Raw genomic sequence first — 53,649 nt, forward strand, 5'->3', positions numbered from 1 at the left:
GGAACATATGTGCAGGAGGACCTGAGGAATATTCTTGGGATCTGACATCACTGAGGGTCAGGGCGTCTTCTTTCCATGGTTTTGGATGTCTTGAAATCAGGCTCATTCTGATAAGTTTAGGTGGCCGCATGTGGGTGGCTGGTCCTGCATCCAGCTTGCGACAGGGTGATGAGGCCAGTGGCACCAGGAAGAGCTGAAGAACACACTTCATGTTCCTCCCCAGGGCAGGCAGAGAGCACGTCTGTGATGGGGCTGGAGTCTGTCCAATTTGCTTGGCATCGCAGACCCAACAAAGTCTGCTTGCCAAGCTAAAGTCTGCATGCCAAGGAAGTGCTCTAGGCCATCCTGACTCAGATGGCGTGCTGTGGCTCTTCTGAGGACTTCATTTTGCCTAGTGGAAAGCAAGCTCTCTCCCACATACTTTTCATGTGTTCTCCTCAGAACAAGGCCACTTTGTAATAAGGACCCTTGGGACACTGCAGGCTGCCCAGAGCATCTCCGTTGGGATGTTTAGGAGCACCTTAATTCAAGATTCTCTTGAAAAACACAAGTATAAACCTCAATTCCTTCCTGCCGTCTCCCCTTTCATGTTGCTCCCTCCTCCCCCCACCATGCCTTTTAGGCGTCAGTCTTCAAACTACTTCAAATTAAAGCAGTCATGGGAGACGGACTGATTGATGACATCGTTCTAAGCCTACAGGCTTCTACTTGGTCTCCCAAGAACAGAGGGTAAACAGCAGCCAGAGCCAAGGAAGCTCCTGAAAGCCGAAGATGACTTTGTCGGTCTTATGAAGAGGGAGATGGTGCCAGGAAGACCGAAGGAAGCAAGGTGGCACCATGAGTGTTCACTGCACTCCTGCTGCACACAGCTGGTTTGCGGTTTTGTAGGAAACATGGCCTGAGGGACACTCTAACCTGTGCCAAGAGGGCACAGATCAGGTGTGAGACCCAAGGAAACAGCTCTTTGAAGGCCTTCCTCTCCTCCCCCCTGCAAAGAAACTCAAGTCTGATTTCTTTCAGACCTTGTGTTGACCTTCCTCAGGTGTGGAAAACCTTCTTCTCTGTTTCTTACGGGCTTTTCCACCCTCTGAAATCAACGTCATTGGAGCACTTTTGTGTGCTACTTTATTACATGGGCTTTGTTCTTTCAAAAGTACTTGTTGCATATAGTCTATTATGCTTGTGCTTTGTGGTAGTACATAATAATACCTGACATATGCAGGAGGACAGATAGATACCATGAAGTAATGCAGAGTGGATTCCACTTCCTTCCTTTCCCTCCAAAATACTCACAAGGCAGAAGCTGTCTTTGGCACCTTCATTTCTGGCTGAGATGACCAGCACTGTGAAGTTATTGATCAAATCTGTCTTTCTCCAGAGATCTGAGGTGTTGCTGTCTGGAGGTTCGAATTTATTACAGAGGCCACTGTGAAGTTCAGAGCTAGCTCCAGATGTGGATGTTCTTAGGACCAGGGTACATTTATATTTTAGAGGGTGGGGCAGAAAAAAATCAGGACGGAATTCGGTTGCCAGGTTAAATTTCCTCCAAGGAACAAAAGAATCATCTTGAGCTGTAATGTTGGGTAAGTATAACATTAACACGTCACAGAGGGACGAAAATGATAATTTTCTATGATATTGTTGTACAGTCTGGTTTTGGTGAGACCTGCATTGTAAGTCAGGGATGTCACATGACAGAAGTTACCTGAAAGCTGGGTATCCTAAACCAATTGTCTAGGTCTTCCCCATACCCAAGGGGTAAAAGTAGATGAAAATTTCACCTCATCTCCATCAGACACATCTTTTAAAAGGGAATGACCTTCCCTGTATCTCTGCTGACTATGGAAAAAGCAAGAATTAGACATTAAATTTCTAGCTGTCAACAGCTAGATTACACAGATCCCATCCTAAGTGTCCATTCCACTGATCCGCAGCAAGAGTGTGGTAAAGATTAACAGTGGGAATTAATGAGCAGCAGGAAAAAGGAATTGTCAGCCTTTCCTCAGAGAGGTCTCGGTATCAACTTCCCTACACAAAGTGGGACCTTTTCTGAGGAAAACGGCTCAAAATAAGTCCTGTATTCTGCTTGCCTGGTGCTGTAACAGGGAGAGGAAGGACCTGATTGTCTTACAGCCTTCAGTATTTTTTCATTCCCTTCACTAAGCCTGGAGTTTCAAATACCCATCGTCAAAAAATGATATCAAGCAGAATTTGACTGGAAATCAGCAGGATTTCATTTTTCCTGGACCAGTGGTGAAAACAAGGTTGGCTGTCTCCTCATCCAAAGCAAAATGAAGTCTTAAATTTTATTTAAAAGGTACCATATTTTTTATTCTGTTTGTTTTTGTTTGGTTTTGCCTGTTTATGATCCCTCTGCCGATTTCTGGAGGAAGCACTGTAGTCCTGTGCAGGTGAAAGGCATCTAAGACAAAACCAAATTTGTTCAAGTCGCAATAGGGTAAGTCAAAAACCGTAATTTAGAAGCACCAGCAGGGTGGACATTGGAAACATGCAGGCTCACTCACTGGAAAGCTCCCAAGATCTACAAGAGCTGAAATGAAAACATGACACAACGGATCAGTCAATAATTACTACTGAATAAGTCAGCAGGCTTCAGAGTTAATGACTGCAGCCATCCATGAACTCTCACAGGGTGCGGAAAAACAGCTTTGCCCAGAACGTCTTTGGGATAATGTCCATTCATATGGTGGGAGGTTCACATGCTCTATTGCCTTCTTCTTGGCAAAAGCCTTGTCATCCGAAGATACGTTAAGAGAAGAAGAAGAACTGTTTGTGTCAGTGTTTAAATCAGAATATCAAGAGGGAAAAAGGGAGGGGAAATTTGGAATCCAAATTCTCATGGTGTTGTTGACCAGGAAGTTTTACACAGGTATCCCTGCATCAAGGTGTTCTTCACGAACGGTTGGTCATCACCAACCAGCCTTAGCACAGGTTAAAAAACATGCAGTGGAATCTACAATTTTGGATGTGTGTTTTCCCGCTGCTCACCTGGCTGTTCTCCTGGCACTGCTCTGAGCAAAGTCAGCCCTGCAAGGACATGGGGAGATCCTCCGGGAGAAGAAGCCTACTGTCACTTCATACGGTGGAAAAGGCTCTGTTTTAACTCTTGCACTGGTCTTGTATATGTGCTGCTACAGATGAGTTTTCCAATTTCATGTGTTCTTCTTGTTCACCCTTCCCTGAATTTCTCTCCTTGCTTTTCATTTTACATGGGGAAACAGCATTCCTGCTCGTTGTTTGGTTCTAGAATGTTTTCTCAACTAAAAGAGAGAATAAAGACTTTTAATGTTTATTTTATGATTTTCTGTTGCCTTTTCTCCTCCCCTTTTTACAGGTAAACAGAGAGAAAAACATCTGAGATCAGGAGAAAAAGGCAGGAAAAAATGCAATGGAAAAACAAAGCATGATATTTTCATGGGGAATACTCTCAAAATATTAATTAAAAATCTATTTTAGAAATTCTTCTGATGGGGAAAGAAACAATTACTTTGGAGGGTTAATTGTTTATTATTCACAAACCTATTTGCAAAAAGAATTCAAAACTGATTTTAAAACATCCACACAGCTTTTTGTTCCTTTTGAGGTTGAAGCAATTGAATGTCTTTGAAAGTGTTTGCAGATACTTGCTTTCCTGATTAGTTTAATTTCTGTTTCCTCTCTGTTTCTCCTAGTTTGATGGAACATTCATTCCCAGACTTCCACAAACCAAGTGTTCCTCAAAAGGAAAGTTATCTGGAAGAAAAACAAAACCCAAACCAATAAGAATATACTTGGTATCTTGGGTCAAATTTTGGTGCAAGAGCAAGACATGAGTCAAAGCTTTTCATTGAGCTCCAAAGTGGGTGATGGTGGATGGAGTTGCTTGTCAGTGGTGGTGTTACCTATTTAGACAGAGACAACTCCCAGGAACTCTAGCAACAGTGTAGGGATCTTTGAGTCTATCCACGAGGCTAGAAAGCATAAAAGATTCTTATTAGATTTGGATTATTGTCCCATCACGCCCTGTCAATCTCTTCAATTAGTGTGGTCTACTCAAAAAGCAAATGTGTGGCTGGTTGTTTTCACAGCGAGTTTTCTGCTAGGCTGTGCTTTGCTGATGCCAAGGGAATGAACTGAAATGAAGCCCCTTCTGAAATCCAGGCGCTGGCTGAAGCTCATAAAACTGGCTCTATGAGCAAACACGAAAGTACTGTACCTCCAAGATCCCTGCGGATTTGTCCTTATCAGCCCTTCATACCACCATAGACATTGTCTGCTCCTCAGACAACCTTCTCGTGTGATCAGACGTGGGTTTCAGTCTGGTTCTGCAAGCAAGCATGCTTGGAGCCAACAGGTCTGTGCCACCCTGCCACTGACAAGCCCATGGACCCGCTGGACAGCTTTGACCATGGGGACAGGAGGCATGGCCATAGACCTGTCCTGGTGCAGAGGATGGCTTCCACCTCTTCAAGTGGTGCCTGGAGAGAGGAGGGGGACACTGGTGGGATATATGTGAGCTGTGGGACACTGAGGGAACATATGTGAGCTGTGGCAAACCTGATGGGACATGTGTGAGCCATGAGGACAGTGAGAAGGACATGGAGGAGGACACTGAGGGGATGTGCATGAACTATGGGAACATTGAGGGAACACGTGTGAGCCATGGGGACACTGAGGGGACATGTGTGAGCCGTGGGAACCCTGAGAGTGACATTGAGAGGGATGTGTGTGAGCTGTGGGGACATGGGGAAAACTGAGGGAGCACATGTGATCTGTGGGCACACTGAAGGGAACTCTGTGAGCTGTGGGGACACTGAGGGGACATGCACGAGCTGTGATGACACTAAGGAGACGTGTGAGCCATGAAGACACTGAAGGACACTAAGAAGACGTGTTAGACACTAAGGAGGCGTGTGTGAACCATGGGGACACCTAAGAGATATATGTGAGCTGTGTAGACACTGAAGGGTGCTAAGAGGACATGTGTGGACCATCCCACTGAGGGAACATGTATGAACAATGGGGACACTGAAGGTGTCATTGAGAGGGATGGGTGTGAGCCACGGGGACATGGGGAAATTAAGGGAACAGGTGTGATCCGTGGGGACACTCAGGGACACTAAGTAGATGTGTCTGAGCCATGGGGACACTGAGGGACACTAAGGAGATGCACGAACCATGGGGACACTGAAGGACACTGAAGGGAAGTGTGTGAACCATGGGGACACTGAGGAGGCATGTGTGAACAATGAGGACACTGAAGGTGTCATTGAGAGGGATGGATGTGAGCCATGGGGACATGGGGAAATTAAGGGAACAGGTGTGACCCGTGGGGACACTCAGGGACACTAAGTAGACGTGTCTGAGCTATGGGGACACTGAGGGACACTAAGGAGATGCGTGAACCATGGGGACACTGAGGGACACTAAGGAGACCTGTGAACCATGGGGACACTGAAGGTGTCATTGAGAGGGATGTGTGTGAGCCATGGGGAACAGGTGTGAACTGTTGGGACACTCAGGGACACTAAGTAGACGTGTCTGAGCCATGAGGACACTGAGGAAACATGTGAACCACGGGGACACTGAGGGAACGTGTGTGATTTGTGAGGACACTGAGGAGACGTGTGAACCAGAGGAACACTGAGGGGATATTTTTGAGCTCTAGGACACTGAGGGGCCGTGTGTGAACCACGAGGCCACGCAGGGCCCGTGCGCGGTCCGTGGGCAGCCCGAGGGCCGCGCAAAGGGCGCGAGCAGCGCCGCGGGGGCGCGGAGGGGACGTGCCAGCCCCTCTGGCGGCCATGGCGCCGAGCGCACCGGCACCACGGGCCGCCGGGGCTGCGGGCGGTGGCACCACCCCGTGGGCGGGGCCCGGCCGGGGCGGTGCCGCCCCCCGGGCACGCGGCGGGGCGGGCTCTCTCGGCGCGGCAGGTCAGTCAGCCGCGCGGCGGCGGGACAGGCGGTTCGGCGCCGGCAGCGGGAGAGCGGGGACGCGCTGCGGGCTGCCGCGCCGCGCCGGGCAGCATGGAGGCGGCGGGCGAGGAGAAGGCGGGCAACGGCCGCAACGGCCACGCGGAGGGCCCAGCGGCGGCGGAGCGAGGCGGCCGGGGGCGGCTGCGGGGCTGCTGGGGCTTCCTGCGGCGCAACGCGCTGGTGGTGCTGACGGTGTCGGGGGTGGTGGCCGGCGTGGCGCTGGGGGCCGCCGTGCGCGGGGCGGCGCTGAGCCCGGCGCAGGTGGCCTACCTGGCCTTCCCGGGGGAGCTGCTGCTGCGGATGCTGCGGATGGTGATCCTGCCGCTGGTGGTCTGCAGCCTGGTGTCGGGGGCCGCCAGCCTGGACGCCCGCTCGCTCGGCCGCCTGGGCGGCATCGCCATCGCCTATTTCCTCGGCACCACGCTGCTGGCCTCCGGTCTCGCCGTCGCTCTCGGCTTCATCATCCGCCCCGGCGCCGGCGCCTCCGCACTCAACGCCCCCGGGCTGGGGCTGCCGGGTGTCGTGCCCACCAGCAAGGAGACGGTGGACTCCTTCCTCGACCTCGTCAGGTGAGGCCGCCCCGCTCCCCCCGCCTCCCCCCTCCCTCCCGCCCTCCCCGCCGGAGGATGATGACAGACCCGGCGGTGTTGCACACTGCAGCGGGCGGCCGGGGAACAGCCCCTTCCTTCACGTCTTCTCATCCCCCCTTCTCCGTCTTCTCAGCCCCCCTTCTCCGTCTTCTCAGCCCCCCTTCTCCGTCTTCTCATCCCCCCTTCTCCGTCTTCTCATCCCCCCTTCTCCGTCTTCTCATCCCCCCTTCTCCGTCTTCTCATCCCCCCTTCTCCGTCTTCTCATCCCCCCTTCTCCGTCTTCTCATCCCCCCTTCTCCGTCTTCTCATCCCCCCTTCCCCGTCTTCTCATCCCCCCTTCCCCGTCTTCTCATCCCCCCTTCCCCGTCTTCTCATCCCCCCTTCCCCGTCTTCTCATCCCCCCTTCCCCGTCTTCTCATCCCCCCTTCCCCGTCTTCTCATCCCCCCTTCTCCGTCTTCTCATCCCCCCTTCTCCGTCTTCTCATCCCCCCTTCCCCGTCTTCTCATCCCCCCTTCCCCGTCTTCTCATCCCCCCTTCCCCGTCTTCTCATCCCCCCTTCCCCGTCTTCTCATCCCCCCTTCCCCGTCTTCTCATCCCCCCTTCCCCGTCTTCTCATCCCCCCTTCCCCGTCTTCTCATCCCCCCTTCCCCGTCTTCTCATCCCCCCTTCCCCGTCTTCTCATCCCCCCTTCCCCGTCTTCTCATGGCCGTTCTCCTCTCATCCTGGCTTCTCCACAGGCACTGCTTTCTGCCCAGGTACCTGCAGCACGGTCTGGCCTAGGGCTGCGTGTGCTCTGCCTGTCCCACCTTGATCTTTAATTCTGGCTGGGTGGCTGTGAGGATGAATAGAGGCTTGCTCAGAGGTCTGGGTGGTTTGGTCTGTTTTTGGTCCCGCCCGGAGGGAGAGCAGCTCCCAGGTGCTGGCTGCAGGGCAGGCATGGCCTTGCCTGGTGCGTTCTGCTGCCCCACTGCCTGTCGTGTCCCATGTCCTGCAGGCAGGGAAGGGCAGCTCTCCCCATCCCTCACACGCACCTTTTTCTTAAGGCAGGGAAATGCAACCCCGTATTTCCATTGAAGACATACCCTAAACATAGTCTGGCATGAGGACACCCTATATGTTTGTGAGCTTCCCATCCCACCCCTGCACCTTGCAAAAATGATACTTATGTTCCCCAAAACTACCTGGAACCAAGGCTTTCACTTCTAATCAGATCATAGTCTTTCTGTTTTATCCTTATTCCTACTTGCAAAGTTGCAGGCTTCACCTTTTATTTTTTTCTTACAGCTCATGTCTTGTTGACATCTGTCCAGCTCTTTAAATAAGAGAGGAACGCTTACACAAATGAGGCAAACATCCAGCCAGCTTTTTGAGTATCAGACTTCCAACTGTGGTTTCTTGTGCTTTGATGAATCTTGGTGCAGAACCCCAGATGTGGACAGCTGATGCGCTTTGTTATCCTGGCTCTGGCTGTACTACTTTTTAACACCTAAGTAGTGTTTGGCAGTCATGGAGAAGTGTATTACAGACGCCTGAGAAAAGCTGTGGAATAAAGGAATATTGGGAAGTGACGGCTGGATTTCTTGTGGTGAGTGTAGCTGAGGGAGTGGTGGCAAGTGTTCGTGCATCAATAGGGAGTGTGGAGGTTTGCTGAAACATTGGAAGATGAACGGCTTTGGAGGTGGTAGATCTTGTTACCAAGATGCAAGTGGAAGATTAAGGGAGACGACCACACCAGCGAAGTGGCTGGAGAGTTGTGCTTAGCAGATATCTTGGAAATTGCAAAACTAAGTGGGAGATTTTTATTTAGATTGTTTGCTTTGCTTTTACGAGTTCAGTTTTTCAGCTGAGAGACTTTTTCACTGTGTTTGAGTAAACCTATGTGGCAACAAAGATAAAAAGAGTTTTAGAACGCCTGTGTTTACATATCCATGTTCATGTCCTTTTGTGCCCCAGAGAGAAGCATGTTCCCTTTGGACGGAAAGTGTACTCCAGTTTGTCCCATTGGCAGCCACGTACTTTATGTCCTCAGCCTACCTCTCTTAAGGACTCACAAGTAAGGTCCTCCCTTAAGGACCAGCAATTCCTGACAGAGCACATTAAGAAGTGATAACAGGACATAGAGAGTAGGTGTCCTGGCTGTGAAGGTGACATGGAATGGAAGTATAGGCAGGTGAAGGAAAATACAAAAAAGAGTCAGCACAAGTGGGAGCATTGGAAAGATGACTGTAGCAGTGGCTGCTCCATGTGCATTCTGGCATGGCTACTGTAGCTGGTGTTTCATTCCTGTGTTGCCACACAGTACTGAGTAGGATGTAGCTGAGGAACGGGGCAGGGGTGCTCCAGTGAGCTTCAGGCTGTAGGTAACATCTGTGAAGCTGAAAGCAGAAAGCTGCTTCTCGCTCTGGTCTGTAAAGGCAGGTGGAGGGTTCGTCTTCAAAGAAGTTATAATGGTGGTGAGACTGAATCCTTAACTCCAAAGTTTTGTGATTTTCTTCTCCCTTTCCTTTTTTTTTTTTTTTTTTAAACCTGCTTTTGAAAGTGTGGGTGTTCTGATTTGAGCATCAATCTTCTCTCTTGCTCTGGCGGAAGATACCACAGTAACCTCATCTTCAGTTAATGTCTGTAGGCCTGGAGAGCTTAAACCTTCAGCCTTCAGTGTTGGTGGGTGGGTCTTGCAGCATCTTGCTCTTTGTTTTTCCTTTTCTCTCTTTTGGTGCTGAAGCTTTCCATGAGATACAGGAAAAAAAAAATGTTTTCAATTGTGTCACAGGACAGGCCATATCCTTCAAGGCTTCACTGCTCAGCTTAGTTTCAGATAAAAGGTAAAAGTGAGGTGCAAACAGGTAAACTGAGTCCCCCTACAGCACTGAAAACAGATTGTAAAAACATGGCCCAAGGAAGAAACAGCAAAATCAGAGCTGTGAGTCAGTATTTGCCATGGCTTCTTCAGGGATGACACAGGCTGTCCTTTCCCAGGATGCAGATCCCTTCTGCTTTTGGGAAGTGTATTAGTTAGTGACCAAAGATGTTACTTTCTATTGTCACAGCGATGTCTGGAGGCCAGCTTAATTCTTGGCTGAGGTCTTCAGTTTCCAAGTCTAAAGCTTCTGCACAAACATGTACCTATGTGTGCAGACACTCCCTCTGGAAAAGAGATTTATCTTGGGCTTTGGTAGCAAATAGATGATGACTCAGTGGTCAGCCAAAAGGCTGCCTCTGTTTTGGTGTGTCCCTTCCAGGTCTAGTTTGTCTGTCTTCCTCCAGCTTGAGTTGCTGGAGCACTTGAACCCAAGTGGGGACCTTGGATTTTCCATGTCAATGAGAAAGACAGGCTTCTCCAGAGCACAAAGTTCAGGCTTTTGCATTAAGCTGGCCTCTGGAGCACACCTGCTCCATGTGGTCCTAGCTGAAGCTGGACCTCGTGAACGTCTCCAGAGCATCTGGCATGGAGAACAGCTCAGTTGTACCAAACAGGTGAGCACTGAGCATCAGCAGAAGATGAGGAGAATGACAGGAAATTTTAGCATTTCTGGTGTCATCCCTTACTCATTTGTTTGGTGGAGAATGCAAAGCAATGGAGAATAAAGAGCTCTATACATCTTGGTTATGAAGTGGGTAGTCAGTCGGGGGATGGGGTGCTCTGGGGCTCAGCACCCACCTGCGCAGATGACAGCGGAAACCAAGCTTGGCTCTGATCGTGTTGGGCTTCTGACCAGGGAGAAACAGGTGAGGAGGAGAGAGATGGTGACCAGGAGGTGACTCCATCCACCCGCTAACACAGCCCAATCACAGCTTGTTGAAAAGCGGTTGAGACAGCAGGGTCAAGCATTTTGCAAGAATCCATTGATTTGTTGACTCTTCTGATGGGCAATTGTCAAGACTTCATGTTTTGATAAGGTCAGAGTTTTGTTTTGGCTCTGATTTATATTTGCTGATTCAACAAAATCAAACAGTTTCACAGGAACCTGTTGATCCTGTCAGAATTTCCAACAGTGGGTGATCCTGGCACTTCATTCCAGTGAGGTCAATGTTTTGCTGTAATTTTATACAAAAGGCTTAAGTAGAAAATCTCACTAATCAAGAAGGAACATTTCAACAAAATGTTTTACAATATTTTTTTGTGGGGAAAAAAAGGTCTGGAACAGGCTTTCTTTGCACAATTTTGGGATGAAAACATGTTTTGAAACTGTGGAATTGGCTTTGGGAAGGGAATTCTGGTTTTAATCCAGCTCCAGCTGTAACAGTCCAGGGAGGGAAGGAGGTAGTAGCATCATCTGTTTTTTATAGAAAGGGTACGCAGAGGTCCAGGTGTCTGCCCTGGGTGGTGAGGTCAAGTTTCCTCAGGCTGCCGAGCAAGTCTGCAAAAACAGTTTAAATTTCATTGCTCCTCACTGCCCTTTCTGTCTCTCCGCCAGAGGTTGCCAGCTGTGCTGCCAACGGGGCTACCCAGGGTGCAGTCTGCAAGCCCGTGCGTTGGCTTCGAGCAGCGTCGGAGCCAGAGGGAAGGTGGGGGTGAGCTCGAGATCAGGGACAAGCACCGGTCACGTTCTGCTGACTCGGCTGCAGAGCAGAGGGCCAGGGTGGACCTTGGGGTGCAGTGACCCTCGCTCGAGCACCAGTCGCTCCAGTAGCTTTTGTTTCTTAAAGCCTTGGACTTCGTGGTGAGTCAGCCAAAAGCATCAGCTGTGAAGCCTGTCTCTGAAATCGTGATGTGGAAAGAGAGAGAAAAACCTGAGCGTTAGGAGAAGAGAGGGAGATGCCACCTTTGTAGTGATAAATAGAATAAAAAGTGGCCAGAATAGTTGCAGTTATACCGATGGTGGATCGCCAAGATAGGCTAACCACTGGGTTTTGTAGCTGGACAACTAGCTTTTAACTTGGGGGTACCCTCAGCACAAGGAAAATTAGTAAGTGTTACTGTCCACCTCCACTTGGTTCATTTTCTGAGCCTGCATCCTCTCTTGAACTGTAGGGATTGCTGACTGATCTCTGTAGTCAGTGGTTTTGTTCATGTGCCTGCACTGTCTTGGTTGGTGTTATTTTAGGAAGCCTCTGAACATTTCTGCTCCTTTCTTTTGCTCTTTTATTCGTTGCCTTTTACTACTGACTCCCCTATGTTTTGTTTTGTTTTTTCCAAGCAACAAAGGTGCAGATGGGACCATTAAAGCAAAAAAGTATGAAATATCTGCTATAAGTAAACACATTTTCAAGTTTCTCTGTGTTAAAGCAAATGCACGCACTCATAAATCGGTGTATGTCCAGGGCATGTATTGTGCATCCACCTACCTATCAAAAAGATGAGAAAAATTGTTATGTGGTATTGAATGAAACCAGAAAGAACAGAAAGAAAAATAAAGGTATTGGAGCAATCTGAACCGGGCTCTGGCAGATTGCCACAGATGGCAATAAGGTTGCTGTCAGTGGACTCCTACCATTGAAAACACTTCATTGAGAGAAAACAAAACAAAACAAAACCCAAACAGGAGATAACGCAATACAGAATATTTTTTCTAGGCTTTTTCACAGAAATATGTTTCCCGGCAGCAAGGTTTTTGGCATTGGAAGTGGAACTTTTTTGTGAGAAGCAATGCAAGAGGAATGCGTAGTATTTTAGGGGTTTGTTCTGCTTGCCTAGATTTCCCTTCATGCTTTTGCTGCCAGAGCAAAGTTGTTTGCAGAGCTCTAGCGAAAGAATAATTTAGGGACAGTTATTAATAAAAATCCATTACACATGCAATGAAGGAGTTCCTGTGCCATCCTTATTCCACTGGTGGAAAGATATAGGGTAAAGAAGAGAGGAATTTGACTGTAATATCAAAATTGAGAAGGATGGGAGCTGCAACATGGTTTTGCTCCCTTTACAGCTCCAGGTTTCGTTAGTCACCTGGGTTTCCCAGCACTGAATGCTGCAGATAAACTAAGATTTCTGCTACAGCAAAAAATACGGTGAGACCTTCCTGCTGAATTTGGTTAGAGGAGTAATGTTCCCTTCCCGTCTGGTGGGAGCAGCTCTTCCCTCGGGAGAAGGAAACAGCTGCATTTTTCTGGCTGTGCATGAGAAGATAATGTGATGAGCACAGTGTTCAGTCAGAAAGTACTTGGACCCTGAAACTGCCGCCCTTGGTGCTGCCGCTTTCTGGTTCCTATTTTAAGAGAACCCGAGATGAGCGCTCTCTCACATTGTGTGTTACGCAGGTTCGTGGAGGTTTCTTGGCTCAGCCCAGCTGCCGCTCCAGCCCCAGGACACAACTGTCACCCTTGACAGCTGTCTGATGGATTTCTGACATTATTTTTTTGGGGGTGGTGGTGCTTTGTACACAACTTGCAACAGGTAAAGAGACACTTGCCTGTCCTGTGCTTGTCTTTGTAGCACCTACTTCACCTTTATGCCACAAAGACAGTTGTGTCCATGCATGGATAATCCATCCCTCTCCGTGGAGCAAGGTCCCGGCAGCAGTAGAGCACCTGGGGTGCATGCAGATCAGCTGTCCCCCTGCCATGATGTCATGCATCGCTGGCTTGTCTCATTCTTGCCACATAAGAGCAGGTTTCATCTCTCTGCATCACGGGGCCAAAGCTGCCTGATCCCAGATCCCTGTGCTGGGCTCCTTATCGCCCAGACTCAGTGTTTGCTCAGCGCTGTGCTCATGTGATAACCCATATCTGCTTTGAAAAGGCAACCCCATTCTCTAGCACAGGGCATAGCAGCCGCAGGGATGGGGCCATTAGAAAAAACAGCAGTAGTCAGAAATCCACTGGTATAACTGATGATTCTTTTATACTCCACATTTGCATCTAGTACGGGCTTTCAAAGCAAAAAAAACCCTGAAGATTTTTTTTTGTGCAGAAAAACCAGCTGGCAGACACCCACATTTAATTTGCATGCCCAATTACCCAACTCATGAGCTTTCCTGCTCACCGGTTCACCTGGATGGGAGAGATGTTTGCGCTTCCCCGTGCGACTCGTCCGTTTGGGCTTGGGGATGGGGCGAACATGGGCTCGCAGGGACAGAACTGGGCCTGGATTTCTGTGGTGGGTGAACTTTGTCTCGCCTCACATGATGAGCAAAGCCTGCGGGCACCAGCATACGATGAGCCCAGGCAGATCACCAGCCAGCTTGTGGCTCTCCCTGGAGCATGAGGCATCCTGACCCGTTCATTTTTTTTAGGCGCTGTTATGGTGTTCTTGCGCAAATCCATCCTCAGGTAAAAACCTGCGGTCTGACGCACCCATAATTACAGTTTAATTTAATTCACACACTGACTGATCTTAGGTGAGCAATGAGTGTAGTCTGTGCAGAACTCATGCCTCTAAGACAAGCCATTTATTTTTTGGTTGCTTTTTGTGACCTGACACATTTTGTTCTTAAACTCTGGGGTTTGAAACAAAGAGGATCAAAACATTATTTTGTGTGTTGTTGGGACTTTGCCGGCAGGTGTGCTTTGAAGTTGAACAAAACACAAAGCTCCTTCTGAGCTGCTGAATTGAGATACGGATTTTTTTACTTGGTGGATTGTCAAAAATGCTCTTTACTGTACTCAGAGTCGAGTCCTGTAACTGCTGCTCCAGAGGTAGAGAAGAGTGACTGTTACCTGCTCATATTTGAACAGCTTTAGTGCTATTCACACTTGCAGTAAGAACCTGCCCTTTGCCTTGCTGTGGCAGGGCTGCTGGCATCACTCAACCATGTGCTTTAAGTATAGGCTTGGGGTTAAGTTAGTGTTTAATTACTGAGGCCCATGCCTGACATACTGTGTAAATTATGGAGGGTTTGGTTTCTCGGCCACATTTAAACATTGGAGAACCATATTGTTTAGGCTTTAGGATTATTTCCTTTGGCTTTGTTTCATCAGGATGGAAAGCTGATTTAAAAAAACCCAGAGTAATTTGATTTCTGATTGGTTTTAAGTCTTTTTTCATCTTTTTGCTTCTTCAAAATCCAGTCTTTTTTTTTTTTTTTTTTTTTTTTAGAGTAATCATCCTGCTATGAAAAGTTGAAAAGAAATATCCTTATTTTTGCAACAGCATGTTTACTTGTTTTTGGTTAAAACTGTGCGCTGAGCTCGGCCCATTTAGATATGTGATGTTTTATTCCTGATAAAAGTAAGTTTGTTTTTACTTTAAAGGAGGTTTTTATGCACCAGAGAGTTCCAGCTGTGCAAGAACTGGTGCACGCAGTCTGTCCCATTGACCTTATTTGACCAATTCCTAAGCATCTTTGCAAAGCTAGAGCTTGCTCTCCTACTTTCAGACAGCTGTATTGTCAAATTTTAAGTTGCTATTTCTTTCATGCTCAGTGAAACACAGACTCTAGGAGCCAAATTATTATTACAGAAACTTGACTTTTGCGTCTGCCTCCTAATGTAATGCAGCAGCGAGGCTGAGGTAGTTCACAGCAGCTACTGGTCTGGGAAGGTCCGTGTAGTTCTCGTTGCTGTCAAGGCTGCGGGAAAGCCCTGGCTGTGCGGCCGGGTAACAGAGCTATGCAGTGGAAAAGACCAAAGTCCTTATCTGTGCTATATCTTAAGCTCCTTCTTGCTTTCAAAGATTTGACTCTGCTTCTCCAGTTCTTGCTGTGGTTTGGATTTGCGCCTTCCACGTCATCCATGGAATTATCACAGCCGAAGGCCCGGTTTAAAGTGTTTGCCAGGGTAACTACAGCAAAATCTGGGGGGAGGTTAATGAGGCACGGCCTGGGCCTTCCTCAGGGCAGCGCAAGGAGCAGAGGGTGCGGAGCAGCTCCCCAAATGTGTTTTGCCACAGTTAACTGACTCTGGGTCAGGTTTCCTCACCGGAAGAGTTCTTGTGCCTCCTGGATGCGTTTGGCTGGCAGTATATTCAGTTCATGCCCATAACCTTCCTACCCTTGCCAGCAAGGGTCCTGCTGTCACCCCAGAGATCAGTTGTTGTTCCTAGTTTGCTTTCTGATACAGCAAAAAAAGCTGCCATTTGGCTAGGGGAACACATGCTCTTTACCACCATAAGGGGAGAAAGGAAGTATAGCATTAAAAAGAAATATAAAATACAATAAGCAACTTTTTCCCTACATGGTCCAGTTAGCCATTTTTCCTGTTCTTGTTGCTTCACAGATACACAAATACACTGGATGCCCAGTAGAAGTGTGTGTCGTGTTGCGTGTCACACTCCCTGCACAAACCTAGTGCTCAATTTGCATTTTTGTATGGAGGCACTACCAAATTCGGATGTTGCAGCTTTCCACATGAGTTGCCCCTACTTTCATCTGTGCCGTTTAACCCCTTTGGCCCTTGCAGACAGCTCTGGCCCGTGACATTGTTCTGCTTTACCTCAGTGTTCAGGGAAGCTGACCCTTTGTTGAAGGGTTATGCCATTCTCTTAAGTGGATTTTGCTGATTGGATTGTCCTTCCTGTTGGGGCTGTGAGCAAAGTGTAATCATGTGAGTAGTGTTAAAAATCTGCCTGACCCTGGAGGCCATCAGCTGTTGCTGCAGCTGGTATGGCTAAGCCAGTTTCTGTAACCACTGAGTGTGTATAACCAGCATCGTGTCCCATTGCCCAAATGGTAACATGTGGCAGACAAGCAGGGACCTTCTTATGTGAGCAAGAGAAGATGGCGTTCACACCCCTGGGGGTGTAGCAAGACATCTGCTTCCAGCTGCCAGACTGTCTTCTGTAGCACGTACCTCACTCATGCCAATATGCTTGCCTTGCAAAAGGAATTCAGTTCCTGAGGCTAAAACACATTGGTGCGTTTGTTTTAGAAGTTCTACAAGAAATATTTAATTTTCTTGTTTTTATTTTACAGAAACCTGTTTCCTGCAAATCTTGTTGCTGCAGCTTTCCGAACGGTAAGATATGTGTGGACTTTGGACATGAGCTACAGTACACAGACAGACAAAGTGACTGCTCTTTAGAAAGGGCTAGAAAGATGATGCAGAAAATACCAAAAGTTAATTTACTTACAGTAGATGGGATTTTTAAAAGCACCTGATGTACACACAACTTCCATAGCACATGGTTTGATTTTGAAAAATACTCCTCAAAAAAAAAAAAGAAGGGCAAATTAGTAGCCTGTACCTCCACCAAAAATGTTCTTTAAACTTCTACACCTGTGGTGTGTGTAAGCATTACCTGTTGCCTGATGCTTTTATTCAATATTTTCCATGGTACTCCTTGCTGGATTAATTGCTCAGCCTGGCTTCTGACAGAGGACTAAGTGCGGTAGGATGATAAGTTGCACCAGAACATAGTGTGGTTTAAACTGATGGACAGGAGCTGTGGGGCTCCAAGAAGATTTTGATTTAGATCTTAGTAATAAGTTCCATTTTGAGTATATACACAACATAGTACAAGTCTATAAATAAACATAAAAGTGGTATTCTGTGGTGTCTTGAGTGTCAGGGTTCTGTATGTTCAGGAATCAAATAAAAATGTCCTCCTTCCTCTGTGCTGCTGTTGTCACAGGTAATTGGCAAGTACATAAGATTTTATTTCCCCTATTTTATATCTAAAGAAAACAAGCCCAAAGCAGTGCCCTGCTTTTGCTAATTTATCAAAGTAAACTGTTGCCCTAGATTTTAGATATTTTACTGACAATTTTAATGCCTGCCTCACCATTTCTAACAGTGAAACAGCACAAGTGCCACTTGCCTTCTGCAGGAGCCAGTGCAACAGCATGGTGTGTGAGCAACAGCAAGGTGGAGGAGAGGGGAATTACAGAATCACAGAATGTTAGGGATTGGAAGGGACCTCAGAAGATCATCCAGTCCAATCCCCCTGCTGGAGCAGGAACACCCAGATGAATTCTTTGGTCATTACCCAAACCTGGGAGCTCAGGGGATCATGGAGCGCTTCTCTGTTTCCATGTGGGACAGGAGCTGCATATGCTGTCACTCCCTTTTCTTGCACGGGACAGGCTTGTTAGCCTCCATAGAATGGTCTCTAGAAAAGTCTTCCTAACAGCAGTATCCTCCTTGTGAAATTATATGCTCATATTGATGGTGTGACTGGCAAACATTGTGGTTTTGTTTTTTTTTCTTACCTGCAGTATGTGACAGAATATAAGGTGCTGCTCAGAAACACTACCTCTGGAAATGTCACAACAGAAAAGGTATGGTCACTTCTTAGGTTTTTATACAAACCCTTGTCAATGTAATATTTGACTACTTCACAGTCTTTAATCCTTTCCAGCAGTCATTGGAAATAAACAAGTACTTTGCCTGGAACAGAGACACACATGAGCCAGATGAGTTACCCACAGCCACACAAGAAAGCTAGGATGGATAGGAGCGTTGGGCTCAACTGATCTGACCCTTGAGACCTTATTTTTAGGCCATGCTTTCTTAGACCTGGCCTCACTTGATGTAAATTTTGATAAGTTGCTCTGCCTAATGCTTCCAAATAACTTTCTGCAGACTTGGGTTTAAATAGCAATCAGGCTGGCTGAATATGTCCCTTAAACCTTACTCTTCATTAACAGTTTGGAGTGAATGAGCTTTTTTCCACTGCCCAAGGTTCTTTGGAAAAAAAAAAAAAGCTTAGTTGAGAATCTTTCCTTGTTGCCATGCTGCTGAAATTTTGTTTGAAGCAGTAACAAGTGGTCTGAAAGAGTAAAAATTATAGACACAGCATTACAAACAGGCTGCTAATGCAATGGTGTCAAAAAGGAAACTAATTTGCAGCTGTAGCTGAGGTAGAGTGTGTTATCTTCCATGTGTAGTTCATAGGACTTCCAGAGGTGTTCTGTGTCCCACTGAGTGGCATCTCTCATGCAGCACTGGCCTATCAAACGTATTTATTATTGGCCAGAACCAACATGTTGCAGGTCCAGCAGTAGTTAATGTTGTCTTACAGGCAACATGCTATGAAACAGACCCGGTATCCCAGCCCGCAATGTGTCACCTCACTCCAAATTAAGTATCTTGTGTGCTTTCATGAGGGTTTGGGGAGACAGATCTGAGACTGAAAATGACTTCCAGGGTTATTTTCTATTTCTCAGGCTCATTCTGACTATCTGAAATCAGTATCGGATGTTGGGCTACTGTGTTTTTAAAATAATTTGCATGTCCCTAGAGCAAGACACTTGTAATGTTTGTATTTGTCGTGGAAGGGCTCAGCTGTTGCTTTCCCACCAGTTTGTAAAACCATCAAGGAAAAAGCAGTTTTTGCTCATCCCAGAGGGACTCTGACACGTATTCCTGAGCGCTGGAAGCCCCGGCCTCATTACCTTCTCCTCATCACGCACGGTGTGTGAACAGGCACTGCAGAACAGTCTGTTTCTGAACTTTGCTTTTGGCTGATGGGCTGAACTTTCACCAGCCCCGGAGGCAGGGTGACAGGTGACTTGGGTGGCACAAGACTGAGCAGAGGGAAAAGTCAGGGGAAAGCCTGCTGTCCCGGGGTGAGCGGTTTCACTGGGGAAGAAAGAACATAACCCCATCTGCCCGTGCTCTGCCCGTGCCTGTGAAATTGCATTGGCCCCAATGTGACGTGGATGCGACTCTTTCTCTTCTCTTGCTGTTATATCCTCAGGCAGTACATGCCCATGCAGCCTCATGCTGCTAAAAACCAAGTGTATTATGAAAGGCTGTAACAATGGGCACTTGGACACATGTATTGGCTTATAGAATGTAGGCTTATTCTTCATTTAAATCTGAGGTAAATTAAAGGTGAGTAAGACTGTTTTTATTCATCTTCATTATTAAGTTTGATAGAGGCTCCTTGGCAACCAAGCATGGATCAGGGCCAACCATGTCCATGGGACAGAGGCTTGGCTGTCAAGTAATTTTGAATGCTTGTTCAAGGCCATCACTCTTCCTCAAGAGATAAGAATATTTCTTTTTGCAATTTAAAACATGAGATTCTTTTTCAGGTATCTTCTTTCCGTTTCCCACTTATCAGACTGTTTGATGCAATTTCAGTAAAAATATTCTGAATTTGTCACCGGTGCCTGTTTTTGCCAGCAGCTATGATGTAAAGGTTGTTTCCACTATTACTTTTCCAAAACTTTTCTTCAGCTGTTGAAACAAAACTAGAGCTGAGTTTCTTTAATTCCAGAAGACGCCCTACTGTCTCTAGGGAAGAGTGGACCAAATAAAAAGAAAGCATCATCCGCGTTGTGTTAGCTTAGCTTCAGGACTGGTCTGACCATATTGTTTATGGATAGATGAGGATTAAGTTTGGAAAGGAAGAGTATGATTTTTGAGTAATATGTAGTATAAATACCATTGTGATAGAAGTTGGGTTCCAGGGGAAAAAAAAAAAGATATTCCTATCTAATGTTTTCTGTCATCAGCAGAATACTTGATTGAAGAGGAGAAATATTTTCCTTCTACTTCCCATATGAATAGCGTAGAGCAAAATTTTCCATTGATTATTTCTTTTCCCCCCCACTGGTTAATAGGCCCTGTATTTTCTGACTGATGATATAAATAGTGGGGCACTTAGATGTCCGCTCAGCCACATCCTTTTTGTTGTTTCACGTGCTTCCCTTGTGTTTACCTAGCTTTTATGGCTATGTCCTCTCTGTCTCTTCGGCAGCAAGGCTTCCTGGGGCACAAGCTATCTCACATCCCCATCTGCAGGACAGGGAGGCTGTGGGGAACTCAGAGTTCCTCTTTTGACAGCAGTAAAAATACACAAACTGGTGATGGCTTTTTTTCCCTCACATCACATGGCTGCATTTTCTTTTCAGCCACCTACTACTGGGACAGCTCAATGTCAGCAGTTGTTTCCCTGATAAGCATTTTGTTTCAAGAGCTAAAAAACAGTAAGATCTTCAGAGAGATTCGAGGACCAGAAGAGTTCCATGAATCTTCCTACACATAATTTCAAGCAAACAATAACGTGTCCCATAGTTTATCCAGGAACAAAGCTCTCATTAAAGCTGTTTTTGTTTGGTGTCTACAATGCTGCTTGGTTTGGCAGCTCCTTTGGGGTGATGCACTCTTCTGTTAGAGCACAAAAAGGCTGTTCAGCATCTGCCAGTTTTAGAGGCTGGGATTGAGAGGATCTTCCGCTAAGGATTTACTGCTGGACTCTTTCCATATTGTGCTGCAAGGAGGTGAAATTCCCTGAATGCTGCAGATTGTCCTCTTGCTTTGCAGGGAGCAATTTCTTGCAGTAAGTTACTGCTCTCTGCAAATGGTGAAACCTTCTGCCTGCATCTGTGGTGATGGGAGGCAATGATGAATGTTGTGTGCTGCAAGGAAATTGGCTCAAGAGGGAGAAAGGGAGAGCAAGACCTGAAAGGGGTCACTGGATGACAGTGAATAGAAGGAAACAGTTGAGCAGCTATTGGTGGCTGTGCAGAGTCCTCCCTTCTGGCATCAAGAATTCAGGGGTCCCCAGATCACAAGGGCTAGGCTTGAAGAACTAATAAGTGTGAGCGCTTGGATATCAGCAGCAGCAGCAGTGATCACAGTGCCAGGAGCAAGGTGGAGAGAGACATCTCCAAGGGTGAAAGAAGACTAAACTCCATATGATGTCATTCTGGAGGGCTATAGGGGAGTTTGAGGAGAACTGGCCGATTTCAGCACAGTAGGCTACTGAGGAGGTTAAGACGAAATGTGGCTATAACTAACAGGAGACGCTATCTCTTGCCCTCCTCTAGTTTCCCAAGAATAAACTTTGGCAAGCCTTTTGTACCCATGGCTCTGAAAAGGGTGGAACAGCTGATGCTTGTGGGAATCGAATGACTTAGAAGAGTCTTGAGCTTCTCTAGTCAGAGAAATCACCTTCTAAATTAAACACTAGGAGCTGCAGCCCTGGTTCTCCTGTATGCCTCCTGAGCCCTGTCCTGCCCTGGGACCTGTGTGCCATACACAGCAGTGGGACGCTGAGCAATCCCCTTGCAGATTCACTGCACTTCTGCCTTGTTCCTGGGACAAGGTCTTTGAGAAGCCCAGATGGTAGCAGTTGCTGGGCTTAAGGCTCACATTGCTGCATTTAATGAGTTGAGAAGCAAATTTCTGGTAGAAGGAGTTTAGAGGGCAGAGATGCTTTGCAAAACATCAGTATAAAGTGAATAACATCTACGTCAGGATGCTGCGCACTTTCAGTGGCTTGAAATGCTCATGCTTAGTTTCTGTTTCATATCTATTTTATTCTGTTTGATATCTATTTTATTCTGAATAAGAACCTAAATAGCATTAAATGGTTTTAGTTTTGCTGGTTTTTTTTTTTTTGTGGAAAAGTTGGGGCCTATTATAGTAAAATTCCATTCCAAGCTGAACGTTTTGTATTAATCTTGTATGAGATGAACCTGATAAAAGATATATTCTAAAACAATGAGTAGAGAAAACAAAACAACAAGGTGAAAAATTGTGTCAAAGTGAAAAAATGTTGTATTCACTCCATGTAAAGAAAGTTATCTTTTCTGGTGTAAAAATGTTTACATTTTGCCCAAGTTGACATTTCCCAGAGAAAGCTTTGATTTTGATGAAATGGCATGCCAGTATTATTTTACTACATATTTACTTTCTTCCTGCTAATACATTTGAGACTTGCACATTGATTTGTACATCGTTGCTGATAAATTATCACCGAAGCTTTGTCACTTTCTATTCAGCCTTATGGGAAACCTTATCTCCCACCCTGGAGTTACGTTTTACCAACAGAAGTGAAAAATAGAAAAATGTGTGCATGCCATGTACACAGATAGTTTGTTTATTTATTTTTTTTTGTCTAACTTCTCTAACCACATAAGACTTTAGGGCTCCCATGTACACTAAACAGAATGTAGATAAAACTATTAGAACTATAAAACTGTGTGTGGAAAAAATGAGCACATTTCTTGAGACATCTCTGGAGAAACCCTCTGCCCCATTCTTAATATCCTGGCCATGTTTTCAGTTCTTTCAACTGGAAATCAAATAAATAGTGACAACTTAGCCCTGCACAAGTACCATTAAAAAAATCATAGATCCTATATGTAACTACTTTGTAGCTAGCAAATAAAAAAAGCCAGAACCTTCATTGTTTGTAAACACTTCTGTTAACAGCAGTTTAGCCTGCATGCTTTTGTGTGTAATTTATGTTTTACCCCCTTCCCTGCCGTATTTTTTTTCCACACCTGCCACTAAGGGACAGTCCAGTTCAGCTGTTTACTTCCAGCCAAAATACCATCTCAAGCAGGCTGGTTTTATCAGATTTAGCAGGTCATTATCACAGCTTCTTCAGTCAATATTCATTTCAAGCTTTTAGCTCAGAATATATTTTTCTTTCCTAGTTTTGAGCTAGTGTCTACTTAAACTAGCCAGAAGGCCAAAACCTGCACACAAACCTAATCTGTTTTAGAAGCCCTTCCAAATAAAACAACAATTTGACCTGTTGAGCTTGTACTGCCAAGTTGGAAGGGGGCTAGGGGAAGTTTGTCAAAACAATTATATTTTTATGTAGCCACAAGAACACTCATTCAGTTTATAGGATACTGCATTGCCAAATAGGCTCCAGCTCTCTTTCAGAAACAAACTGTGAAGGGCCAGCAGAGCAGACCTGTGAGCAGACTAGTTTTTGTCAGTGGGTAGATCCTGTTTTTATCCTATTACTATTACCATGCAGCCAAATGATTTCTGAGCAGGGCAACAGATATTTCTTCTGTTCTCTCCCTGTATCTCACAAAGCTGATGTGGACAGATAAAACAAGCAGGTTCCGTGGTTTGCTACCTTCCTCTGCCCCTCTTCCTGCTTCACAACATTAGTTGTTTTCTTGTGGCTTTCACCTTAGTATAAATATTGCACTAAAGTGATGGAGCTGGCAGTTTTTGCCCAGCAGATTCCCATCATCAGAGGTGTCAGGAAATAATAAGAACATGTTTGGGGCCATACTGCTGCAAGCTTCTTGCAGGTATGATTTCTGTAGTCAGTAAAATATCATAGTACTGACAGTGAATGATGCTTGGTGGAATAAGCAGACCTAGGCAGTCAATATCACAAGTTTCTGCTATTTATGCCTATGGTCTTTTCCACACGCGCCTTCCCTCATGGGGAAACAGGGTGGAAAGTTTCTGTCTTTTAATCTCGTGTGTGTGATTGGTGCCCATGCTGTTTCGCATCTGCAGTGGAGCTTGTCCTGAGTAAACTGGGGAGGTTTCCCGTTCGAGTCACTGAAAGCACACGTATTGTGTTGAAGGGTATGAAGGAGGTAGTGGCAGGTCCTTATCCAGTGAATCCATGCCAGCTCGTAAATAGGTTTGTATCTGGACTGCATTCAGATCTTATTTGGTTTCCTTCAACAAAATAAGTTCCCAGAACAGGTTCTGCTTGTTGATTTCAGATCAGTCGGGCAGCAACAAAATGAGGTGACCCTTTTGTTGGGTTTTGTGCCAGTCTTGTGTCTAACAAGCCTTTTTTTTTTGCCTCTACAGATCCCTGTCGGTACTGAGATTGAAGGGATGAATATTCTAGGACTGGTGCTGTTCGCTCTGGTTTTAGGAGTGGCACTGAAAAAGCTTGGTGAGGAAGGGGAAGATCTGATTCGCTTCTTTAATTCGTTCAATGAGGCGACTATGGTCTTGGTTTCCTGGATTATGTGGTAAGTGTGTGACTCAAGATACATCTGTGGTACAATATTATGTTCAGTTCAGCGATCTCACCATTTATCTATCTCCAGCTTTTTCCTACCAGATCCCTCATCACAGCAAAAATGGATGTCATGGTGTCACATGGTGGGGTCTTTAGTTATTGCTTGTGCCCTGTAATCAGACAGTCATGCATAGCTTAAGGTATCAGTCTGGAATACTTCAGAGGGTTGCTTAAAAATCCTCTCCACGACTCCTTTTTGACTAATTAGCAGAAAGAAGTATTTCTGTTTCAAAGTAGTATAAGCCTATGGCTGGCTGCCATCATGTGCCTGAAGGCACCGGCGTTGAGTGAAAAAAGGAGATGTGAGCAAGTGAGGAATATCGTCATGTGAAGGCCAGAGATGTTTGTGCTCGGAGTGCACTTGCAAATGCAATGCATAACTAAAATAATACTTGTAGCATCATGCCGTGATTTTTCTGTTGGTCAAAAGGTTATTTGTACTGAACTGAAAGATATCTCAGGACATCAGAAGATAAGATAACCCACTCACTGGTATTGATTTGGGAGAAATGCTGTTGAGTGCATTGAATGCAGAACCCCACCTGTTTACTCGCATCAAAGGATGACAGAGAACCGATGTTCCTCTGTATAGAAGGGGGGACAGTCTCCAGGACTGTGCCCTTCATCCTGCTGAAACAGTAGTGCTGGCTCTTGAGTGTTTTGTCATTGTTACCAGCACAGCCTGAGTTATACAGCAGATCTTTAACTCTTTGTTCCTCTTCTAAGGTCTCTTCCATTTTTTTTTGGATGAAGCAGGAGCTAATGTTACTAGCAGAGTGATCAACTGTTTGTTTCTTGTTTGTGCTTGCTTCTCCAGAGACGTTTCTCTTTTCCATTTCACATCCCTGAGAGTAGGTATTTCCTAAAGGTGATTGTTTATTTTGTCTTCTGCCTATTAATGAGCAAATCTATTATTTCACTTACTTCCCTGGAGTTCAGACATACTTAGGAGGTGAATATTGCTCTGACCAATTTCACAAAGCTTTTGGCACCTAGAATAGTCTGTATGTTAGGAACCGGAGCGCACTGAACTTTCTCATTAGGCAAGAAACCACTGTTAGAGGAGGCAGCAGGCACCTCTAGAGAGTGGTTCAGGCCACCTCAGCTGAGGTAGGACCAGCCTTCTGACCATGTTTTCTGTCAAGTAGGATGCATCTGGGCCTCAGAGCAGTAGCATGGCTGTTCTTGTGCAGCTGGATGGGTCTAGGCTGCTCCTCTGAAACCAACAGTACTAACACCTCCCACACAAAATATTCATAAGGGCTGCTAGCTAACAAATTAACGGCAGACATTTCTCACTCCCTTTCCAAAGCTATTGGAAAAGCTATAAGCTTACCTTAGCAGAAGTATTTTTTTCTCCCTTCTTTCTGCATTTTTCATTCCTACTATTTTCCTCCCTCTGTGAAGTAGAAACATTTTAACAAAACACCAGATTTTACACAGGCAGATCTATTAGTTGCTGTCATAAGGGAATGAAAAATTCGAAGTCTCAAAGCAGCTTAAGACTTCTACTCTGGAGGGTAATTCCTTGGACACTGAATACTGATAAAAGGCAGTTCGAGTATTCAGCTGATTACAGTGCTAACACTTCAAGCCAATCAGTTGGTATATAATCCTTTACTTTGTGGATTATCGGGGCCACACCTGACTCTTAACGGTGCAGTGCACCATAACCCTTACTTATTCTCTTTCCTTCCTTAAGGCTCTTGTGTCATCGTGGTATTTATTCATAATCTGTCAAGCTGCACGTACTTCCCAAAGGATAATCTGGAATGAGTGAAATCACAGTATCACAGTATGTTTGGGATTGGAAGGGACCTCAAAAGATCATCTAGTCCAATCCCCCTGCTGGAGCAGGAACGCCTAGGTGAGGTCGCACAGGAACATGTCCAGGTGGGTTTTGAATGTCTCCAGAGAAGGAGACTCCACAACCTCCCTGGGCAGCCTGTTCCAGTATCTGTCACCCTCACTGAGAAGAAGTTTTTTCTCAAATTTAAGTGGAACCTCTTGTGTTCCAGTTTGAACCCATTACCCCTTGTCCTATCATTGTTTGCCACTGAGAAGAGCCTGGCTCCATCCTCGTGGCACTCACCCTTTATATATTTATAAACATTAATAAGGTCACCCCTCAGTCTCCTCCAAACTAAAGAGACCCAGCTCCCTCAGCCTTTCTTCATAAGGGAGGTGCTCCACTCCCTTCATCATCTTTGTTCTCATACTACCATGAGAAAAGGCAGCTTGGGTTCATATCTAGTAACATTCAACAGCTGCCTTCAGGTTTAGCAGCACTTTGGTCTCAACTCTCAGTTCCTTCCTCCTCTCCAGCCTTGTTCTTCAAGGGGAGGGATCCAGCCTCAGCTCTGAATCCAGTGTTTGTGTTTGCAGAGCTTGCACGGGACTGGGGCTCAGCTAGATCTGGCTCATCGGGGTGCTTAGAAACATAGTGCCAAGGCAGTATGTTGCAGAACGGGTAGAAGCTAAGCAGGGAAGGTTCAACAGGCCTCTCTAGAGGTTTGGTCAAGGGATGACAGAGAGAGGATGCTCACATTGACCTGGGACATACGGAGGTGCTTTCTGCACAGAGCAGAGGAGCTGCAGAACCACTGAGGGAGAGGCAGGCTCGGGAGGAGTGAGTGATCTGGGCAACCTTAAGGCTTGCCCACCTTTCCAAACCTTTGCACGCCTAACCAAACCTTCTGAAGTTTGTCTTAACTCCACAGGTCAGCATCTTTGAACATGGACATTGGATTGGAGGAGAGAGTGGGAGAAAAAAGTCTTTATTCCTGAGATGTACAAGCAGATCTTTTGTAGTCACATGTGCCTGAGGCATGGTTTTGGAGAGCTCTTTTAGAATCTATTAATCTTAGAAGCAGAAATGAATGGAGCAGGGGCAGCATCAGCAGAGCTATTCAGACACAAACATCCCAAGTAGAGTTCCAGAGGAACTGACTTTTGACCTGAAATGATTCCTGTGGTTCACTTAATAGCTGTTGTGATGTAGGTACAAGGGCAATTCTGTCTTTTTGAGGCTGTTCCCAGCTGCGCTACCAGGACCAGAGGTGTGGCTGTGGCCCGCAGGTGGCCCTGCCCCTGGAGCAGCTCCAGGTGTTTGTGACAAAGGAAACCTCAAACAAATGCTGACGTCCTAAGACGTGGCATGTTTCTAGGTAAGAGGCATGGGAATGTACATGGCTGTTGGCTTAGGCAAAGCTCTGGAAGCCTGGTCATTTAACTTAGTGTTTTGTAGGTAGATAGCAGAGTTAATTGCTATCTTTGGCACGTGCATCAGCAGCTTGTAGCCGAGCTCTCTGGTATGGGCTTAGCTTTTTCTTTCCTACGCTGAATATTTTGGCACCCAGTACGTCTACCATTTTCATGACCTAACTTCATACTTCTGCTGGTAGTCACCACATATGTGAGACCCGACTCTTCCACGCTGCTCCAGTGACACAATACTGCTCCTTTTTCTTTCCTACCATCTGCCATCCCTTCAGCAGTGACTTTAGCTTTGGGTCTTCACCTGCCTTCCTCCCCGATGGGCTAAAACTCCACACCAGTGTCTTGGCCTGATAGCTTCTGCCAGCATTTCTGTGTCCCTTTGGCACTCTCTTAGCTGCCTCTTTGACGGCCCAGGTGAACAGAGCTTTTGCACTTGGACTGCTTGCTTTCCACCAAGAAAGCAAGCACTGCTTGTGCGCCCAAGAAAGAATGTTAGAGAGGCCTTCCAGATTTGCTTAAGCACTACTCTTCAGTAGGAGCAGCATATTCTTCAGAACAATGTTATCTCAGGGACAGAAAATGGCAAGTTTTTCAAGGCTTTCTGTTTGTACGTAATGACAGGCAATATTTCTTTACACAGGTATGTACCTATTGGCATTACGTTCCTTGTTGGGAGCAAGATTGTGGAAATGGAGGATATCATGCTTCTGGTGACCAGTCTGGGAAAATACATCTTCGCCTCTATTCTGGGCCACTGCATCCATGGAGGAATCATTCTGCCCCTTATTTATTTTGCATCCACCCGTCAAAATCCATATCGTTTTCTCTTGGGCCTTATCACACCATTTGCCACTGCTTTTGCCACTTCCTCCAGGTGGGTTTCTGTGCTTCTTTTGGTATTACAGCCTGGTTATGTTTGGCACTGTAAACCACTTATGTCTCAAACACCAAACTCTGTTGAGTTTTAGCGTGAATATTCCTGAGATTGCAAGGAGAGACTTCTGAGCGTAGAGTCTCGTTGCTGTCATCAGCCTGCCACACAGAATGTACTGATAATTAGCTGTTGAAAACAATTCCTCAAAATACTGGAACTGTGGCATGATGCTGAGCTGGAAATTTTTGGAGGAAAAGGTGGAAGTATTTGCCTTAAAAGATCCTGTGACTTATCCTTTCAGTATTAAGTGATGGACTTTGCCGTGAGAAGTTTAGTTCTCCAAGTTCAGAAGTATCTGGAACAAGTTTAGACTAATTTTGCAGAGGCAAAGCAGACTTATTAGCTAGGGTAAAGGGACTTAACATTGATTTCAAAGATTTGCCCTGATTAGCTTTTATTTGTCATAGCCAAACTATCAAGGATGTCATTTACAGTTTTCTCAAGGAGCAAACACCTGATCAAATATTGTAACTATATAAAATCATTTCAGGTCATCTCCAAAAGTAGATGCATATCTGTCAGAGGAGCTGAAGTACATGAAGTAGGTGGGGGTTTATTAATAAAACCATGTAGTTTATAATGCAAGAAATAAATCCAACAGTTTACTATTATTAGTCTGTTCATTTGAGAAGGCACTAGTACAACGTTAACAGAGAGAGCTGTTGCGCCCATTGTGTTTATATTGGCATCTATTGGTGTACTTTTGCGGTTTGAGATTTGATCATTCCACAGCTCTGTTAGGCTGCATACTGTGTTAAGTCATGAGTTTTTGCCCCTGGGAGATTAGAGTCCTTATCAGCTATGTCTGGAGGGAAGCAGATTATTAAATATCACTGCTCAAGACCAACAAGTAGGGTCTCTCATTGCTATCATGACAGAGAGGGACCATAAAATGACGTTGTTTTCTTGACAGTCCTGTCTGCAGCATGTTAGAAGCATGAAAGCCATGAGATGGTGACTTTCCCTTCAGTGCAGCCTGAGACTTAGTGTTTGACTTTTCCCTATTCTCCGTTTTCCAGCTCAGCCACTCTCCCGTCAATGATCAAGTGTGTTGAGGAGAACAATGGAGTCGACAAGAGGATCAGCAGGTTTATCCTTCCTATCGGGGCAACTGTAAACATGGATGGAGCTGCTATTTTTCAGTGCATGGCAGCTGTGTTTATTGCTCAGCTGAACAACGTCGACCTCAACCCTGGGCAAATCTTCACGATTCTGTAAGTTGCTTACTATTGCAACCACATCCTTCTGGCTCCCAGACACACTCAAGCCTGTGGTCTCTCTGTTAATAGCTAGCAGTTTGCATTCCACATCTCTGACTTAAAGCTTGCGAACTGCTATGAAACATAATTATAGGGCGATTAAAGGATGGAGTCTTTCAAGCTTTATAAGATTTGCCAGAATCTCGATTTAATAAAAGGTGGAACGTCGGAGGGGCAATGGAATTCTGAAACAGACTTTGAGCTGTTTAAAGCTGTTTCTCACAAGAAATTCCTCTCCTTCCTTAAGCATCTCACTCCCCCATCTCTGCTCACCGTTAAGCTGGGTAATTGAAGCATGCTGCTCTACTCAGAAAGCTACCTCAGATTCTCCCTCAGAATGTCTTAGAAAATCCTCCTGTCAGCTCATCAGTTCTCTATGTATGAATTTTATACTGAAGACTCTGCTCCTGCTTACCTCTGCCCTTCCTACCACCACATCACTGGCTTCCCAGGTCGAGCCCATTGTCATTCCCCTGCTGACTGCTTTGTCCCATTTTCCCCCTCCACCACCTCAGCCCTGCTTCCTTCTCCAGGACTCTCCCCTCCATGCCCGGAATATCCTCCTATGTCCCATATGCCATGAAGTGTCAGACTCTTCATTTTCCTCCTCAAAATCCCCTAAGTGAGTATCCTACAAGGAGTTGTAGCCCTTCACTGTGCCAAGAGGCCACAGTTGTATCCACCAGATGCTTCCTAGGTCTGATTCCTGGCATTTTTTACCCTCCCTGGCCAGGTTTTATTTCCTTCCTTATTGCATTTCCTAGTATACTGTTTGTTTATTTAAGGCAGGTCTGGGGCATTATTTTATTTGCAGGTAGCCAAATCAGCTTTTCAGGTACTCTTACTGAATCAGGCCTGAGGATTATGCAGTGACAGCCCAAGGAACACTCCATGGCAGACATCTGCACACAAAAAGGTGTGTGGTCCGTGTCTATAGCACATGCACCAAAGGTTTCCAGCTCCTGATTTAGGGTCTGTGTTTGAGTGCAAACCAGACACAGAGAAGGAACAGTACTGTGCATGGCAGGGTTTACCTTTATACATTTGGGGCCAGGAGATGTAACGTACTCAGCATATCTGAACCGATACGTGACTTGGAAATGGATGTATCAGTAAGGCAGCAAGATAGAGTTGGGTTAGTTTGTTGTGTGTGTTTGTTTTGTTTTGTTTTCTGAAAGGGCAATCATGGTATTAAACACAGAGCCATTGCCTTGATAGCTGCTGTGGACACCCGCTGAGCAACTGTGCTCTTTACCCATTACTTTGCATAAACAGGAAGGAAAGGCTTGGCCTGGGAAGCAAATGATCTGTGTGTCTCATGCTGTAGAGTTTGTTTTCAATTCCCATAGCGGAGAAATGTGTGACTAAGTGTAGCAGAGGAGTGCTGTGGAGCTCCTGCTAATGGGTTGTATTATATTGACTTGCAGTGTGACAGCGACCGCATCCAGTGTGGGTGCAGCTGGGGTCCCAGCCGGAGGAGTGCTCACCATCGCCATCATCTTGGAAGCCATTGGACTTCCAACCAATGATCTCTCCTTGATATTAGCGGTGGACTGGATTGTGTAAGTACTTTAGGTCACTCGTATCTGCTGTTGCATGACACGTAGCATGTTTGGCTGGAAGCATGGGGCAGTGTAGTGAAAGTAGCACAGTATAAAATAAAACCCTACAAGATATGGCTGCCTGCAGAACAAATAACTCCTGACGGATAATGGAAAAGGTGGTCCCTTCTCAATTAAAGCAGTTAGTATGCTAAAATCTCTCTTCAGCCTTTTTACTCAGCCTTTATTGAAACATATTTCTTCCTCATTTCAGTTCCCTATAGAAGGATTGTTAAAAGTTTATTGAAGAAGGTGTTGATATTTCTGGAAATTGTTTGAACGCTATGAGGGGAGGGGGAAAAAGGAAATTGAGTCTTAATAATGGTGGGAAGCTTTCTTGGTCACATGTGCGAAGCAGTCGCCATCAGAAGCTGTTGTCAGCTATTGTTTGAACTGGTTTTATAGTTCAAGGCCAGTCAAAGCACCAACAGAAGCGTCACCACGAGGTGTCATCCATTGGCAGGGAGGGACACAGAATTTGTGGCACTCATCACAGCTGGAACATGCTGCTAGGAGTCCCAAGTTTAGTACACAGTATTATCACCTTTCCAGTCTTCTGGGAAAGATGTAAAAGGTCAAACCTTTGCTCAACTCTTTCTCTTCTTTGCAAGAGCCATTCCCCTTCTTGAAATATCAGACATTAGCTCATTGCTCAGCTTTGTTTGGAAAAGTTTATCTCACCACTTAGCTTAGTTATGTCCTTGTTAAGGCCTAAATTTACCTTCTGTACTACCTAAATTAGATTAAGGAAAGCCTAGAAAATTTGTTTTGCTCTAGCTATTGGGGATGCAGCCACAGGTGCACGATAAATGTAAATGCCATGTGCAGATGATTTCTTATAGCTTAGATGAGCCCTGTAGAAAAGGGTGTCTCTGCTTTTCCTTGAACAAGCATCTGAGCACTCATGAATTACAGCATGATTAGAATTTAAATACTAGTGAAATAAACACAACCTGATAATTTAAAAGCATAATCTGCTTTCAGGCCACTGGGTTGAAGGTGGGTAGTGGGCTGAAGTCACTGGTCAGTGTGGGTCAAGCAATCCGAATCCCATTGGTTTTTTTTCCCCACTTGATGGGTTTCTGGGCAGTTCCTGGTTTAGACTGTACATAATCTCTCTGCATTGCTTTTTGGAAAGAGCAGCCTCTTTGTATAGATGATGAACTTCCACAGCAGATGTTAGGAGGCCCAAAGACAGTCTTGAATTCCGGAGGCTGGGAAAGAAGGCAACTGTATTGCCTCCTTCCCTTCCGACACCACACATGCTGTGGTGCATATTCCTACAGCTTCATTAGAGCCATCGAACTCTTTCTTGCTGTCACCTCTTGGGGGTCAGCCACCTCCAAAGAACAGGATAGACAGGCAAAGCAGTGGCTAGTCCTTTGTATCCCATTTTCCTAAGGGATTACAGTAGTAGTTGTGCATTCCACAAGCTGTACTTGCAAGTGCTTGGAGGCAAGAGTGAAAAGCTTGCCTGTCCTTTCTCTCTGGGCTGCCTTCATTTCAAAATATGTAACATCCCTCTGTGGTCAACACTATTATTTTAGCCAAGGAACTCAGCCTTGCGGTAACAAAAAGGGGAAGGAAGGAGGAAAGAGTCCCATGTCATGTTTTAATGCCAGCCATTTAATTACCAGAGAGGACCACAGTTACAAATTGAGCACATGTTGAAGTTAGACTGCAGAATTACTAAGAGAAGTCTCAAAAGGCATGTGAAGAATTTGTTCTTCTTTGACCCATAAACCTCCTCCATTAGACCCTGCAACATGGTAGTTTCCTTTTGCTACTAGCAAGAAATCCAGGGAGCACAGTCATTTGACCTGCTTTTGGAAAGACCCCTTAAGTAGCTTGGATTAAGGTACGAGCCTCTGTAGCTAAAAAAGAGAGCTGGGTGCTCTGAGTCACCTTTTGGATAAGCCCAAACTAAGTTCCTGCTCTGAACTCGCATTTGAAAAATGCTGGTCTGGGGAAGGGGGAAGGGGAAGGCGGTGGGCTGGGAGAAGAAAGATGCCTGGGAAAGAGCGGTACCATTGCTGCAACGCACTGAGAGACCAGGACCAGTTCACAGTAACACTTGGCCCCACCTTAAACCAGCTCTGGTGCACATTTTTAGTTCTGAAATGGTGATGATACTTATGTGGAAAATACCTATGGTAACAACATCTCCCTTGTCTAGCTCCACTGATGTTAGTGGATCAGCATGTGTGAATCAGCTCCCCTTATTGTGCTGTAACTCTCTTAAGCTAAAAAACTGCTGCTTTGGTTTTTGTTTCTGATCTTAATCAGGGACCGAACCACCACAGTTGTGAATGTGGAAGGGGATGCCCTAGGAGCGGGCATCCTCAATTACCTGAACGAAAAAGAAAAGAAAGAAAAGGAGCAGGATCTAAAGGAAGTCACCGTAGAAGCAGTCGCTAACAGCAAGGCTGAAGGAGAAACGTCGCCTTTGGTAACCCACAAAACCCAAGTCTACAACACAGCCAGTACAGCAGACCCTGAATCCAAGGAATCAGTATTGTGAACTCGACGCTGTTCATCAACACACGTCCTAGAGGTGGACCAGGGACGTGTTAACGCATCTAGACGTTTGCAGTGCTAACGAGAGCTGGATGGCTCTTGGAAGTTTTCAGTTCCAGTCTGTTTGAAATATGCTGGCCTGGGGAAGGGGAGGGAAGTGGGGTGGGTAGAGAAAGGGTGTTGTGAAAAAACACTCGCTTTATAATAGTATTTTGATAATTCATATGTATACATGTATATGTGTTGCACATGTACACACATATACGTGTATGTGAAAACAATGCCATTGAGGCTTCTGGTTTAACAAGGCTTCTGTTAGTAAAGGCTCATATGGGTTGGAGATGAGGAAACAGACAAACCCAGTATGTGCTTATTGTAGGGAAAAAATTAGTAAGCTTATTGTACTGCTGTTCGAATGCAGATGCAATTTAGAAACTCCAGAGTGGCTGAAAATGTTGCTTAAATTTTGTTTCTGGTCTGGAAACACTGACCATTACAGACATGATATGAAGCAGCATTTTTCTCCCACTCCCCTTACTCTCCCATTCTCCCCTTAAAAATGTCTAAACATGTCCTGAAAACTAGCGCTTTTTTTTCCTTTTTTGTTTCATATCTGAATTAATATATAGGGGTCCAACCCTTGTTCCATTGCCCCACCACACTGCAGCTCATAGCAGCTTTCCTGCCTTTTGGTGAGTAACTCCCAGATTTTGGGACCAAACATAGGAGATCTTCATGCAGATCAAGGACTGGTTTTCTCCTTTCCTCTAACCAAGCTGTTAGGGAAAAAAGTCCAGAGGAAACACAAATCTTGTTAAAGTGATCCCTCTGGGGCTGAAAAAAATGTAGAGTGTGTTCCAGCCTAAATATGTCTGAAAGAGGCTTGCCTGTGACAACATCAAGAAGTTTTTCTCTTCATAAAAACATGCGTGCTCCTTTGCTAGCACGCCATGTCCTGCTTGTGTTTGTTTAATGGGTCAGTTCAAACAAGTTAAGTCATATCCCTCTTCCAGCAAAACCGAACAGGGCAGGAAAAAAGTCTGAACATACAACATGTGGGAACTGATGACAGGCAAGTCCAAGTGTTGGCTTGAAAGGGGAAGAAGGGAAGTGAGTTTATAACCTCGTGTAGCTCGGGGACCTCTCAGTGCTGGGGCAGCTCCGTACCTGTTCCTGCTCAGAGTTTGGTCCTGCTATAAATGTCCTTCTATCAGTGGCTTACATTTAGTAATTCTGGGTGGTGCTGGGCCAGACTAGTGCTTAGTGGCAACTGGCAACCTTTGCTTGAGGCTGAACCAAATGCTTCTGGATTCTGACTCCACCTTTTTTTTTTTTCCTGTACAACATACTTCCTGAATTTGCACCCCAAACCTGAGCAAAGTCTGGCAAGCTTATTGCAAAGATCCTGTTGGTTTATCCTGTTGGCTTGCCTGGGCTTGTGATGCTTTCCCTTGGCTATTTTATCAAGATGAGTGCATATGATCAGTCTCCACACTGTTAATTCAGTAATAATGTACATATATGCTTAGCTTTGATATAAAGTAATAGTAAGTCTCCCTTTTTCTTTCTCCTCTCTTGTCTCAGAGGAAGCTATCTTGGAAAGATCTCCTGTTGCTGATGATTGTGTTCATGGCACTAGGAAGAGGCAGCTCCAATTCCATAGCAGCAGCAGCCTTCATTTGCAAAGCATCCTTCCTGGTAAAAGGACACTATGAATTTTGCAAAAAGACGCTTAGAATGAGATGTGGCTACCTCTGAGGGAAAACACAGTGAGTGCGTCATTACTGGCTGTTTAATCATGTGCAGCAGGGCTATGCAAACAATCCAAGTAGGAAAGGATTAGTCAGCCTACTGAGAAACTGCAGGTGGATTTTCTTTTTAACCAGTTTATTTATAACCATGTCCATAAAATTTGGTCATTCCTTGGCTCTTCTTCAAAATGGAAGGAGACAAACATAGTTCTCTAGGGATGTCCTTTGCCCAGTATTTATTATTTCATTTTTAGCAGATCAAGACCCACTGAAACTTTCCATTTCCTCCCATTAGAATCATCCCAGCTCCTTTCAACTCAGGAAACCAAAAGTGCACTCTGTGGCTGACAATCAAAGCCAACAAATAAGAGGTGTTTTGAAAAATGTTGGAGGTTTGAAAAAATGATTCTGAACAAAACGACTTTTTTTTTTTTTTTTGAAACAAGTCTAACTATTTCTTTGAAAAATCTGAATGCACCAGAATCCCAAATACTTCGATATTAAAGCAAGTATTTGGATGTCTCAAGGAAGCTGAAAATCATGACTGTTCCTTGCGGGCTGGGTTCTGTAGCTGCATCGGATGTTTTGCTCCTCTGATGCTCTCCCTCTCCACAACACATGCAGCTGGTATCGGAGCATTAGAGCAGGTAGCACTCAAATGACAACTCCTCTGGAGCATCACAGCACCATTTTGGACTAGAACATGTCTCATTTTTTTTTTTTCAACCCAAAGCTGTTGTTGCCCACAGGTAAAAATACTCAACTGGGCAAGCCAAAAGGCTGGGCTTCCTCGCAGGCAGCACCTTGCCGTTGCTGTACTGATCTTTCATCCCTGTGGTGCTGCAGCCTGATTGTGCCTCATCCTTGTAGCAGCAGACTGTGGCATGTTCTTTCTGATGGTAGATCCCAAGAAATGGTAAATTAAAGCAAATTACCTCAGAGTTGTCTTAGTATTTTCCAACAGCAATGCAGAAGTTCGGAGTCTTTGCTGGAGAATGACTCTCCCAGTCCCTACTGGTGGATTGCCACGTTTTGCATCAATGTGCATGTCTAGTCCTATGTAAAGCTTGTTAAAGCAGTCAGATTTAAGGAGGTCAAATCATCTTGTAGCAGGAATTTAACCAAGGAAATCTAACACTCCTTCTCCTGGAACCAGGTGCCATAGGGTTTACATGAACCATGAGTATTCAGGTCTTAACCAGCCAGAAATCTGTAGTCTTACAGAAGCCCTGCTTTAAACTTACAAAGGTGCCAGTTCTTTTGTTGTTCATGCACTGCAAGAGGGATCCCAGTGTTTTCCGTGGAAACAGGAATGCTCTGTAACTGCTGCTTGTCAGAACATCTTCTTGGTCTTTTCTGTATCATCTGTGTCAGAAGTTACATTTCTTGTTTTTCTGTGATGTTCTCATTCTTCACGGTGGCCACGCCACATCTTCTAGGGCTCTCCACCTGGATTCACTTTTGTTTTTAAGGTACAAATGTAAAAGATCCAATATTACACTAGAACTGTAAGTCCGATGAAATAGAAGACTTGCCATTTGCTTCAAGCAGTCATGGTCTTCAGGTAAGACCACTGGGCAAAAAATGAATGGGCTGTTGAAGGTTGTGCATTTTAGGTGCTTTCCTTGACCTGCAGCACAATGTGTTACACCTGGAGCTTCCTATTTCGGGTCCCTGTGCAGCCTCACTCCAGGAAGCTACGAGCTGAGAAGGTGCTCTGTAGCGGTGCAGGTGCAGCTGGTCATACCTGCTCTGCTCTCACTCAGGCACTCCATGAATTTGGTGCCGTATGGTACTTAACTCCAATGTCTCTTGACTGGATGTTACGTTTATGTTCTCCCAACCTGACTGTAAATTGGAAACCTTTACTCAGTTGCTATTAATTTCAAGAGGAAATAAATTCCATCTAGAAAACACTATTTTTCTTTTTGGTTTTAGTCTTTGTTTTGGAAGGTACAAGGCAGACTACAAACAGCTCATGTCTTACCCTGTAGTACAGCGTTGCTTCTTGGGATAAAGATATGGGAATATGGAAGAGTCTGCAAGCCTTTGACGTGCGCAATCACATTTTGTCTCTGCCATTTATTCTTCAACTTTTACCTTTTTCAGTGAAGTTTCTTTAACTGTTTTAGACCAACTTTTACTTCTTCTCCAGGATTGGCTTTCCACTCCATGCTGTATCCATCACTGCTTGATCTCATCCCATTTCCTGGAATGCCCTATGCTGTTTTTATGTATTGGTGGCTCAGGTATAAACGGGAGAGTGGACAAAGATCCAAGGGCTCCAACTGGTCCTTGGGAAAGTAGTTTGCATTCTGTCTTGCTCTTGTCCTTAACTCACCAGAGGTTTGTGAGACTTAGTAATTTAAAGAGTTGCTCTGAGAGCATGGAGTAGTATCTGTCATCCTGAGAAAGGTGCTTGTTTTGCACTGGGAGATGTGGCTATGGGTGCCTGAAAAACTATGGAGAGCCATGGAGGGTGCCAGCACTTGGCTGCTGTTAGGATATTTTCAGTAAAGACCCATTATTCCCAGGAACTGAGCTTTAGCTGAGTCTGGTGTGTTGGTAATTGCACTACAAGATTCAGTAATTGCAAAGAGCTTTAGACCCTTCTGGAGATGTCTCTTGCAATCAGGGTAGTTTTTGTATTGAAAACAGACTAGGCCCAAACCCAGGGTTTCCCCTGCAGCGATGTGACAAACAGGGCTGTGTCCTTTGGACACAACAGAACTGTGGAGCCAGCCAAAGTACCAAATCAGTTGGTTAAACAACCACTGCTTTGTTTTTTTCTGAGCAGCCCTGTTACTGCCTGAAGGGGCAATGCCCTGAGCTGGAGGTGGTGAGAGGTTGGAGGGACAGTATGAGGGGCAAGAAGGTTTCCTGTGTGCTTGCTCTGTTCCTATACTCTTCCCTGGACATTTACTGTGGCTGGTGCCGGAGATGGACATGACCCAGTGTCACTGTTCTTAGCCTCATCCTCCTGTGGTTCCTCTATATTTTACAGCAGAAATAATGAAAACTGAGGTGTTCACGCAGTTCCTCTTTCAGTCAAGTCAGAGGCCCTGGTATCTGTGTGACTGATCACCCTGCCATCTGTTGCAGGTTATGTCCTCAAGTTCTGGCCAGAAGTACAAAACCACCACTTCTTTCTGTGAAGATTTGCAGTGCTGGTCAACAATCCAGGCTGAATCTTCACTGTGGTCCTCTGTTAGCACAGCACATTTCTGCAGCCATTGGAAAGCATCTTCCTATTGGAAATGATCTTTTTTTTTCCCCTGACCCTCCCACAGGCAGCGAGCAATGGACTTCAGGTAGAAAGTCAAAGGACCAGAAGCCAAACTCCTACCAAAGGAAAAAATGTCACGTGTTCATTGATTTTCATTGGGCCATGGCAGTTCATGCTCATTTTCAGACCTGCCTGTAGTAACTGATCCTGTGACCGATGAATGGCACAGATTCAGGCAGGTCACATAAATCCTCTGCTTGTGCTTCTTTTTCTGTAAATTAAGTTTACAGATACTTATCTCTCTCACATGCAATAGTGTGGAGGATAACAAGCTGCAATTTTGGGAAAGGACTTTTAAGACACAGCACTAAATCTTAAAAAATAATGAACTTTAAAAAAATCTGAAAGGAATCAAATAATTAACGTATGCATCATAAAGTCAGAGTTGCTTTGTTTCTGCCCAGTTTCAATTGAAGAAAGAGCTTTTCAACTAAAAATGCAAGTTGTCTCAGCAGTATGGGCGAAAAGGTAGAGAAAAATAAGGAGGATTGCAGGGGGAGCATCACAGAGGACAGGGTAAGCAAGTGCAAAAAGATGCTGAAAAAAAGGCAGCATATTTTCCTTGGCATTTTGATACAGATAGCATCAAAAAGACTGCAGGCGTTTTTCCAGCGTGTAGCAGAGACAATGCAAATCCCTGCCCACTAACTGGCCAGGATTTGCAGGGAGAGGCAGACGCTGAGCCCTGGTGATCCTGAAGCGCATCGTTCGCTGAGCAATGCGGAAGCATGGAGCACACCAGCCTGGGGCTCCGATAAGCTGCTGCTGGCTGCTCGCCATGGGCACTGGAAAATAACGGTACAGTTCTGGATTGGAGATTGACCCACATTCCTCCTTGCAGGATAGCTGGGACAAATGCCCCTCAGATAAATGTGTGGTGGCCATTATTCTCCAAGGACAAAGAAGACCTTGTTATCTATGCAAGCATATTCATATTCATTTGCTGCTTTGGATTCAGGGAGGAGTGAAAAGGGTTTGACAAATGATCTGAAACTTTTTCTAGACATAGGGCAACATGTTAAGACAGTTGCCACAGAATATTTTAAGTCTGAGAAGAAGTGATCGAGAGCCTTGTTTGGCTCCCGTAGTTCTCTCTCCTCACATCTGAACACCAGCTTAGGAAGTTAACATTAACACAGTGTTCATTCTCTGCATGGGGTCTTCACAGGCATTTGTGACCAACAGGCACCATTTCACAGCTACAAAAGTGAACACATGCAGAAAAGCTGAAAGAACGCTTTCTGGAGTCCTGTGAAGAATCATCATGCAGGCTAGGAGCCGACCTCGAATCCTAAAGCCAAGTTTGTTGTTAGCTAACAACTATCACCTCCCTTAAAAAATTAACATCTGGGGGTTTATAAATATATTTTAGTATTGATACTATAGTATTAATAGCATGTCAGTGCAGCTTCATCACTTTTCTTTTTGGAGAGATGGAAGTGGAGAAGTAGAATAATTGTCTTCCCTCCAGGGTGGATTTTTTTTTGATAGAAAAGGAGGAAGAAAGTCTTCTTTTCATTAAAGACTTCACAGTGTGGTTACTGATCTGCCGACGCTGAGATAGAATTTGATTTATCATCCTCAGTGGCTATGAAATCTCGTTTCTATTAACCACTGATCTTGGTGCCAGCAAGAGGTGAGGACTGTGGATGCTTCAGCAGGCCAGCTGCTTTTACTTGAAGTCCTGCTCAAGGAAACATTTATACTTGTCTTTCCTGAGGCCAGAGATGCTGACTGCAAGGCAGGCAGTCGTACGTACAGGAAACAGCACGAGGAAATGGATTTTGAGCCAACCCTGTAGTAATGCAAAGTTAACAGTGTGGTTTTAAGCCACAGCAACCAAGAAATTTGGTATTAGATATTCCTTAGGACAGCTTTCTCTTGCTCCTTCTGGTAACAATGCCAGGAGAGTAATACGCTTCTTTTGCAAGGATGTAGTTAGTAGCTGAAGCTGTGCTGCATACGGCATGTTGGTGCAACTCAAGTTAGTTGCAGTTACATGTTGCAGAAAGAAATTACCAAGGGAGATCTTCTCTGAAGGGAACTGTTTACACATGCCTCAATCCCCCAGGATTACATTCCCACAGAAAGAATTGTGCTTAACCACAAAAATACCCCAAATATTAACTGGTTTGGATTGTAGCTTTTTTCAGAAGCAGAAGGAATGCCACAAAATGGACAAGCCTGGGCCTTCGCTGGTGTGCATTAATGTAATTGCCTGAGCTTTCAATAGCCTGTGGACTTCTGGTGGAGATGATACCTCCTTAGCAGCATCAGGGCTTGATCTGGTCCTCTTAGGAAGATCGTGTTCAGTAAAGCAGCAGTAAGGGTATATTTTTAAAACTTGGTGGCTATAACTAGAGGTATTTCAGATGCTCACAGATGCTCCACAAGAAAAATATGTTTGCTAGATGGTCTGTGATGATGCAGAAGCAAGGCTTCCTCATTTTTTGATCAGTTTTATCTTCTCTGGATCCCTCTTGCAGATTCTGCTGTGGTCCTTGGAGTCTGCCCAGACTCCAGCAGGACCAAGCTCCTATGGTACATAGATTAAACTTTAAGATATTCTAGTGCCATGTGAGGACATAGACTGTCTCCCATCCTACTATGAGGGGATGAAGATGTAGCTTCAGTTTTGGAGGAGGGAGCTGGGCTGAAGAAAACCCTATTTCATTAAGGCAATACATTAGTGACATTTTATGCTTAATAAGTCAAATAATTGTGACCATGGTAGTACAGCTCTGGCTGCCTCCCTGCTCCACCCTGAGGACCAGGGTGGAGGTGATGTGTTTGCCGTCCCTGAATGTTGCAGTCTTTTGAGAATATAATCATATGTAGACTTTCTCTGTCACTATCCTGGCCACACTTTTGTAAGGTCACCCCCAAAGCCCATAGTATACGGCATGGAGAGCACGTGTCGCGCTACAAAGAGCTGAGCGTACCTCTGCTAATGGGAGATGAGCCTCTTTTTCTGAGCTGCTTCTTGATTATAGCAAACTGAGACTGACTCACTCATCACTTTGTCAGTTTTCAATTAGATTTTTATTAATCCCTCTAGATTTCAGGGACAGCAGGACCACCCCAAAGGCACGAGGAGTCTCTGCAGCAGAGGTACACAATCTGCCTTATTATCCTTAAAGGTGCCTTGTCCTGGTTCCCTTCAGGACAAATTCCAATATGCTGTTCGGTTTTTTAATATAACTATGCACCAAAGGTGAGAGATTCCATTATCCCTGGAAACAGGAGGGAGAACATGATGTCCTGGTGTGGGGCAGGGAAAGTGACTTCCTTTCGTTATCCTGTAAGCTCTCTGTCAGCAATCCTGCCTCTGATGTGTGTCTGCCTGTGTGTGTGCTTTTGTTTCTACATGAACACAAACTGCTCTAATTAGGAGGGAGGATTCTTGTATTTTTATACGCTAAGCCATTTGATGAATTATTTTAATAAAATGACAGAGAGATGAAGTCTGAAATTCACTGCCATCTGCTCCAGTACAATCCGGTATCACTGACAGAAAGGTATCTGCCTTCAGATAAAACCTAATGCTTAGAGTAACCACTCCATTGAGTAAGTACTTGTGCTATGTGGGTGTGTTGATGCTTACGAACATCTGTAACCGTTCCTTTTATAAAGCCATGGGTTTGATTCATTTGACTCTGTATCAGCCTTTTTATTATCTACCGAGAACAGATGTATGTGCACATGTACAAAAAAAGACCATATTGCTTTGTCTATGGATGTGTGACCCTGAGATAGATATTACAGATGTTTACTGTGTTGCTGTGCACCCTTTGGCGTAAAAACTGTTCCTGCCTTCCCAGCGGGAGCACAGTCCTGTGGCTTGGGCTGAGATGGTTTGTTGTATTTGCAGGGTGACACAATAGAACACTCCCAATCTTCTTCCCGTCTCTCATGGAAATGTATATTTGTTCTCTCTTTGTGTAGCTTCTCAGTCTGAAATAAAATTTGCCCCGAATAGAATTCACGTTTCCATCTTTGTTTGGAGAAGACTCAGCCTTTTAGCTGGGTCAGCCTTGCTGGGACAGCTGGCAAACTCTCTGCGACTCCTTTGAAAATGCCCCTCAATGAGAATTGTGTAACTTGGTATTTGGGCACGCATGCCCTGATCATGCCCTGTGCTGGCATGCCGCTGTCACTGATTATTGACATATCACTCCATTTAACGCCTTCCCTGGAGCCCAGGGCAAGCCTGCGCAGGGCAGTGTTTCCCCAGGCCCTCTGCACAGGTGCTCAGCTCTGCGGGGTAGGTGTTTTTTGTCAATGTGTGCCACAGCAGAGTACAAGGGCTGACAGACCGACCTGCTGCCTGTTCTGCCAAGCAGACAGACTTCATTCGCTGGAGAAGGATTGAGGAGCAGGAGAAATCATCTAGCAAATCCTTTGCCATAGGCAACTGGAGGGGTAAGTTGAGGGTAATTTTGCACTGGACACACACAGTCTGAGCAGTGTGATGGTGCCCGGGTTTGCTATTGCAGTGGTTTTGATACAATTTTTGCATTAAAAACTCATATGTCTTCAAGGGATAGATATTCACCTGAGATGCAGAATATTACAAATCCTAAAAAAAAATCTATGAAAGTGTAGTCTGGTTAGTTTCAAGCAATATATTCTGTTCCCAGAACTAATAAACAAAAGCTCCAGAAGAGATAAGTATAATTTGAAGGACCTGCACATGTATGATTTACAAATTGTTACTGGTACTTTTGTCTTGGCATGCAGATTTTACAAAACCATCAATGTGTTGGTTTGCCAAAAAGCCTCCCTGACCCCCTGGTTGTTTCTTTGTCTTCTCACTTCCCAGCTGAAACCCCGAGGAGATGCCTGGAGGAGTGCTAGACCAGTGAGCTAAGAGAGAAGCCCTCTTGAACCTCAGCCCCTCGCCATTCAGATGTCAGCTTTGGATACAGAGATGGCAGCTGCCTAAAACAAGCAGGTTTTCTGAAGCCTTCAGAGGTAAGTGGTGGTTGTCAGAGCTGTAGTGCCTCACCATTTGAAACACATGAACAGGCCCGTGGAAAAACATGGAATGAGTGCTTGTCTTTAATGAGAACCAAGTCAAGCCTTAGACTGAGTCCCAGCTGACTCAAGCAAGACATTATTAGAGCTTGCTATGCATTATTATTAATGCCAACCAAAACAGATAAAAGTTTCTTGTGATCTTTCAAGAAAGAGAAAAAAGTTGGAAGAAGTTCTAATTAAAGTTCAATGACTTTATTTTGGTTTTTTTACCACCACCTACTGGTCTAGCCTCATGCTTTCCAATTTCTTAATAATTTCATCTTTTTTTTTTAAGAGGAAAAGAATTCTTTCTAAAAAGCTCTGGACAGGTGACACATTTGTCTAGTTCAAATGAAAAAAAGTATTTAAAAATAAATTTATAACAAAACCCGCTGCTGTTGTCTTAGCTTAATATTTGCAGAAGAAATCCAGTTATGGCCAAGGAGCAGATTAGGGTTTTTTTTAATACTTAGTTTGTCTGATTATAGGGAAGTGCATTCTGAATTAGTTAAACTGGTGGCAACACCATTTTGTTCTGCTGTGAAATTAATGGTTTCAGCCAAACAGGTTATGTGGTACAGCTGTACTAACAGGTCATCTTCCAAATATATAGATTGATGTTAACTTGTTGAAAATCAAATCTCTGCCCTCTTCCCATTATGAGCACTCAAGAGGATGTACAAGCATGTTTTACCTCTCGAGATTCTCGTGAACTGCCAGGTGCATGAAAATAGCTTGGTGAGCTGACTTGCTGTTCTTGCAAGTTCTTGCGTCTTGGATGTCAGAGTCGACCCATCATGCTACAGAAGATACCTGTGGTTCTAGACTGGGCTAACAGAGCTGGAATTTATTTCCACATCTTGAACGTTACCCTCATGATCGTAAGGGCTGGGTTTGGCAAAACATATGCCAGGGACCAGGCATGTTATTAATATAAAAACTGGCTCTGAAACGTAGGCCCAGAGATGCAGTGCAAAGCCACTCCACAGGCTTGGGTAACAGGACTTCACCCTCTCCGCAGGATAGTGATCAGCAATGTGATGTAAATTACTGTAATTACTGTGTCACTAAAACATGTACACAATCAGGCAGATCTGGATTCTCTTCATCATAGTGTGCTGCAGTGTCATTAGGTGGCGATGCCTACAGCTACTAGAGTTTGAGGGAGGCAACTCGAATCCTGCCAAGGCAGTAAGTTCCAACCAACAGCAACAGAGTCATTACGATTAAACTTCCCTGGTACTGCATTGTTAATTGGCTTGAGTAATTTGACTCATTGAGCATCCAGAAGGCACTGGGCTTTGTCCTGTTAGCCGTATCATTGTTGTGGAGCTAGGAAACCAGTGTAGCCAAACTCTGTATAGATCTTACAGTAGGAGATTATGGTATTTATTTACATTTTCAGCAGATTTTACCCACGTTTGTTCTCTTATAGATTTCATTCACTCATACTCACATGCAATGAGACATGGTTGTTCAAGTGGTGTGGCCCTGATCATTTGCATGCAACACACACAAAAAGGGATGATGGCTGTGAAATCTTCACTAAACCTCCCATTTGGGGAGAGTTCGTTAATAATCTTCCAGAATCATTACTGTTTTTCTTTTTTTGGTGGTGCTTTGCTGCAGTCTCTCTCTCTCCCTGCAAGGCTGCCAGGGGAAGGAATGGGAGTTGTGATACGCCGCCATCCTCCCATTATCAGAGAGGAGAGTCTATGTGCTATGTCTTACTGGTGTGCAGACCTTCTGGGCTTCACAACAACATAGTCCTATCATTTTTTTTTCTGGAAATGGTGTAATTTGTTTTGAATACAAGTCATTCTTAGCCCGCCATGCTCTGCTATTTCTCCTGATGCTTATATATACAGATTTTCATCCATACCAATTCCAGGATTTGTTTTACAAATCTCTGTGCTGACACCTGGTTCCTGCAGATCCCAGCTCCAGTTTTGAAGAGCCCTTCAGTTCTGCTCAGGACAACATACAAACAGCAAAGGGCCAAGACATTCCAGCAATTAGAATGAAAAGAAATTCCTCACATTCCCCACTGAAAGCAGCAGTAAAACCTCACATTTAAAAAGTAAAATTTATTCAAATTATCCATTGTCCATTGTAATTCAACTTGATCAAAAGCTGCCACCACCTCTTGACCAACCGGCTCTTAGTTGTTTCACAGCAATGTTGTCACCTTCGTCCAGAAGAGGAAAGGCAAAGCATCTGGACCACACTGACTCCATCCCATTCATACCCCTCTGCACCTGGGCCTGGATATTTGCCAGGAAGTTGCTTTGGGAAAATGTGGAAAGGTGAAACACCTGCCTTTGTGGCTGGGCCTCCTGTTTGTGGCTGTCCAGCCAGGCTGTTCATGGTGTGATGGGTACATCGTGTGGCCAGAAAGAAGAAGTGCAACTTCTAGTTGACCTTTTTCTTGGGCTAAATCCTGCCACTCCGTCCAGCTGAGCAACCAAGTGGTAAAGAACTGGAATTGCCCAGCTGCTAGCACTGGGGTTCGTTGCTCTGCACTTCCATGTTGACACTAAAATAGATGACACTCTAGTTTTCCCTCTGGTCTTCATGAATTCTGCCTTACCTGCTTCATTTGTCAGCTGCCTTGGGTGTGCTTAATTAAGTAATATTTTCAGGTGCTTCTGCAAAATCAGGAAGAAAAAGAAGCAGATACCTTTTTTAGAAAATATTTAGTAATTGTGCAGTAGTAGCTATGATGATCTAGAAGAACTAGGGAAAGCTTGTATGCTTTCTATGAATCTTCTCATTACTTTACAAAGAAGCTTAAGCAACATGACTGAGTTTGAACTTGCTTATTTAGACATTACTAGAGTGACTGTCTAGCTGAATAACTGGATTCCTCAGGGGCCTGCCATACGTCCAGAACCATTAGTAGCTGATTAGTGACACAAATGTTGGGACAGAGAAAATCTGCAGGTCCCACCTGGAGGAGAAGGTCTGGGAACATGGAAAACCACAGGGCTGAAACTCATAGCAACATCAGAAAAATTGAGAGAGGGTCTGGGAAACAGGCTGCAAGGAGTTAATCTAGATGAGAGTAATTAACTGCACCGGCATGGGTGGGAAATGGCAGGTTAAGGAGCAGGATGAGGAGCAGGATGAGGAAGTTACGGGCAGTCGGAAGCATGAGTCAGTGCCTGTGCTGTGAGTAAGGCAGATGCTACACCAGGGTGTGGAAACAGGAACGCATCCTGGACTACCACACGGGTTCTGCCTCATCACAGCCAACCCCACACTGCAGTTTTGGGCCAGGTTTAGGTGTTGAGCTTCAAAGAAACGTGGCCCAAAGAGTGAGAATCAAGAGGAGAACAAGGGGAGCAGTCCAAGATTTGGAAATCCTGAGCTCTGGGGAAAAGAAAATGGTTGTTAGCCTCACAAAGACAAGGACCTCTCCCTGTAAACACCTTTCAGAGAGGGATTAGGTGGAGAGAGCACACAGCGAGAAGAGTCCTGAGCAGTTTGTACAAAGACAACTCCTGCCCAGAACCATGGGTGGGAGAGCTTGCCAGCCAGACTGTCCTCAAGGAGCGAGGAACGTGGTGCTGTCGGGGTGCTACATAGGTATTTTATAAATCAGTGCCTAAGCAATTTTAACACAGGACAGGAATAATGTCAGTCACTTCAGTGTAGCCAACAGAAGCAAAAGGCTTGTGGCAGCTCCTTCCCACCTTGATGATAACTTAACCCTGGAAGATAGGCAATTGTACTAATGGGTTATATGTAATATTAACTCTCTGTCTGTCTGAGGCACAGCATCAGAAATAGAATAATTGTCCAAACTCAGGCAAGTCCTCCCCGCAGATAATGCCATACTACTGGCCAAAAGATGGCAAAGTGATTGCAACCAATCTTTCTTGTCTCTGCAGAACTCTATGAATATTGCTAGCAATGCTCTGGGAACAAATAGGTCAGGCCCAAGCCCTGCGTTTGCTGACATCTCATCCATCCCAAACATTTGCCTTCTGAGACTGAAATTTGATGCTGAAGATAGTGCAGATGCTATGCAGGAGCATGTGGTGCACATGCAGGCTTCAGGTTTCATCGCGGAGTGTTAACTGTCTGGCTTGTGGCGTGAGACCATTCAAGGTAGAAAGAAATTACAAATTGATGTACTGAAAACTCTGGATAACAGTCCATCATCAGTTACAGACATATTAAAACTCTAGATATATACAGCTGCTTCACCTGATGGATCTGTTTCTGTACAAAAATATGGATATTCCCTCCAAGGAGGTAGAAGTTTTTTTAAGAAAACTGAGTCTTCCTGTCCCAGCTTCTCATATACTAGAATACACTGCTTTCTAATCTGAACATGGTAAGCAAGCTGTACTTCACGTCATAAACATGGGGATTATTGCTGAAGTGCTGTCATCCACACATTGGGTGAAATCATTTGTTTCTGCTGGAGAACCTTCTTGCTGAAAAACACACATCTGAAAGAATTCAGAGGTCTCAAATCAGCAAGAAAATATCCATATTAGTCTTTGCCAGCCTTGAGTGATCTTAAGTGGGAGCCTGGCTGGATTTGACCCTATATTATAAATAGAATTAATTAGTTTCTTTTCAGCAAAGTTCCTAACAAAGAGGGCCAGGTGTCAGCGGAAGAAAATCAGTATAGTTTCCTTCCAATTTTAAAATAATCTCTCCTTTAGGTCACCAATTTGTTCCCCACCTTGTTTATTGACGCCCTCTCAGCGCGAGCCCAAGAAGAAGGGAACGATTTTTTCGGCGCTCTGGCTGTTCTTGTAGACATCCTGGCACTCGTTTGATCAGAGGCGGAACAGGACACGAACCTTTCCTGCCGGGGCTGAGACCGCAGCCGAGCGCTATTCAGCCCCGAGAACAATGTCTGGCAGCTCACGAGTAATTTAAACCCACTAAAAACAGCCGAGCCTGGGTATGAATCATGACCCATCCGTGTTTGCTTCAGCCTTTCGACTCGCCTGAAATCAGCACGGCCTCTACTGGCAAGCAACCAGCTCCCTGGAGAATAAGCAATAAACAACATTTTAAAGGACTTTTCTTCCACAAGGGCTTTACCTGTGTGAATTCCAACAAAAAGCCAACTCCCAAAAGCGTGCATCTGAGGCAGGGGGATGTGCAGCCCTCCGGAAGACCTCCTGTAACATTCATCAAAGAAACCCCAAATACAGAAATATTACACAGGAACAGAGATGATGTGGGCTTTTTTCGTGGCTGAGAGTTCTGAGAGCCCCGTACCATTATACCATGGCGGTACAGCTCTGCTTTTTGAAGTAGCCCTGGAAAAAATGCTCCTACTCGGTTTCTCTAGAGAGGAAAAGCAAGATCCTCCAGGATAGTAAATGGGGCCAGTTCCATCAAGGTCAATAGAATAAACCCAGTTCATAGCAGCTGGGAATCTGAACATAATACATGGGGTGGCAGAGCTGGGTCACGCTGTGGGGCTGAGGGTGGGGGTGACGGACCGAAGCACCAGCTGATGACTCGAGATACCTGGCTTTTGCCCCTCACCCTGCCACTAGCCTGCTGAGAGAACCCGAGACGTCTCTTTGGTCCTTGATGGCTGGTGGCAATGCCGTTCATAAAGTGCTTTACCATGTAACTGACTTCTAGGAAATCTCAATGTTATCTAAGAAATCACGCTCCAGGAGCAGATGATGCAGACAAAAAACAGAACCAGCCTATGGACAGGAACAAGGAGAAAGGTTTGTATTTTCTATAGGGTGTGGGCACGTGCCGGGATCTGGCTGCTCCACCCACTGAAGAAGGGTCTGGCCAGGTACTACTACCTAGAGCAGCCTCCTTCAAAGCATGGCATGAGGATCTACCCAAAAAGCTGCCCAAAGGGCAGGGCACTGCTGGGTCCCACTGCCGGCCCCTGGACACGGTCGCAGCCTGGTCCCGAAACAAACCCCGCTCTGTGACGGGGAGGAAGGTCTTGCATGGGGCCCTTCTGTGGCTGAGGGTGTTGTCCCAAAACCAGGGTTCACAGAATGTCAGGGATTGAAAGGGACCTCGAAAGCTCATCCAGTCCAATCCCCCTGCCAGAGCAGGAACACCCAGATGAGGTTACACGGGAAGGCGTCCAGGTGGGTTTTGAATGTCTCCAGAGAAGACTCCACAACCCCCCTGGGCAGCCTGTTCCAGTGTCTGTCACCCTCACTGAGAAGAAGTTTCTTCTCAAATTTAAATGAAACCTCCTCTGTTCCAGTTTGTACCCATTACCCCTTGTCCTATCATTGTCTGTCACCGAGAAGAGCCTGTCTCCATCCTCGTGACACTCACCCTTTACATATTTATAAACATTAATGAGGTCACCCCTCAGTCTCCTCCAAACTAAAGAGCCCCAGCTCCCTCAGCCTTTCCTCATAGAGGAGATGCTCCACTCCCTTCACCATCTTCGTTGCCCTGTGCTGGACTTTCTCCAGCAGTTCCCTGTCCTGCTGGAACTGAGGGGCCCAGAACTGGACACAATATTCCAGATGCGGTCTCAATTCTTTCCCTGATGTTCCCCAGTTCCTGGTGTTCCCTCAGTGTTCCTGGTGTCCCTCAGTTCTTCCCCTGGTGTGCATGCAAATGGGCCACATTTACACACAGAGACGAGATTTTCTTTATTACAGAGCTGTACAAGTCTGGATGCTGGAGTAAAGCCAGCACACCAGGGACAAAAGAACAGCCATTATATACAAAATCTTACCACTACTCAGGGCAGTCCTAAAGAGCTGGTTACACATTTGCATTACATTGGTTACATAATCATTTTAGTGTATAACGAGCAACCTTCAGCTAAAGGACACTTTAGCCAGCAATCTCAACATTTGTGTTGGAACAAGACCTAACTGATCGTGCAGGCTTCAGAATGTCAAAAGCTCCAAGGTGAATAGACTCTGTAGTTTCTGATTAGGTGTTCTGCAAGTCACGCTTCGTTAGAGGAGCAGACTGACCTAAAACTGAGAGGATTTATGGATCTTTAGGTTAGCAATTGCTGGCAGGATTAATTCTTTTAAGTGGCGATGAGTCCAAGGGGCATTTGCATTGTGCATGTAGGATGCTCAAACCCATTTGCCATTACAGCCGCAGCCACTGCTCATGCAGTAACATTTCTCAGATGGCTGTGCAGCCCATAAACAGTCGGTGACACCCGTGGAGGCGCGGAGGCTGTGACTGCACAGCTTAACCCCGGGGAGCTCAATACACGGGATAGAAGGAAAAGTTGCAACAAACTCAAGGGCGCTGGAGGTGACGCTGCTCCAGCAACGCCAGCGCCCGCCGGGCCCGGGGGCTCCGCAAGCGCTCGGTGGCAGGCGGATGATTTGCTCCACCTCCTTCCCGGCCATGGGGCGGGACTGGGACTCAGACCGGCACTCAGACCGGGACTGGGAGCTGGGGCCGGATCGGGGCGGCCGCTCCCCGCCCAGCGCCGCGGGGGAATGCAGGGTCGCGGGGCGGAGCCTAGCGCCAGGCTCCACTCCTATTGGCTATCGGGCCGCAAGGATGCCCCTGGTGACGTGGCGACCCCCGCTCCCATTGGCTGGGACGCGGGGCGGGGGGCGTGGCGGCGGGGGCGGTGGCGGCCGCCGGTCGGTAGGTGCGGGCTGGGGGTGCTGGTTCGGGTCCCGGTCCCGGTTCCTGGGGCGCCGGGGGGCCGCGGACCAGCGCCGGGTGCTGCCGGGGCCGCGCTCGGGGGTCCCGGGGGGCGGTGCGGGGGGAAGCGGGTGGGCTTGGCCTTGGCCGCCCGTGCCCGTTACCCGCGGGGCGGTGCGTGCGTGTCTCCAAGTCCATGGCATCCCCGGGAGCGGTGCCTCCTCGGCTTCAGTGCTGTTATCTGCTGTTATCTTTGGTCAATCTGCCATGTTTTTCCAGCCGCGGAAAGGCTTCTCGGGCAGAAAGCATGCCAGAAAATGAGAAAAAAAAAATAAATCAAAATTCAGATCCCATAGGCCTGAAAGGCAAGAGCAGTGTGGTTTTGCCCCAAAACAACAAAAAAACCCTCCTCCCCAGGAAAACCAGGGCTGGTGGGAGATGGAAACTCTATCAGTGTCAGCTGCTGTTGTTGAAGTGCCCAGCCGAGTGACACGCAGGGGCTGTGGGACATCACTCACGGGACAGCGCCGTGGTTGTGCGCCGGCTTCTGTGCGGGCTTTGGCAGGAAATTTGCTTTTGGTGATGCAAAGACGTCTGGGGATCGCGTTTCCTGAGAGGTCCCCATGGACCTTCCTCTGTTGAAATGAATGAAAGAGCCACTGTCTGCGTCCGTTATCTAAAACACCGGTCGCAGGTCCCGTTTCTGAGCCACCCCATAACTGGTGAGACCATTGAGGGATCGGGTGATTTCTGGCTGCTTTCTGATGTTTTTAACACCAGTGGAAAGTCTCCGCTGTGCTTAAAGCTGTGGTTGTACATCCCTCTTCAGAGCCACGTCTGCTCTGCCTGAGGATTTGGGCTTCTTCCCGTCGTGAGGCTCAATCATGATGTGTCCCCACCGCTGGCAACCTGACCTCTGATTTTTTGTGGTTTTGTTGGAAAATGGTGAGAAATCTTCTTTTCTAGATGCTCTTGTATTTGGGAGGTGCAGTAAGTGGCATTAGTGTTTTCGATCGGTTTTTCAGTACAACTTTCTGCATGGTCATTCTGTGTACGGGATGTGTTCTGTGTACGGGATGTGTGTGACTTCTCCATCTAGTTTGTGCCCAATTTCCCCCTGAAATTGATTGAAATTAGCTGCCTGGATTAGAGACTTCTGAAAACCCAGTGAAATCACTGGCAGCCCTTTGAATAGCCTTACAAATTCTGAAATAAGCAGGTTTCCTGGTTTCTCTTTAGCTTCCAATTAGCTTCTGGAGATTTAATAAACCCATGAACCAGCATTTGCTCTTTTTTTAAAGAACTGATGGCATAATGGAAATGTACATCACCACACACTGCATCCATAAGATCAACAAATAATCTTGAAAGTTCAGAATAGTTCAGCTTTTGTGCTCCTGCATACAAATAACAAATGGGTTCTGACCCATAATTTTTTTTAATGTTGTTTAACACGTGCTTTTCATATTTAAGGTCAAACTTATATATATATATATATGGTTTTTTATAGTTGTATTCACTGGGCTGGCTGACTCATGACTCAGGCCACTAAATCTGATGCAGACAATGATGTTCAGCATCACTTTGAATTTAACGTGTCATTGTCTTAAAAATAAAGAGGTACCAGTGTTGACTGTTATTTACTGCACGTTCAGTTCAAAACTTTCGAGTCTGATTTGGTGCCATGTTAATATATATTTTTTAAAATCATTACCCAACCACAGAACTGATTGCCAAGGCATTTATGTCCTAAGCTATGGGTGTCCCATGCCCTCCTTTCTGTTAAGATTTGTATTTACTGAATCATTTTTGGACGTGCAGCGCAGCTGGTACATGCAAGGAGGGATTAGAGCTGGTGAGACACTCATTCATGTCGGGATAATTTGTGATGTTCTCTGCTGAATCGCCTGCTTCTTGTCACAGAGGAAAGCACCTGAAATGGTGAATTTGGAGCAGCCTCTTAAGCTGTGAAATGGATCCAGGAATTCAATACGTGATACCTTACAGTTTGTCACCCCGGGTGGCTTTTTGGTCGTTAAGTTTTGGTTGGAAGAGGAGGAATCCAACTGGTGAGGCCCTGGCTTTCAAAGCTGATAAACAAATATATCTCAGGGGATTTTCTGGGCATTTAAATCACCTGTAAGATGGATTTGGCATCTGATTCGCTAATACTCGCTTGCCTGACTGTCTGAACTAAACTAATTCAGGGGGACCAAAGGAGTCGGTGAAGGCTGGTAGGTAATGGGGGGCTCCCTCCTGGGGCTCGGGGGACCTCTGGCCTTAAAAATCTGTATGATGGATCTGTGAAGAAATCGCAGACATGCTGTGTGGGAAACACAT

General features: G+C 45.6%; 1 protein-coding gene across 3 annotated transcripts; it reads left to right on the plus strand.

Moving 5' to 3' along the window:
• Nucleotides 1-5,959: 5,959 nt before the first annotated feature.
• SLC1A4 (solute carrier family 1 member 4) lies at nucleotides 5,960-42,999 on the plus strand. Of its 3 annotated transcripts, XR_013921932.1 has the most exons (9): nucleotides 5,960-6,545; nucleotides 16,353-16,395; nucleotides 17,595-17,657; nucleotides 23,914-24,080; nucleotides 27,990-28,223; nucleotides 29,303-29,497; nucleotides 30,970-31,104; nucleotides 33,430-35,429; nucleotides 42,643-42,999. XR_013921932.1 is itself a non-coding variant. In XM_080341082.1 (8 exons), exons 1-8 carry the CDS (start codon nucleotides 6,028-6,030, stop codon nucleotides 33,662-33,664), a joined length of 1,590 nt encoding a protein of 529 aa, XP_080197208.1. In that variant the 5' UTR covers nucleotides 5,960-6,027; the 3' UTR covers nucleotides 33,665-42,999. The 3 variants fall into 3 exon arrangements, 2 of the variants coding, with proteins under 2 accessions (XP_080197208.1, XP_080197209.1); XM_080341082.1 differs by having other exon boundaries at nucleotides 33,430-42,999; XM_080341083.1 differs by lacking the exon at nucleotides 5,960-6,545 and adding an exon at nucleotides 12,884-12,898 and having other exon boundaries at nucleotides 33,430-42,999.
• Nucleotides 43,000-53,649: the final 10,650 nt, after the last annotated feature.

The sequence above is a fragment of the Nesoenas mayeri genome (assembly GCF_963082525.1).
Source record: "Nesoenas mayeri genome assembly, chromosome: 3".
Taxonomy (NCBI): domain Eukaryota; kingdom Metazoa; phylum Chordata; class Aves; order Columbiformes; family Columbidae; genus Nesoenas; species Nesoenas mayeri.

What these genes read in the sequence shown, in the direction of transcription:
- SLC1A4 (XM_080341082.1), top strand. Translation starts at nt 6,028, where the DNA reads ATGGAGGCGGCGGGCGAGGAGAAGGCGGGCAACGGCCGCAACGGCCAC. An exon ending in TTGCTGCAGCTTTCCGAACG is followed by an intron (nt 16,396 to 17,594) that starts GTAAGATATGTG and finishes TCTTACCTGCAG; the next exon opens with TATGTGACAGAATATAAGGT. An exon ending in TTAGCGGTGGACTGGATTGT is followed by an intron (nt 31,105 to 33,429) that starts GTAAGTACTTTA and finishes GATCTTAATCAG; the next exon opens with GGACCGAACCACCACAGTTG.